The sequence below is a fragment of the Adiantum capillus-veneris genome, chromosome 11 (genome assembly GCF_014529385.1).
Source record: "Adiantum capillus-veneris isolate H3 chromosome 11, ASM1452938v2, whole genome shotgun sequence".
NCBI classification, from domain to species: domain Eukaryota; kingdom Viridiplantae; phylum Streptophyta; class Polypodiopsida; order Polypodiales; family Pteridaceae; genus Adiantum; species Adiantum capillus-veneris.
Window position 1 is genome coordinate 28,168,069 of NC_140941.1, and position 72,089 is coordinate 28,240,157.

The 72,089-nt window shown below is 43.2% G+C and overlaps 2 protein-coding genes across 2 annotated transcripts; one reads left to right on the plus strand and one right to left on the minus strand.

Annotated features, from left to right (window-relative positions):
• Window positions 1-3,602: 3,602 nt before the first annotated feature.
• On the plus strand, window positions 3,603-19,125 carry LOC147447039 (phosphate transporter PHO1-like). The gene is made up of 14 exons (XM_086522942.1): window positions 3,603-4,027; window positions 6,033-6,468; window positions 6,946-7,525; window positions 7,868-7,916; window positions 8,123-8,194; window positions 13,093-13,222; window positions 14,731-14,854; window positions 14,943-15,192; window positions 15,872-15,976; window positions 16,070-16,114; window positions 16,197-16,346; window positions 17,676-17,954; window positions 18,504-18,637; window positions 18,835-19,125. Exons 1-14 carry the CDS (start codon window positions 3,728-3,730, stop codon window positions 18,926-18,928), a joined length of 2,748 nt encoding a protein of 915 aa, XP_086379068.1. The 5' UTR covers window positions 3,603-3,727; the 3' UTR covers window positions 18,929-19,125.
• A 1,307-nt stretch (window positions 19,126-20,432) lies between these two features.
• Window positions 20,433-47,400, minus strand: LOC147447040 (uncharacterized). Its single transcript, XM_086522943.1, has 4 exons — window positions 47,133-47,400; window positions 46,163-46,288; window positions 46,004-46,074; window positions 20,433-20,842 (listed from the first exon to the last, which is right to left on the minus strand). Exons 1-4 carry the CDS (start codon window positions 47,265-47,267, stop codon window positions 20,545-20,547), a joined length of 630 nt encoding a protein of 209 aa, XP_086379069.1. The 5' UTR covers window positions 47,268-47,400; the 3' UTR covers window positions 20,433-20,544.
• Between the last annotated feature and the right edge of the window lie 24,689 nt (window positions 47,401-72,089).

The window sequence follows — 72,089 nt, forward strand, 5'->3', positions numbered from 1 at the left end:
TAATTTGTTATGTCTATTTGTAGGTTAAAAATTATGGATACCTATTTGAATAGTATGATGTAGTGGGCCATCAAAATATGTATCCTTATTTTTAAAACAATCATATAACAATTGTAATTTATGGTTCTTGGTAATTTAATTCAACTCATCCGTTGAGTGAGTATTGAAAAAAAAAACCAGTCTCATAGCACTTGTAAGCGTGGGTATGCAATTAGGTATTTATGTGATTATTAACGCATATATACACCGGAGTATAAGCGCAGGTATATGCCTACAATACTACATGTATACATATAGTTGATGGCTGAGAACTGTGATTATAACCACGAAAGTATCCGCTCTGCCATTGTTTTTTCTCTTTGCTTTCTTTTATTATTTTGTCGCTATGCTCGCGGCAGTGGACTTCACTTCCCATGGTGCAAGTAGTGCCTTGCCCTATGTATTCTATTTTCAAGGGTTGATATCTTAGCCTTCGGAACCTATTCTCTTTGCTTTCTTTTATTATTTTGTCGCTATGCTCGCGGCAGTGGACTTCACTTCCCATGGTGCAAGTAGTGCCTTGCCCTATGCATTCTATTTTCAAGGGTTGATATCTTAGCCTTCGGAGCCCATTCTCTTCCCCCCCTCTTGATTGAGCCTTAAATTTATCCAATCGAGCAAAGAGCACTAATGAAAAACCCTTGATCGATAGAGGCGAATAAATCCGCTCATTCATTTAGTGACGTGTATTGAGGCTAAGTGAAATTTAGGAGAGCCTAAGCAAATGCCATGCAAAGCAAAGACTACATGTACTTTGTATTATTGAAAGTCTTTTGTTTATGGGTACAAGAATCACCAAAGGAGAAGGAATATAGTACTCATGATATTACACCATACGGAGTATAGGAGTAGATTGTTATACTTTAGGGTAGTGCTTCAACTGTTGAAATGATCCTCTATACTTTCCTCTTTCTCTATAATCAATGCTATTTGAATTATAAAATTGAAGAAAAAAGAAAAGCTTATTCTTTAACCTCATTTATTTACTTTATTTTAAGTAACTAAGCTTTATATCCATATATCCAATGGATCTTCCAAACCGAGGTGAGATCATTTTTAATTTGTACTAGTATGGTCGGCTGCCTTCGGTTGCCTCTTTCTCTCTCCCCCTCTCTCTCTCTTTCGCGTGCAAAGGTTTTTTTTTTTGTTTTGGACTTTAGCCTTCACGTCACAGATTACGACACGTGTAAAAGGCTCCCCCTTCTGCCATATTATGTTAGTAGATGTCACAATTGTGTGCCCCTTTCTCCAGTAGACAAGCAATTTGGCAACAAGGAAAAGTGAACCATTGCATGCATGTCTTCTTCATCCCATGATATCTTCTTTACGTTTGCTACAAGCCATTTTAAATAAGTTAAGTCTAAGTAAAACCCTAAAGGGAAATAAAATCAAAAGAGTTCATTCGATTTAATAATGCAAAGGAACACCAAACCATAATTTGTTACTAAACTATATCACTTTGCTCGTTGCTTTGGATGACATCAATGCATTAGTTATACCTTAATGCATTAGTTATACCTTTAAGGTTCAACTAAGGATACTATGCACATAAATTCTCAAGGACCTAGACCTTTGACTAAATTAAATTAATTACTTGCTATTATCTTCCAAGATCTTATGCTTGGGAATGATTTCCCACCATGTAATGAGAAATATGATTGCTAGACAGCATAGTATGGAAGGGCATCTTCCTACTTCAATGCCGAAAACATGGAATTTCAAAGCTTTAATACCTTATAGGCTAGGCTTGTCACACATCTAATAGAATATCATTTGACACATTGAAGGCCTACACCTCAGCAACAAGAATATTTCTTTGAATAAACCATGTTGTGTGGTGAGGTAAATTCCAAGAATATATGACTGAAATTCCTCTGGCAAACCAATGTTGCGGGGAGGTGAATTCCAAGAATATATGGCCAAAATCCCTCTGGCAAACCAATGTTGTTGCGGTGAGGTGAATTCCAAGAATATATGGCTAAAATCCCTCCCCTCCTAGTGAACCAATGTTGTGGGGAGGTGATTTCCAAGAATATATGGCTAAAATCCCTCTAGTAAAGCAATATCATGGTGAGGTAAATTCCAAGAATATATGGCTAACATTTCTCAATAAACATGCGCATGCAAAATTTAGGCTATCTTTAAATAAATAATTTAGGCAAGAGAGGACATTCCAAGGAGTCCACTCACCCCCCCCCCCCCCCACCCCCCCCCCCCAACAAAAAAAAAAAAAAAAAAAAGGAGTTGTTAAGAGTCTTTGCCCATAGATAGATCTCTTGCATTATACACTGTGAATGATTAAAGTGTGTAGAACGTAGAAGCATAAATGGAGGCATATGCAAATGCTATGGTCAACAATGTTATGCAACGTGGTTTAAAACGAGCTTGTATTAACCAAAAGTGTGATCTTTTAATCCATCAAGGGTCCTTTCTAAGGTCATGAAAGTGCGAGATGCCAAAAATGCTATACACTTATGTCATTATCGGTAGCCAAAAGGTCGATAGGTATCTATAAAGCGCATGATGTAAATGTGAAGTAGGAGACTAGAGAGGAGAGAAGAAGACACAAGGCGATTGAAGGGGATCAGCGATTGAGAATAGGCGGCAAGGGTTGCGAGCCATCTCAACCATTCGAATTGAGTCTTGATTGGAGGACCGAGATCATTGCCCCATATATGGGATCATTGAGTGGTATCTTCCACCATAGATCCATCTCTCTATCAATGAGGGGGAGGGAAGGGGGAGCCGAGGGGGGTGTTGGGGGGGCTCGTCTAAATTTGACATGGGCCAGAGTGAAGGGATCGATGACATGATAATCTGCAGGCTCCGCAGGCTGGTTAATGATCCCTGGATTAGGTGGCCACATCAGTCGATAGGGCCACATAGTAATAGAGACTTTTTGCACATGCTCAAAGCAGTGATCGCGAGCAGTTCTTTAATTATCCCTTGTCTCGCTGCTGATGATTCCATATCTATACTGAGTTAAGACATGCTTCTTAGTCTTTATACACTATACTAGTGGCTAAAGTAGTAACGAGTTGAAATTGGCTAGATGAGCAGTCTAGGATGGGCAAGGTCTTGGGTTCGAGCTAGCGTCGGGGGTATGACAAAAGTTTTGACACACTCACTCGACTCTTTGTCGTACATAAAACACTTGGGGATATGTGGAGATGTGTTTGTGTTGTCGATCCCTTTTTGATAGAGATCTGACACACTCCGCCTTTTTGTCGTACATAATGCACCTCAAGTTCCGTGGAGACGTGCCTATGTTGTCGATCCCTTCACTACCCTCTTTCTCACATATGGAAGAGGGGGATGGGTCTCTCTCTCTCTCTCTCTCTCTCTCTCTCTCTCTCTCTCAATTTAGATGTTGAAGAGTGATTAGGAGCAGACAAGAGAAATCTTGTAGTGAAGACAAAAAGGAGGAAGAGCAAGGAAAGAGTGGGGTAGAACCTACCACCACTAGGGGAATGACGAACCTGCCCTTTTTTGGGCAGTCTCTTTCAATATCGACCCGGATGTAGGCTAAGAGGATTTGCAAATATTTAAATGGATGCATGAGTCGCTTGTAGAGCCTGGAGGAAACCTAAGGAGCTCCCGCAGTGACGAGAGAGACAGAGGGAGAGAGAGAGTCTCTTGTCTCCCCTCAGCGCAGAGAGAGAGAGAGAGAGAGAGAGAGAGAGAGAGAATGGTGAAGTTTTCCAAGCAAATGGAGCTGCAGCTGGTGCCCGAGTGGCGCCACAAGTTCTGCGACTACTGGCAGCTGAAGAAGGACATCAAGCGCATCAAGCTGCTCAAAGCCACCCCTCCTCCGCCTGCTGCTCCTGCTCCCGCTTCCGACCCTCTTGTGCAACCAGAATCAACGGCCACAAAACTCCCACCATCACCAGCTGCCGGGGATCATACCAGTGGCACGTGGACTCCACTCTCCAACTTCACTCGACGAGCTTACCATATGCATCCCTGGGCTCATGAAGACATCATCAAGGTCTGTCTCTCAGCTTTGGAGAGAGAGAGAGAGAGAGAGAGAGAGAGAGAGAGAGAGAGGAGCACAATTGCCTGCAGGTTTTGTGTAGTTATAAGTTTGCAAGGTTTTCAAGTTTCATCACTATCTCAACGCTTATCCCACATCTTGCTATCATTGCTACGGGGAGGTTACCTCCTTTCACAAGAAGATTTAGAAATTTTCTCATGTAGGAAAATGGAGTCTTTTTCAGTGTTTTTCATACAATGCATAACATCATGAGCTTCTGCTTGAGAGGCACCGCATACCTAGCTAGGTATATGGTGCCTCCCTCACAGAAGCTCATGATGTTGAGGTAAGTCTCAATGTGAGAATTATTGTGAGAATCTGTCCAAAACTTCTTATGTTTGGGACAATGGATGGTTTGTGTGTCAGCTCTAACTACATAATCTCGATTTTAAACGATCTTTCATGAAATAGACTTGCAACCCACATTCAAACCGCACAATACAAGGATACAGCCCCTTACTCCATCAAAGTCTCTTACATCTCTTAGCATATCAAAAGGCTGGTTTGGACCACTAGTATTGGTAACAATGGCTAACTCCATTAAAGCTTCAGCTGAGGTATCTTGAGTTGAAAACTTCCTTTGGGTCAATGGATGGCTTGTGTGTTAGCAATAATCTCTCTCTTGCACAATCTTTCATCAAATAGACTTGGAGCCCACATTCAAACCCCACATTACAAGGATCCTTGTGATCGAGCCATTGTAAGAAGCTTACTCCATCAAAGTCCCTTATATCTCTTAGCATACCAGAAGACTGGTTTGGACCACTAATATTGGTAACAATGGCTAACTCCATTAAAGCTTGAGCTATGGTATCATGAATCAAAAACTTCATGCAACCTCACCCTAAGCACTTTTCTAAATGGGCTTACATAGGCTTGGTTGAGGAGAAATTTTGAACTAGCTTCATCCTTATGTGGAAGTGGCTCAACTTGTGCTTGGCTTAACATCTAGGGGGCCTCTGATGAGATAAAAGGCATGTTTGAATGAGTGTCGTGTCACCTCTCTAGTCATTGATGGAAATTGATTAGATGGAGCTAACCGCAACACCTATTCAAGGCCTAGCATCCAAAGAGGGTCAGGGCCCAAAGAAAATTCCATCAATCATTTTGACATTCCAAATTTACATTTTGCTTAATAAATAGCAAAGGAAAGATGATCCGATATACAAAAGGATTAATCAAGCCTAGCCACAAGCAAGACCTATCATTTGCTATGTTTGAGAGCTTGTAGAACTGTGCGTGAAAATGTAGGAAGGCTTTGTATTGGTTCAACTTAAAGAAAGGTGAGAGTGATTTCTTTATACTCTCACATTATCGCTGGTTGGCTTAGAGAGACATGGAGAGGAGCTAAGAGCCTAAGATGAGAGCTACTTGGGGAAAAGGAGGTTAGGGGATTTCTAGGAAGATGTTTAATTAAAAGATATTCTGTAATGTTTTAAAAGAAGCAAACAAAACTAGCTTGTGGATTCTTGATGTTTTAGGGTAGAAGCCCCAATAGTGGGATGGGTTTCAAATCTAAGACACCCTCAAATCAAATTTAAGATGTGTGTGATACTTTGGAATCATCATGAGGTGAAATGAATAGAGCTTGATATGTGGTTTCTTTTCACATAGCATTCATTCCAAAACCATTAAGTGTAGTTGGAGATTGAGTGAAAATAACTTGAGTTTCCCACTATCTGTGCCTACTTTCCAACATCCTAAAATGGAGGCTTCTATCCTAGTTCCTTCCTACCTTGTGGGCAAAACCGAGAGGATAAATTTTGGGTTCTCTCTCTCTCTCTCTCTCTCTCTCTCTTAGGTCACTAATTTTTGTAACCAATGATATTATTGACATATAGTTTATGTTCAAGGATGAAAGGTGATCCATCTCTTCTCATTGTGTTTCTATGCTAATTCTTCTACATCTAAATATTGACTCTCTTGTGATAATTTGCTAAGTTTGTTCTTCCTCTTGCAGGTTCTTGATAAGAAGGTAATTACACATGAAGATGGAGGAGTTGGATGTTTGTATGAGACTCAATTGTTAGAAGGAATAGCAATCGAGGAGCCAGAAAAGGAGTTCCTTAAGAGGCTTGATGAGGAACTTAACAAAGTGAATCATTTCTTTTTTGCAAAAGAGCATGAGTTTTTAGAACGAGCAGAGATCTTAAGTCGCCAATTAGCAAGCCTCACTGAGATACACGAAGCATACAATAACACCATGGCGCAAGTTACAGCATGTGCTCTTCTTGATTCCAAGTCTAGTAACATTACCAATCCTCCTTATGAGCCGCCACACAAACCTTGCCCTCGAAATTTCTTGATTAAGAAGATCACCAAGTTGAAAGGACTGCTCCTCTCAAAAGCACATCCATCCACATGCATGGATAATGGTATATCAAGATGTAATAGCGGTAAGCGAGACATTTTTTTATAGAAGTTTGTTTCATGTATGTAATTATCCTTTAAAACAAACTCTACTTTACAACAGACTATGTGTACATGATCTATTGGCAGAGTATGTTTATAACTATTTTATGGATAACATTTATGTCAAAACTAAGGATTTTTATACCATAGTGGACATAAAAGGGAGAAACCCACACACAAGCCATCATGTTGTTTTATGGCATCTCATTCGTTGCATAGAAACACTTAGTTGACACTATGTTAATAGAGAATCATATTGAGACTAAGATTGAGATATGATGTTAAGGCTACTTGTTGTGACGAGCCAAAGAGTCATATGTGATGGACCTCAAAGAAGAATGCCTTTGATATAATTCATCTTCTTCAAGGGAAAAAAAATAGCATGATTCAAGTTATCTCCTTTATTGTTTGCTTGCTAATAAGACTATTAAAATGTACCTCAATAACCTATTATCCTACAGGAGGCATGGACAGCGAGGAGAACTCAACACACCCACTAAGACCTCAAGAAGAAGAAGAAGATGGAATAGCTTGCAAAGATCACTATACTATTGATATAAATGGTAAGAATGAAGAAGACCCCATTTGCCATGGAAAAAGTAAAGCCATGGATAAAAAAAGCTCTTTGTATGATGAAGAAGACTGGGCCCTTGATGGCCTTTTCAATCATACACACGTGAAAGATTACAACTACGAAGAGAGTGCCACATGTGCACGAGTGAGCATATCAAGCATCGTCAATGCATTGCTCAACCAAAAGATGTGGGAGGGCACCAAGAAGCAAGACAAGGAGCATCAAAGCAAAGAGAAATTTAGTCGTAATAGAAGCACCAATACAAAGGGTGCCTTATATACCTTGACTAGCCAAAACTCTTTCAAAGCAAGCATGGCCAATATGAAGCGGAGTATGAGCATGAAAATGAGGCTTGAGCACTTGGATGAGAATTGTGTGTCACTGCGAAAAATCAAGCATGCTCGCAAAATGTTACGCATTGCCTTTGTGGAGTTCTATAGAGGCCTTGGACTCCTTCAGACATTCAGGCTCTCTCTCTCTCTCTCTCTCTCTATATATATATATTTATTTATTTATTTATATTTATATTTTTGTGTGTGTGAGTGTGTGTGTGTGTGTGTGTGTGTGTGTATCTACGCTCATAGTATTTACTTCATGTAATATTTTATCTAGAGATTTTAGAACGTAAGAATGTCAAAAATCCACTCTTCATGATATGATGACAGCATTCTACATTTCATTTAGAGGTCATGTTATTATGTGTGGAAGCGAGAAATCATTGTTTTGAGGGTGCTAAAGGCATGTGCAATGTTGATTAAACGAGATTGCATAATACTCATGTGTTGAAGAACTTTGAACTTGGGTTGCAGCTCTTTGAACATATTAGCCTTCGCCAAAATCTTGAAGAAATATGATAAGGTAAGGCACCTAATTGTAGAAATTGCACTTGTGCTTGGGACAGCCCTCATAATTTTGTGATACCAAGTCAATGATATGGTTCTTGTAGCACTATGTATATTTATGGTTGCAAGAACCATAAATATATATAAGGTGTGGATTGCATATATTGCATAAGGTGTAGATTCAATTGACATGGATAATAAAATCTTGGTAATTGGTGGTAGGTTACAGGAAGGCATGTTTCTTCAACCTACATGAGGGTTGTGGAGAAAGCACATTTTAGCACCTCTGACAAGGTAAGAGTGTATGTTTCTTTTTGTCCTTGTGTGTGTGTGTGTGTGTGTGTGTGTGTGTGTGTGTGTGTGTGAGAGAGAGAGAGAGAGAGAGAGAGAGAGAGAGAGAGAGATTTTTTCAAAAAGTAGAGGGTCAAGGATATCAAAATAAGGATGAAATCCCATATTCATTTGACAAGCTTTTGAGGAAAGCTGGCAATCTCGGTAGCATACACCTAGGATGTGGTCATTACATATAATTGGTGCAACAATGCCAAAATTGACATATTTATAAAAAGATAGGCATAGTTATACATGACAATATTTATATATGAAAAATAAGCGGTGCACGTTTGACCATGCATGAAGCATAATAATTTGGTAAAGTAATCAATAACTATGTTTTGCATGGCCACTTCCTAATACTCAAAATAAGCAACACCCTCGACATACACGTTGGTGTAGCCAAAGTTGGTCCGAGTTGGAAAGTGATCTATGCTAGGCAAAGGCTGTAGGCAGGTGCAGTGCATAAGGTTAGGGCAGGTACCAAGATCTAGGGCAGTCAAAGGGTAGCGAGAATGTACGCCTAGTGCGGCTTTTTAGGCCAAAAGGGCTAAAGAGTGGTCTAGATGGAATAACAGATGAAGGTGCTCGAAATGCCAAGCCAGTGGTCTCGAATGTAGTGTTCAATGTGCTGCAGAAGTCGGTCCAGACGGCTCATCAAACAGAGCCCCAATGTGCAAGATACTGAAGTTCAAAGCTAAAAGATGTTGCAGATCCCCGACGGACAGGGCAGCTAGGGACAGATGGCCCAAGCTCTTGTCAGTAGATGCATGTGTAGAGCATGTTTGTCTTCTCGGATTGCTAATTGGAGCTCTGGTTTGCGAGTTATGGCCAGTGGACCGGGGGCCATTTATGGGCCAGGTTGATCGCATTGGAAATCGTGCCATCTCGGTTTTTTTGGGGTCTCGATTGAGTTCTAGAGGGCAATGCACTTCATGTGGAGTAGGTAGGAACTAATTGTGCGTCACTTGGGCACCCGGTCAACGAGGTATCACAGGTCAAAGCTTGGGATGGCTTTTTGAGGGGTGCATGCAGATAATTTTCTTGGTTTTTGTGGACTCGGATAACGAGCTTAGAGGATTCAAAAGACGGTGAGGTTTGCACGGCCCGGGGCCAACCCGGTGAAGATCCGGCATGGCTTGGCGGCTCAAGCTTCCGACCATCGAGCGGTACATGGGAGCTCGGGGAAGGAGGGCCCAAAAGGCAGTGTATGAGGGTTTTTTTGAAAACTTTCAAGGCCTCTAGAGGATCGATGATCTAGCGGCTGCCACGTGGCCAGCGAGATCCCATATGCACAAAGGGAACCAAGATAATAAACTATTTAGGCGGGGCCGTGAGCCCATTGAAGAGATGTGAAGGGAGAGAAGCTCCCAGCGGGTGCCTGGCTATGACGTGCGCAGTTGGTGAGTGCAGGGGACACAGTCTGGTGGTTGTTTTGCCCTGTCGGCGGCGCATGGTGGCGGCCCTATCCAATGGCACGCTCACTGTGGAGGACTAACGGCCACAACTGATGACGTGGCATGTCCGCCAGGGGACGGTTCATGTGCCCGGCCCTTGAGGCCCCGATCTTTTTTTGATAAACTTCCCCTCCATTAGGGAGGTCGCTAATGCTCGAGGTCAGGAGGCAAGGGATGATTCCCATGCTATGAAATGAGGGAGAGAGGGAGTGTTCAAGGGCCGACCAAGGGTACAAAGGATAGGCGGACCCATTCCAAGGCCGGCCAAGAAAAAGCAGTCCGAGGTAAAGGGAAGGGCCAGGAGGAAGAAGGTTGAGCGGAGCAAGGCGAACCTAAAGGCCGGGAACCAAAAGGAAAAATGAGGAGAGAGAATGAGAGAGAGAGAAGGCTGGTGGAGGGTGGATCAGTCAAAGGAGCCAAGTCAAAGCCAAAGGGTGAAAATAAAAGAGAGAAAATGAAAAAAATAAAAAATACCAAGGAGCACTAGCAACGTCGCTCCTTCAAGAGCACAAGCCAAAGAGTGAGGTAGAGAGTAGAGCAAAGCAAAGCGGCTACCCCTTCCAAAAGATGCCAAATTGGGATGCCAGATGAACCAATTAGGAGGCAGTTTCAAAGTTGAAGGCCCCCCCCACTATAAAAGTCATTTTTTAGTTAAATTAGGGGCTTTTTTGTGCCGTTTGAAAGCTTGCAAAGTGGAGCTCTTTGGCAGAGGAGTGTGTTTGTCAATCCCTTTGTAATTTTTTCTTGAAAATGGCCATGGTGATGGCATTGCAAGCCTTTGTACATGCCTTTTGAAGTGTAATCAGACCACTGTTACCCCGTTTTGTTGTCGTTTCTTCTTCCCCCCTTCTCTTTCTCCTGCTTTCGTGTTTCCCCTTGGTGCCGGTAGTGTGGATGTGTGTGTCCCCCCGGATCGATGGTATTTAGTGTGAGAGAGTGAGATTGAGCGGGTGTGTGTGAGTGTGTGTGTGTGTGTAAGGGTGGAGACAGACCGTGGCAACAGGTATGCGTTGTGTGCCGGATTTGTGGAGTGTGTGAGCAGTGGAAAAAGAGCAGGTAGTGGTCTGCTAGTGTAAAGAGTTTTTTGAAGGTGTTTTTTGAAAGGATAGGGGTGATGTGAATACCCTGAGCTATAGAGAGGCCTTCGTTTTTGTGCCGGATGTGTTCCCCCATTGCCCCTCTCCAACGTTTCTATTAACGAACTTGTCTATTTATCCCATGGAAACAACATGGGATCTATGTACCAACTCTAATTAGAAGATGGCCATCATATGATACTTATTTAAAGTAACTTTATGAGACTAGTATGTTGCCGCAATTTTGGCAGCACATCGAATTAACCGGTATCTTGACAGATTCCTTGGGAAAAATGAAAGGAACACTCAAGTTGACGTGCACGTGTGTCCTGCAGCAGCGGTATTTTTGGCGCTGATTACTCAGGTGGCGGCACGGGACATGTAGGCGCCAGGTGCCCCGCGAGGTGGGGTTTTTGTTGTGTCGGTTCAGAAGGGCAGTGACATGGCAGGCAGAGAGAGAGAGAGACAGAGAGAGAGAGGGCGCTGCATTCCTTGCTCGCGCGCTGGAGCGAATGCGAGGGTTCGCTCAGTGATGGCGAAAGCTGGCGGATGGCCTTGTGTGTGTGTGTGTGTGTGTGTGTGTGTGTGTGTTCGCCCTTGCCTGCAACGGTATGCGGGATAGGTGATGTCTCCCTTATCTCGATGGTATGCCGTCGACCAGCCTTGGGTGGGTGGGTTTGCATGTCTTGAGGGGATGACATGGCCCTGCAGCAATCACAGTCGGCGGAGTTCAAGCAGCAGGAGCAGGTGCAGTGGTCGCACGGCGCAAAGCAACATGGTTGGTGCGTATCGCAGCGTGGGAAGCGACGAGGAGGCACCTTTTTCCTTTGCGCGATACAGCCAGAAGTGATATTCTTCGTTAATTAATTATTGGAATGCAACTTAGACCCAATATTGCAATATTCACAGACTAGTATGCTAGAACTCAACTAGCTCTAATAAGAAGATGCCATCATAGAGATACCTATTTGAAGTAATTTGTGAGACTAGTATGTTAAAACTCAACCTGCTAAACCTTAGCCTAGACATGTTCATTACCATGGTTTTATTAAATTTGTTCATATTTTATCAGCATAGATGGACTTTGTTAGAGGATTTTCTAAGGCCCTATCTAATTCAACTAAGTCAAACGTTGGGTCCCATGGATGGATGCAAATGTGAGTGGAGTTTTAAGATAACTTCTATAGAAGCTTAGGATATGGTTTGTATGTCAAGAGACTAAAGCATCCATTAGTTAGTAAATATGCATGATGCTCACATGTGGCGACATAAAAGCTCTGGATTCATGATCACTATCTCCATCAAGGGAGCTCTTCCCTTACCAGTGAACACAAAGGCCTATACTTAAAAACCATCACACGAATAATTCCATGGTAGCATCAATTTACATTAGTAACTTCAAGGAATTGGCATATGCTCAGTAGGATGATTACATGCATCTATGATTTGATGGGTTCTAGGTGATAAATTGATGAGAAGCATTCATTGTCCCAAGCCCTTGAAGTACCATGATAGACATTGCACAATATGATTACTAGCTAGAGTAGAGACCATGGATTTGAAGATCAATCAAAGTCAATCCCTACTAAGTCTCCCACCAAACCAATACAAACCAATACAAAAAAACAAAAAATATGCTACTACACAAAGAGCCCCTTTTTTTAATAAGTGGACAGGTCTTAAGGGAGACCTAGATAGAACTAGTAGTTGTTACTATCTATTATTTCTCTACATTGTTCATCATTCATCCTGTACAGACTTTGAGAAACCTCCATTCACCAACTTTAAAGGTGCTTCTCCTTTTGGAGGGTGGTGAAGCTAAAGGCAGCTCCTTTTTCTAAATATACTCATAGGAAGGTAAAATAGTTTATGGGCATGTCTTGACTAATGAGAGGGTACTTCATCCACCATTTAAACTAAAGGAAGTTATCTTAGCTTTCCAACTCTACTAGGAGGTGGATACAACAGCTTAGGGGCACACCTCTAACAAGTTAGTGCTCTCTGAAGGCACATTTAAGGGCCTTGGGGGAGTCCTCTTAGCATCTTTGCTCAATCATACATATGTCAATATTGGACACATAGCTTTTACTCTCCACGCATGTGTGTGCATGCGCCTGCCCACACACACAATAGAGAAATATGATTGAAAAAAGAGGAAAATTGTGTGAGATATCATTGTAAGAGGAAAACACAATACACAAAGATGATTGAAAAACATAAAAAGTGTGTGTGTGTGTGTGTGTGTGTGTGTGTGTGTGAGAGAGAGAGAGAGAGAGAGAGAGAGAGAGAGAGAGAGAATATATATGTGTACATGATTTTATACTAGGTCGTGAAAATGATGGACGAAATTGAAAGACTATTTACTGAGCAATTTGCCAAGGACGATGAAAAGAAAGCCATGATGTTGCTTAGGCCTGTGCAAAATGAAGCCCCTCACACAATAACCTTCTTCCTTGGTAAGGGTTACATGTCTTTACTTGCATGATGGAATAAGTCTCTCAAATGGATGAATTTGAAGTCTACTTAGTACTTAAGATGATATTAAAGTGTTTAAGGCATGACACTGAAGTGTTTTGTCTTAAGTTCATATCCTACGCACACTTTTCAAAAGAAAAGAGAAGCTAGTCCCTTCTAGTGTGTTCTTAGTGATGAGCTTCTTCTGATGATGCATGAATTCAACCTACCCAAAGGAGCACTATGAATGCTAGAAAGAGTACAAACTACTACTTATGATAGGCTAGCCTCCCTCATACCCAAATATGGCTTTGATGATCATAAGATAGGTATGATAATAAACTTGATCATGGAAAAAAAATAGGATAGAGTTGAGATCCACCAATTTGTCTTTGCCATTTAAAAGTAGGATATGCTACATGAAGTAGGACTTGTTTGATCAATTAAGATGGAAGGCAGGCACTGGTGTCTATATCAAAGCGATATGCATCATAGGCCATTGATGGCCATTAGATTGTGCAATACCAAATTTGGCCCAAAAGGTAAACTCCAAGCGTGGACAATGGTCCAAGCTTCCTTGTATATAGCCTCATTTACACACATGGTTCAAGGGAATAGCTAAAAAATTTAGAGAAATTTAGTGCAAAAACCTTCAATTATACTCAATACACTTCTAAAGTTTCTCATGTGTAGGATTTAGAAGTTTTTTGGAAAAAAGTTTCTTTTTGAGAACTAGCTACAAAAGTCCTTGATTTCATTATGGTTGTCAAGGACACCTAGTGATTGAGTGTTCACGTAAAAGGATTGCTAAGGAATTAGCTCATCATCCCTTTCCCTTTGTTGAAGAGGAGCACACCCCTAAGGACCTCACAAGGTGACAAAAGAGTATGTCTAGGTGTAGATGCTATATTATGTTCCTCTAGGGTCTCCATCATCCATCACTTTAAAACCTTCTTCAAAGGTTATGCACTCAAGATCTTTTCTTGATAGAGGAATTTTATAAAAGAGTCATCATTTCATCTTGTCTTTTGCGTCTTCTTCACTTCATCTGTGTGGCCTTTGGGCACTTTGTGTGGCTTTGTGCGTACGTCATGTGTTGGTCATGGGATCAAAAGATTTGTTCTTTACATTGGATTTTAGTTCAAAACAAACGTAGATTCTTGACTGTTTTGTCTAGGTCAAAACTTTGAAACACCGGTTTGATGCACACACTTTGATACTATCAAGTAGATGTGCTTTGCCATGGGAAAAAACAAGCACAACTTGTAGGTCTCCTCTATGTGAGACACACGGAAAAAATTTATGTGCGTCCATCTTAAATTTATGCTTACATTCTTAAATAGAAGTAGTATGCTGGTTTGCACCAAGTTCTATTGCAATATGAGTAATTAAAAATACATCTTCCTTGTTTCAACATCATCATTGCAAGGCAAGATACTTGAAGAATTTTCACATTCAAAAGTAATATCTTTGCAAGAAGCTACTTGACTTGAGTCAACCACTTGTGTAGGCTTATTCTCAGGTAGCTCATTAGCACTTCTTATGGCATTTGCAATTCTTTCACAAACTTATAAGCTCCATTCACTGAGAGAAAATGAGGCAACATATTTGGAGACAACATACCAAGTGTTTGGGTATGTTTTTTTTCCCTCCAATGCTCTGCTTGATATGACTATTTGTTTGCTTAACATAAGTAACAACTTTCTGATAGCTTGTGGCCAGGATGCTGATGTTAGTGCTACTCCACATGTACTTATATGGATGGAATGTGTATGCATGGAGGAAGGCACGCATTAACTATGCTTTTATATTTGAATTTGCACCCAAGACAGAGCTTCGTCAACGTGAGATTCTTCTAGTTTGCACCGTTCTAACCTGTATAGTAGCAACGGGGATGTTACTACACCTTCTTGTTTATACTTCTACAAGAACACAATTCAATCCGGATGTGGTACCATTAGCAACTATTCTGGTACGACTTTACCCTTTGATAATTTGAATTCACTCTAATCGATCTCTTCCTCGCACTAGAAGACTTTTTGTGTATACATTGTAAAGTATCTTTGAACAAATGATAAAGATTTCTCATTAAAGGTGCTTGATTAAGAATTTTCAATGGTCTTAGATACACTTTGTATTTTGGAGCTTGTAAAGGCTTCCACTCAATGATCACAAATGCTAGCTACAGCAATCATATGAATAATCTAAACCACCTATTGATAACCCCTTGCTCGAAGCATTGGTCAATCAAACGGGATAATGTGTTGTCTTAGGCAATCATCATCGGTGTCTCCCAAATATACCACCTTTTTGTCAAAGAAAAAAGATAAGTGATAGGAGATCATGGAAATTTGGAGCACATTTACAAGAGAGTAGTCCACAAACTAAAGCTTTAGGAGAAACCAAACGAGTAAGATAGTTCACATCGATTAAGCCATTCTTTGAGGGCTTGATTACATTGCAAAGGAGAGCTTTAAGCAAGGAGTATGCAAGCCAAGGAGAAACCATTGAAGCATGAACAATTAAGCTGACAAAGAAAGAGATGAAAGGAGAAATATAGTTGATCAAAGCCTTGTTGAAAACCTTGCAATTTAGTCTCTAATAATCACTTAATTGTTATGATTAATATTCTTTATTTGTTTAATTTGTAGGTTCTACTCTTACTTCTTATGTGCCCCCTTGACACATGTTATAGATCAAGCAGAGTTTTTTTAATCAAATGTATGAAGAGGGTTGCATTTTCGCCTTTTTATAAGGTGAGAAAAAGTAGTTACTTTCCAAAGTATTTGCATTGGTGCAATAGCATCACCAAAAAAAACATATAACAAGTGTTTTGGATCGACCTTTAGGTTTTCTTGGCTGACTTCTTTTTAGCAGATCAACTCACAAGTCAGGTTGGGCTTGAAACTTTTCCTCACTCAAATTGATCATGAAACCTTTCATTAATTTTCTAAATCAATTTACTTTGATTTGCAGATCACCACATTGCGGTCTTTACAATTTGTCATGTGCTATTATTTTGGTGGATTCTTCCAAACTCATAATACAACTGCCTGTGGAAACAACGAATTTAGGTTCTTGGCATATCTCATCTCATTTCTACCGTATTGGTGGCGTCTCATGCAGGTATTCCTTTGGCAATGCTCATAGCTCAATTGTGGATAAGGAAAAAGTTTAGCTAATAAAAAAAAGAGCGTTTTTTTTTTAAAATAGATACGGTGTGGTATCATATTGAAGATAATCAATGTCCAACAAAAGAAAATATTTAGTTCTTACGTAAATGCTTTTAAAACTTACTCTTCAATCGTTCAATACCCAAACAAATAACCTCTTGCAACATATCTTCCTAACTTTGCATACATATGCACACAACATCTACTAGATGTAAATGCTTGAAAGTTGCCATTTAAAGTGAATAGTGCAAGAACATAGTCATAACTTGGGCATCGAAGATCCAAAAGTACACTTGAAAGCTTGCAAAGAACTACAAAAAATAATCATAACAGGCTTTGAACATGCTCAGACAAGTTGTTCCGAATATGACATGTAAGAGGGCTTGGGCAAGAGCACAAATTGTCATCAAAGCGGGAGAGGGAGTCCCAACTACCAAAATCTACAAATTTCAATTAAAAAATTCCCCACCTGGTTGCTTACAACTCTAATTCCACTTATTAAAAATTAGCACATCGAACAACATGCATGTAGGCAACTAAAGTGACACACTCGTTTGTGTGACACTTGCCTTGCATGCACATGTGATAGATAAACCAAGACAAAAAGACAACAAAACCAAAATTCAACATACTATTAGGGCACCTCAATTCATGTCCATACGTAAAAACATACAAAAAGGGGTGTTCATTATGCGCGTAACATTGTGTGTGTGTGTGTGTGTGTGTGTGTGTGTGCGCGCGCGCGCGCGCTTGCGCGCTTTAATTTGCGTGAATGTATATATTTGCATATGTATGCATCTATGTATATGCACGCATATGAAAACTATGAAATCACTAAAAGCTCATATACACATTGGCTAAGGATTGTCCATAGCAAGGCCTTAGTTCATGTAATGCTTAATAACTTTTCATTCTATATTTTTTCTATGTGTACATGTTTTGAGAATGTCAATGAGCACGATCTAAGATCCGAGATCCGAAGTATCTTGTTACATGAGCCAGACAAGTAATGACTTTTCATCTTATGTCGAATGAGCACAACCTAAATTCTAAAGTGCATCATTACATGAGCAAGGTAAAGATACTGCAGTGCAAAGAGAGTAAAGGCAATGTACCTCTTTGAGGAAGATTTTAAGGATGAACTATAGTGGTTACTAACAAAAAAACTAAATAGGGTTTAGATGATTGACCCATGTAAGCTAGTTTGGGCAAAAGTATGATTGTGGTGAATTGTTTTCTAGCACAAAACATCATATTTTGGTGGGTTGAATGTGTAATGCAGTGCCTACGGAGATGGATAGAAGAAGGGGATCGGGCACATTTAACAAATGGTGGCAAGTACCTATCTGCCATGGTGGCAGCAGGGGCTAGAATATCATATTCCTTTTACCCATCATCTTGTTGGCTTGCTGTTTTTGTGATCACATCCAGCTTTGCTACACTATACCAAATGTATTGGGATGTTGTTCGTGATTGGGGTTTCTTCCAACCTCACTCTCGAAATCCTTGGCTTCGTGACCAACTCATACTAAAAAATAAATCCACATACTATTTCGCAATTGTGAGTTCCATCTCTTGCTATCTTTCTAACCTTGAAGCACTACCTCTCTCTTATGCTCAATGTCAATCATAAAAGTGAACAAAGAAGTAAAAAGCTAGTTCACATTTAAGCTGACCGGCCCTTAAATGTGAACTAACTTTTTATGTCTGACACATACACCCTTAAAAAATTTAGCTCACATTTAAGGGCATGTCATAGTTCATATGTAAGGGCCAGCCAAGCTGGTTGGCCCTTAAATATGAACCAACTTTTTTACATCTGACAATGTGGTTTGGCAAGTCACTATCAAGGTTGTAGTGCATGTAGATATGTTTCATGTTTGCATGAAATCATGCATAAGCACCACATAATTTTTTTCGAATAGGTTCAAAATGGGCAAAGCCATTTGTTATACATAACAAAAATTCACATGGCAATAAGTTTCAAGCACAATAGCCTCAAAGCTAGTTATTTATATGTATAGAAGTATTTATGTAATTTATATGCATGCATGCATGCTGATATGATTGTTACTTTGTATTAATGTTCTTAGGGGTGGTTTTTATGTAGGTCTTAAACTTCGTTCTACGATTTGCGTGGTTACAACAAGTCACCCATTGGCAAAAAGGCATAGAACACAATCAAACGGATTTGTTCTTTGCGGCCTTGGAAGTCATTAGGCGTGGTCACTGGAACTTCTATAGGTAAACATCCACAATAACATGTGTTTTCACCTTTCTATCATAAATAAAAAACAAATGAAATCCCTACTTCATTGAAATAATTTATACTACTTTCATTCTTGAATTACACTCAACAAAATGAAGACATTGCAAAATATATCTTTCTTTCAAAAGATGAGTTTTTGGTGCATGACAAAGACAATTTTGACACTTATCAGGTTGGAGAATGAGCATCTCAACAATGTGGGAAAATATCGAGCCGTTAAGTTGGTCCCCTTACCGTTCCGGGAGGAATTCGAAAACCATGTATAGCATCTTGTAAAAAGGACCTCAATAAACACACAGATTTTTAACATCTAGCAATGTAACAACCCATACACCTTGGGTTTTCATACACTGGTATGCAACTTACAATTTATCCCAAACATCCTGGGTCTCTATACACGTGATCTTTCAATAAACCGTGTTTGATTTCGAAAATGTGTATGTGCCATTGGAATCTTAGTCTTCATGCACCTGATAGTACTACAAGTTTAAAAAAAGGAAACTTCAATGGATATTTCTCGGTTGAAAGTTCAATTTAACACAAAAATATAAAATAAAAATTGAAGGATTTATGCTCTTGTATATTTTCCAGGTTGAGGCTTTCCACTAACAAAATATGTGCTTGCTGTGAATTCTCATATAACAACAAATGAACCTGTCTCTCTCTCTCTCTCTCTCTCTCTCTCTCTCTCTCTCTCATCAATGAAAAATTCTCAAGTTAAGCACATTTAGACCTTAGAAGTATAGAAGAGAGTAGTACACTTTCACATACAATCAAAGGAAAGGAGGGAGGGAGGGAGGGAGAGATGCATAAATTTGACCCAAGCCACTTGAGTGGCAAAGACAAGAGTTTCACCCCCGTATGCCCTTGAGAGGCGCCAATGGAGGGACCTCCAAAGTTAATGCAATAGTCCCACAAGAGTGCCAATTTTCAAAGGTACCCTAGGGTAGAGGAGCCCATTTTAGAACATTCAAACTATATGAGCCAATTTAAGGGAATTCTAATTCTTAGAACTCTAAGATATTCAATAATTTTGAATCAAAATTATTTCGAAAGATAGCTCATGTGAAACTCTTCATGCCTATTTCGGCCATTATGTCTCCATTCCCCGTTCCCACTCCGAAACCCCTGGCATTTCATGCCGGTTGTCGTTCCCGTTCCCCATCCGATTTCCCATGCCCAAGAAGTTTGTGTAGGGTAGAGGCACCCCTGGAGAAGATGGGATGGATTTATTCAAACCTTGTCCTAGTTTTGGGACCCATCCTCCTCTACCCTAACAAACTTCTTGGGCATGAGGATTTGGGGGACGAGCTTTCAACCACTCCCCAACACCTTTTGATTGATACAAGGTGTAAGCAAGCCAAGAAGCATCTCATCCTCCATTGGAGATCTATGGTCAAAGTTAAGCATCGCAATCGCAAATCACAAATGTCCAATCAAGGGGTGCTGCATAGTTCACTAGTTTAGCTGCAATGAACCAACGCTCCAAATTGTGCTCCAATATGCACCTTCAACCATATAGATCTCACCTCACCCACCGCATGCCATGTACAGACATGGTTGTGTATGCTCTAAAACCTTGCAATAGTGCAGTTTATACCTGCTGGTAAGAGGCATATGGGGCATGTCAAGGGCCCTCTAAAATGCACATATGGAAAGTGCAGTTTTAGAGGGTACGGCAAGGCACTAGGCAAAAGCGCGCACGCGCGTGTGTGTGTGTGAGAGAGAGAGAGAGAGAGAGAGAGTTTGCACCGGGTATTGTTACCCATCTGATTAATACTCTCCTGGTTTTTTATTTCTTTAACAGTCTGTGATGGAATATGAAGCATACAATGGTTCAATTCTTGTATAGTCATATTATATGAATTTTGTGGCTTGTTGATCATGTACATGTGTTGGGCTTCTTTTTTGGCTTGAGAGGTTTATCATCATCATCAGAATCACTAGCCATATCTAGCTTTCTTTTCACGTTTGAGAGCAATTTACTACCACCATTCGAGGAAAAAACCTTCCTCTCTGGTGTTATCACCATCCCCTTTGTGACCACTCTCTCAGATTTGAATGTGACAGCTTTAGATGCTTTTGCAGGAAGGCCCAGCTTTTGATTGAGCTGGCTCTTCTTCTTCCTTTCCAAAGCCTTCTTTGCAGCCTCAGATGGTAGAAGACCATGCTCCATCATCCTGCCAAAAATAAAAGGCCCACAACACTCTCCTTAGTCCTCTACCAAAATGCAACCTGGTATCGTATGCTTGGAACATCATAATCATATGCACATAATTACTATCAAGCTTGCTTGTGATTTGTGTTGAGCAGATGTTTAACTTTAGCTTACCTAAAAATGACCAGTGGCCCATGCAGGCAACTCTAGTTTAACACTAAATCTAGTGACAACTCATCTCCTCCTTGGTAAAAAGGATGTACTTTGAATCAAGGTTGTTATCATATGGGTGTACAGTAAAGTACGGTACGATGTCGTATAGGAAAAAACAATGTATTACAATTATATCGTACAATGTCTCGTTTTTTTTCCAAGAAAAAGATCCTTTCATTACTTAAGAAAACTGCCCAACGGGCTACAACCTGCCCCTGCTAGAGAGGGTTACATCAAAATGTGAAGAAACTGTCCCAATGAAAAGGCAAGATATATACAATGATGACCAATTGGGAGGAGGAAACAACCACACTGGTGAATGGTATTGCCATCTAGGCACACCACGAAACGTGGTGAAGAAGGGCCCTGGCCGCCAACGTCGCAAGAAGGCCTCACGGCTCACCTGCATGCGGTTGGAGCTGCCCTAAAGCCTCTTAAACAGGCCTATGGATCAGCTCCAGCCAAATGTCACAGATAGTCTTCGGCAGTGGGATGGGTCGAGCCTTGAAGGTGCGGAAGCAGCGGGCTCGCCAGATGAACCATAGTGTCCGGCTGTAGATGAACTCCCAACACCACTCTGTCACAAATTGCTAACGTGTCAAAGCCCTGAAGAATGGAGCCAACTTGCAGATCCCAGCAGAGGGGCCTAAACCCTAAGAAGAACAAGTAACAGAAGAAGAAGTCCTACCAACTTATGGGGGCCCCGTCCGATGGGGCCCCAGTGACATAAAGGAATTCAAAATAAAGCAGGACCCACACACACACACAAAGGCTTGCGCAACCAGCTGATGACGTGGCAGAACTGTACGGATCTCCGCAATTTGCACTGACGGTGCTGACGTTGCAGATTTCCGCAGAACACGCTGACAGCGCTGACGTGGCAGTTGTACGGCATTCCATGATTTACGCTGGCAGCTTTTTGGCATTGCTTTTGGACTAGAAGCTTTTGAGTTTGAAGGCTTTTCACGTAAGCTACTTTTGGGGCCTAGGGCCTTTAAATATGAGGCCATGGGCTCATTCTCTGGCATGCTTCCTGGAGAACGTGTAGAGTCTGGAGTACCGGCTTGTACTGTGTTGATGCAATATAAAGAAATACCGAAAGGGGCGCCAAGGTTTGGGGCCAATACTCTCTGGGGTGGAATTCCACCACTCCGTGTCGCATGTCGTCTCTCTCTCTCTCTCTCTCTCTCTCTCTCTCTCTCTCTCTCTCTCTCTCTCTCTCTCTCAGTTCAGTTGTTATCGAAGTGCTAAAAGTCTTTTCAGTCTGTTCTTTTCTATTGGCACGTGGTGCCCGTCTTGTGACAACTCTCTATCTTTGCTCCACTTTTGAGGGATGAGCTCTATGGCGGGCTGGAGTGTAGGCCACCCTCCTGTATCACAATCATCCTACTGACTGAAGCCGTCTCAAAACGAAGTGTTGGGCCCATAAGTGTGAAACAAGCTGCACCACCCCAAAGTGTACTAGCTGGCTGTAGCAAGTGCATGCATCAGACGAAGAACCCGAAGCCAAACCTGCTGTAGTCCCGCAGACAGTGACGCTGGGTCTCAAGTGGGTGGTCACAGACGGCATATACTGCAGAGAGGCCGCTGTGCACCAACCAACTTTCTGACTGCAATAGCTCGATATGCAACTACCCACTGGAACATGGTGACTCTTTTCGGCTGTCTGCTGCCCCACAAGTGCTCCCAAAATCCTGCCAAGCAGAATGAGCCTCTCTCCATGCTGTCAGTATGTGGCAACCCAGCCGAGCTATGTACTAGAAGAAGGGGGTCCCCGGGCGATCGGCTGGAGTAAAGGGATCCTGCCAAAACCACTCCCCCGAGTCCTACTGCACTCGCACCAAAGGGCGGCTTTTCCAAGCCCAAAGCAGCCAGTGTCCTAACTTGAGATCGGACGGGTCAGGGTCTATGACACGTCCTCCCACTGATGGTCACGACTTTGATCCATTGAAAGGCAACACTCAAACCACCTCTGGTGCCTCGGCAGTGACTTGTGTGGAGGCGACCCTCCCTCTGAACCTCAAAGAACATGCTAGAACCTGTGTCTCAACAAGCCCTAATTGAAATGAGGACCTCCAAGCGCGTGAAAACCTCCATCTAGCGATGAGCTGCTGGCTCAAGAGGGATGTACCAATCTGCAGGTATAGCCTCTACAATATCCTAGCACATGCTCTGCACTCCCCTCATGTCTCGCAGCTGAATGCTCTGAATCTCCTCAGAAAGTACTATAAACTGTAGCCAGTCCCCAAAAGTACGGGCTAGACCCTTTGCCATGGGATCCCAAGAGACATGAGGTCTGCTACCAACTCAGAAAGTACTGTAAATTGTAGCCAGTCACCAAAAGTACAGGCTCGACCCTTTGCCATGGGATCCCAAGAGACATGAGGTCTGCTACCACACTGTGTGCTGACCATAGGGTTCCAAACAAGTGGTTGCCTCAAACGCTCCTCAATGGGTGTGGGCCAGTGTTGCTCTACGGTGTACGCAACTCTGTGAGAATCCAAGGGGTGGAAGGGCTCCATGGGTCGCACGTCTGTGGGACTCGCGCATGAATCCGGTGTAGCAATAATACCTTCTTCCGAGGCTCCTCCCCTGGAAGAATTCCTCTGACCACAAGCTTCCCAAGGAGGGCTCTACTCTGTCGTGCTGGATCGATGATCCCCAATCCTCCCTAAGAGCAAGGTAAAGTGATGACCTGCCAAGAGACTTTGGCCCGAGCCAACTGTCTCACTCCGACCACAAAAAGTTCCTGATCAACCTCTCCACTTGGTTGATGCAAGACCTCGAGAAAATTCAGCAAGAAGTAATGTACCACATAGTAGCCAAAAGCATCTGGTTGGCCCCAACCCTGCCAACAAGAGAAAGTCATGTTGAGCTCCAATGGAGTAGTTTCCTCCTGATGGAAAGGAGAAGAGGATCTCTAGTGATAGATCCGAACCAACCTGATAGCCCAAGTAGCGTATTGGTGTCCCTGGGGGAGATCCACCTCAAGCCCTTTGCAAGTGACCAATCGGGCATGGGAGCACTACCAACCAGAAAGCCACTGTCTTCCGCCAATTGCTCAGTGCTCCCAACGCACAACAAAACACCTCAAGAGGCTGCTCACACCTGTGCAAGTTGGCCACCCAGCCCTCCAGAAGCATGCCTAAGTCATTAGCAAACTCAGCGTCCAAAAGCTCATCTCCCCGAATAGGAAGCTGCAATCCACACAAACTAACCTCCAGTGAGGTCAAAAATTTGCTCATTGCCTCAGCATAGAAGAGAAACCGGAAGAGGGCAAGAGAGCAGCCATGTCAAACTGATTATGTGAGCATGAAGAGTTCCCCTCGGCCAACAGCACCTGACTGTGCGGACACCTGTAGAGAGCTGACACTCCCCTAATCCATGCATCTGAAAACCCCGTCCAGCACATAGTGCCCTCAAGTTAGAGTCTTCCCTACGGCTACTCGACCTAGTACTATTTGAGTAGATAAGCATCCTGGGGGCCATCGCTAGAAGAGGCAGGAGAAGTACCCGCAGCACCAACACCCCCAACAACATCTCCTCAATACCTCCTCAACGTTTTCAGCACTAGTAGATCAGCGATTTCAGCCCAGTACCTCTAGCGTTTTCAGCATTCAGCCCCATAGCCTCACAGTACCATCTATACTAAGCACCACCAGCAACCAGTAGTACCCACAATACGAAGCACCCACTACCCAGCACTTAGCCTCTCAGGTGCCAAGCATCCACCGCAGTATCCTTGAGCACCTATCGCAATACCCTTCAGTATCTCAACAATACCAAGCATTTGCATCAAGTTTCCGTCAGCATCTCAACATCTAGGATCATTGTAACAACATTGTGCAAGTCAATAAAGCAGGTACTTGCTCTGGCAAGAGAGCAAGGGGGACATGGCGGGTGGTTGTGACCCCACATGCAATGTCGTCTCTTTTCTCTCCCTCTGCCTCTCTCTTCTTCATTGTGTTCAGTTTAGTTTCTCTTTTCAAGTGAACTAAAGTAACCTTCTGTTTGTGCGAAGTACTTGATCAGAGCTAAAATCCTTAAACACTTCTGCTGCACATGACATTGGTATCAGAGCTCTGTGTCTGCTTCGGCTTTGTGAACTCAAGGAAAAAACCAAGAACCCAAAGAACCTCCCTCAGTATTATTTATCAAAGAATCTTCGCGTCGCCGCCTCGGACTTATTAGCCACTCCCACCCTTTTTCCACCTCTCATCGGGCGCGCTCCCGTCTACATCGCTATGTCTTTGAACAAAGATCAACATCGGATACACGATAATCCAGATCTTGAATACCAAGATTTGCTTGCCTTGGAGTGGGTACAAAGATCCCTAACCCTCTTCTGCATTCGCATGTAGCGTGCAGCTACTTCCATCAACATGGAACCATTGAAAATACCTCCGAGCACCACTACCTTTCAGCTTCACCCGTAATGTTTTCACGACATGACTATTCGAGTGGCAGTACTTGCTCTGAAGGCAAAGTCAGCACCAAGGTTGGTATTCTGCGACGTAAGGCTACCTAGAACCTCGGTTGGTCGGTGTTTACATCGCAGCATAACCTACATCCGCAGTATCCACAAGTTTGGAGGAGTTTTTATAACCGGCCTATACACCGTAGAGGGTGGTACTAATTCAATTACATGTTAATTTTATGTAAGGTGCAGTGGAAGTGAATGTTGAACTTTGCTCAAGATGAGTGCTCCGAACTGTGCTCAAGGGGTTCCTTTTACTTATGGAAGAGAGAGCCTTCCGTTCCTTTAGTAAGAGAGTGCAAATGATCACAAACAAAGTGGATAAACACTGTGAATGAAGGTGATGGGACAAAAAAATGTTGTCAAACCCTCCTCCATGGGCCCCACTCTCTATGGCGAGAGCAGTCTACTATTGATTGCACAAATCTCTACAATGGTCTGAATGCAATGGACTTGCCGACGATGTCGACTTGCGACGATGTCGACGACGATGAGGACGACGACGAGACAGGCTGAAATCTGAAAACGCTAAGGGCTGAAGTCTGCAAATCTTGTATCTGCTGAATTCTGACTCTATGTCGGTGACAACGACGATGCGATGATGACGTGCTGAAAACGCAGATGCTGAAATCTGCGAATAGCAGGCTGAATCTGCAAACTTTGGCTGATCTAACCGCACGGCGAGGATCTGCTGCGGGAAGGTGAGATCTGTGAGGTTTGGGGACTATTCTGCGGTGTCTATCTGCTGAAACTGCAAAATGCTGATGCAAAGGCTGAACCGTCACGGGGAATCTGCAAAACGCTAGGTGTTCTGCTGATCCAAAAACGCTAGGGAATCTGCTGAGTCCTGCTATCGCCAGGCTGATTTGCAAATGCAAAACGCTGAGGCTGATCTGCAATGCTGAAAAATGCTGGTTCTTGGTGGCTTGAAAACGTTAGGTCCTCTTGTCGTCTTGCTAAGAAGGTGCACTTCAGGTTGTGGTCTGCTGCCTCTTCTACCAGATAATGCTAGCGCTAGGTTTTCTTATATACTCGCTTACTCAATTTGCCCTACCCAGTTTCCCAACAGTCACTTATTAATAATAAGTGAAAAATGGCTAAAATAGGGAAAATGGGTTCTGTGCACTATAAAATGCCCCTGATGGGTATTGACTGTAATTTGATGATCATGCTGTGTGCAACCAGAGGAAATGCAACTACTCTAAGTACCTGGACATGCACGGCCTGCACATAGGCTCACAAAGGTGCCAGAACACTTCCTAAGCTGACTTGAACCCTTGTCCTGAAGTAGCTTGTCCACATGCACATAGGGTTAGATGTGCACGTGACAATTTACACAGAGCACTGGGAAGAAAAGAGAACACAGATGCGTCCAGCGGCTAGAATGTCACTGTGCACACGAAGACCGACACCCTGTAGGCTCCAAAAACTGGCGCCCCTTCCGGCATTTCTTTATTCAATTAAGAACAGACGATACGGACATGTAGATCAGAGTCTCACAAAGCTGTCCAAACCTAGTGAGAACTGAAATTACACTACCGTAGGCATCTGGCATGACGTGCATATAGTTTTAGGTTAGAGGAATCCAACGAGCCATTCCCCGCGTTGATCGGATTCTCGAGTGGGATGGATGTGCGACAATTTCACCCTGTTCGATTATCCCTGCTCATTTTTAAAATAAATCAATAAATTGATTTATTTGTTGGAAAACCTGGTGGACACTTGCCCTACCTAGGCATAATAAGATTTGTAAGGCCTATACTTCACCTATAAAAGGAGGAGGAGAGCTCCCATTCTAGAGTCAGATTGCAAAAGAAAGAGCGCTAGAGGAGAACTGCAGAGGCCTGGCGTTCTCTTCCCAGATCATCCAGCAATTTCAGTTTTCAGCATTAGCGTTTCTCAGTCTGCAGCTTTTTGGGGCAGCAACATCTAACGTTTCCAACCTGTAACCTCATCGTCATCTCACAGTAGCAGATCAGGCCAGCTTTTTCAGTTTTCAGCCCATCGCAGGCAAGGCGGTGCAAGATCCTTGAGCGCTAGCATGTCACGGTTGTGGACCGGTACTTCGGCAGCCCATCGAGCTCTCACCTCGGTCATTCCCTCGCTGACATCGAGTGCTCACATTGCTGCCCATCATCGCCTTCATTGAGATCTGCGTTTTTCAACCCTGCTTTACGCGAGAGATCTGCTGCATTTTTCGCTGCAGATCTGCGTTTTTGCAGCCAGCATTCAGCCCTTCATTCCTCTCACATCGGGAGCGCAAATCAGCCCAAGGTCTACCCTTGGTGGCCATCCGCAACCCCACATCAACAAGGATCAAAGGTGCATCAAATCAGCCCCGGAGGTGCCTCGTCTGGAGGAGTTACTGAGGTCATTGTCATCGTTCGAGTCAATAGAGTCTGCATTGAGGTATTGCATTGTGTGTACCTTCCATTTACACAATCTAAAGCAAACACCACATCGGCAACGGTGTGGGGGGGCCTTGAGAGGGTTGGTTGGGACCCCATCGGGTGTCGCTCTCTTCTTCTCTCTCTCTTGCTCTCTACACATCTCTATTGCATTCTCTCAGCCTCTCTTCAGGGGGAAAGTAAAAGGAACCATCATTGAAGTTGAAAGGAATCACTAACGCAAGGAAAGAAGTTGAAGGATTTGTGGAAGTGTAAAACTAGATCTTCACCAAATTCCATTGCACCTGACATTTTGACATACTAGACATGATCTTTTTGTTGTAAGTATCCACCATAGCATGCAACTGTAACACCATGGGATACCAATAACACCTCACAACCTTCAAGTGGCATAATATGAAATTCTTCCGCATCCACTTAACTCCGAATGTGCAAACGAAGTTTCCCCAAAATGGGAGTAATAGGCTCTGAATGACCTGGGCATGCCAAATCTGCTTCAACTGTCATACCCATCTCCTCTGCACGAATGCCCAACTTTGATGCCAATTCTCGTGATACGAAATTTGTGCAGGCTCCTAGATCAAAGAAAACCAATACTGGTCTTTAACTTTGCCCCAAGCTCTACACAATTCCATGGCATCTATGTTTGGCTGGTCACAACCAAAACTGGGACAAGTCTTGGCTTCTTCCCTTTATGCTTTGACTTGTCATCCTTATCCTGTGACTTTCTTTGTGGGCATTCATTAGCAAAATGTCCTCTTCACAAATGTTCCATTTCTTGGCCTCTCTTAGAGCTTTCCTTTCTTCAAAAGATTTGCCAGAAAAATGCATGTTTTGTCCTTGTCCTCGCCCAGAAGAAGATCTACACTGCTTCTTGGACGTGTAAGCTTCATCAGCGGAGGGTTTCTTTGTGGGAGGTACAGAAGGCTTTGTTGTAGCATTGCCCTTGGCTGAAAAATGTTCGCCTTGGGACCCTCCCTTGTTACTATTATATCCATCGGAATCTCCCTTCGACAAATTTACTGGCTACTCTTGCATTCTCAATCAACTGCGCCATATTCATGATAGTAGTCTTTGTGCAGTGGTCCCTTATTTTCTTGGGTAATCTGCATTCAAAAGTGTTTGTAAGCCATGCACGTGCAAAAAATTGTTTGAATTGGACCCACGTTGTAGGGGCTTAACCCTGATTCAACAATGCGGTCCACCATTGAAGCGCATTCCCTTTCAAGAAATGGCAGCCTTGCGTATCTTCGAAGACTCTGTGAAGTTTCCTCCAAGCATAAGCTACATCAAACTGTTGTATGAATGTCAAAGCCTTCAATTGATCCTCAGCTCCCCTGAAAGTTTCAAACTTCACTGCCTGCCCACCTTCCTTGTAATCTTTAGGCTGACTCAAAGGAGTCAAATTGTCATAAACACGTGCCCATAAAAGTGGTGCTCCATGATTGTCACATGCACATCTAACCCTATGTGCATGTGGACAAGCTATCTCAGGTCTAGGATTCAGGTCAACTTAGGAAGTGTTCTGACACCTTTCTGAGCCTGTGCGCACGCCGTGCATGTCCAGGCACTAAGAGTAGTTGCTATCCTTTGGTTGCACACAACATGATCATCAGCATGACATTCACTACACACCATGAGCATTTTACAGTGCATAGAACCCATTTTCCCAATTTATCTATTTTTCCCTTATTATTTAATAAGTGACTTTTGTTGGAAAACTGGGTAGGGCAAATTTGCTAAGTGTCTATAAATAAAACCTAGCGCTAGCACTTTCTGGCAAAAGAGGCAGAAGAAGTTCCAACAACTTGCACTGCACCTTCTCAGCAAGACCGACAGGAAACTTAGCATTTTCAGCCACAAGACAAACTTGGTGTTTTTGGACATCCCAGATGAGCCAGTGTTTTTAGATCCCACTACTTGGCGTTAGCAAATTGCAGATCAAGCCTAGCATTTTTGCATCTTGCAGATTGCCTAGCGTTTTGCAGATTCTGGCGTCAAATCAGCTCCAGTGCATCAGCGTTTTCAGTTATCAGCACTTAGACACAGCACATCCAGTCCCTAGCCTCGCAAATCTCACCTACCTGCAACAGATCCTCGCCGTACCATCAGATCAACCAGCGTTTTCAGATTCAGCCCGCTGTCTGCAGATTTCAGCATCTGCATTTTCAGCGCATCGTCGTCGCGTCGTCGCCATCATCGTCCTCGCCGACAGTGTCAGTATTCAGCAGAAAGTCACTTCCGCTGCACCTTGCAATGATTGTCCATTCCAGCACTCGCATCACCTGTTTACCTGTCATATGTGCATTTTGCTACAAAAAACCAGCCATTTCCAGGCACTCGAAATTGACCATAGGCACCCTGAAAACGTAGTTGGACACCTATGTTCCCATACATAGGGTTACCCATGCTTGTTTGCATCGTCCCAAACACGTTCCCTGGCATATAACCTGTGAAAGGTCCAGCCATAGCTTGAAACACTGAACCACCGCCAAAATAACCACGATATGTAGTAGGTAACGGAAGGGTCTAACGAATAGCCTGCTCATTACTCCCTTGACCAATCACAAACGTTTCCTGTACAGGTAAAGCAAACTGCCTTGGATCAATGGACACCGCTGGTAGCTCAATTACATGGGCTTTCGCTCGAGCATCACGAGTCCTCTAAGCATTGGAAATCTCCTTTCCTGCAACGGCTCGGTCATGCCTTGATGGATCTGGCAAAACACTGTGGAGCCGTCAAGTGTCCAATTCGCTCCTTTTGGTTTAATTCCGAGTACCCACCAACTTATAAAGTTGTAAGTGACTTGCCGAGTGGCCCATATTTCCTTAGGCGCACACAGGCTTCCATACTATTCAGAATTCAATGCTAACTGGCCCGACCAGTCCCAGACTGACCGACCTAGATTCCCAATGTGAGAAACCCGTTCGGCCGTAGCCGTTTCACACTAGCCATGCAATGTCCAATTGCACCTTTTCAAGGGTTCCAAGAAGAACAAGTAAAAATCAAATAAATAAAAAATATGCAGTGACAGTTTTCATCGGTTTATGCATCCACAAGCATCAGATGCATTCAGCATCAAAAGTACAGAAAGAATCCAAAGGTAGAAGTTTGTCAGTTGTGCCTCACCTTTAACAAGGGGGGATATCACGTGCGCTCTGCACTTGCGCCACGTGGACAATCTTTTGCTCCAGTATAGCGTTAGTCTTAGTTTAGCTTAGGATCTAACCTGGCACTTTGTGAGCCTCTAGCAAAACATGCATGTTCAGGCAGGTCATGATTGCATACCCTTTCTTGCACAATACAGTCATTCCAACATATGCACTTTACCACGTGCGAACCACCTCTAGCCTGGCATTTAAGTATAAGTGACTTATGCATTATTTTTTATGATGGTCGTGGAGTCTTCCTTATGGCTGCTCAACCCAGCAGTATTTGAGTAGATAAGCATCCCGGGGGCCATCGCTAGAGGAGGCAGGAGAAGTACCCACAGCATCAACACCCCCAAGGTACCTAGCGTTGTCAGCCCAGATCGCCACCGTCTCCTCAGTACCTCCTCAACGTTTTTCAGCACTAGTACATTAACGTTTTCAGCACCAGTAGATCAGCGATTTCAGAACCAGTAGATCAGCGTTTTCAGCACTAGTAGATCAGCGATTTCAGTCCAGTACCTCTAGCGTTTTCAGCATTCAGCCCCATAGCCTCTCAGTACCATCAGTACTAAGCATCACCAGCAGCCAACAGCACCCGCAGTACCAAGTACCCAATACCTAGCACTTAGCCTCTCAAGTGCCAAGCATCCACCACAGTATCCCTCAGCACCTATCGCAATACCCTTCAGTATCTCAGTAGTACCAAGCATCTGCATCAAGTTTCAATCAGCATCTCAGTATCTAGGATCATTGTAACAACATTGTGCAAGTCAATAAAGCAGGTACTTGCTCTCGAAACAGAGCAAGGGGGACATGGAGAGTGGTTGTGACCCCACATGCAGTGTCGTCTCTCTTTTCTCTCTCTCTGCCTCGCAACACTATTTACATCCGCACTATCCACAAGTTTGGAGGATTTTTCATCGGCTTATGCATCAAACGCATTCGACATCAAAAGTACAGAAAGAATCCAAAGGTAGAAGTTCAGCAGTTGTGCCTCACCTTTAACAAGGGGGGATGTCATGTGCGCACTGCACTTGCGCCACGTGGACAAGCTTCTGCTACAATCTAGCGCCACTCTTAGTTTAGCTTAGAATCTAACCTGGCACTTTGTGAGCCTCTAGCAAAATATGCATGTTCAGGCAGGTCATAGTTGTATACCCTCTCTTGCACAATACAGTCATTCCAACATATGCACTTTACCACGTGTGAACCACCTCTAGCCTCGCATTTAAGTATAAGTGACTTTATGTATTATTTTTTGTGATGGTGGTGGAGTCTTCCTTACGGCTGCTCAACCCAGTAGTGTTAGATAAGCATCATGGGGGCCATCGCTAGAAGAGGCAGGAGAAGTACCCCTAGCATCAGCACCCCCGAGGTACCTAGCGTTTTCAGCCAGATCACCAGAGTCTCTCCTACATCAACGTTTTCAGCACCAGTAGATCAACGTTTTCAGCACTAATAGATTAACGATTTCAGCCCAATACCTCTAGCGTTTTCAGCATTCAGCCCCATAGCCTCGCAGTACCATCGGTACTAAGCACCACCAGCAACCAGCAGTACCAAGTACCCAATGCCTAGCACTTAGCCTCTCAAGTGTCAAGCATCCACCGCAATATCCCTCAGCACATACCACAATACCCTTCAGTATCTCAGCAGTACCAAGCTTCCATCAGCATCTAGGATCATTGTAACAACATTGTGCAACTCAATATAGCAGGTACTTGCTCTTGCAACAGAGCAAGGGGGACATGGAGGGTGGTTGTGACCCCAAATGCAACGTCATCTCTCTTTTCTCTCTCTCTGCCTCTCTCTCTTCTTCATTGTGTTAGTTAAAATTCTCAAAGCTTTGTGTCTGCTTCGGCTTCGCGAACTCAAGGAATGAACCAAAAACCCAAAGAAACTCCCTCAGTTTTTTATTCTCAAAGAATCTTCGAGTCGCCGCCCCGGACTCATTAGCTACTCCCACCCTTTTTCCATCTCTCATCGGACGTGTTTCCATCTTCATCGCTGTGTCTTTGAACAAAGATCGACATCGGATACATAAAAATCCAGATCTTGAATACCAAGATGTGCTTGCCTCGTATGCAGATATAGGAGTCGGTGCACGGATCCCTAACCCTCTTCTGCATTCGCATTCGCATGTAGCATGTATCCACTTCCGTTCGACATGGAACCATTGAAAATACCTCCGAGCACCCTAACTTCAGCTTCATCCACAATGCTTTCACGACATGACTATTCGAGTGGTAGTACTTTCTCGCAAGGCAGAGTCAGCACCAAGGCTGGTATTCTGCGACGATAGTAAGGCTACCTAGTACCTCGGTTGGTCGGTGTTTACATCGCAGCACTACCTACATCCACAATATCCACAAGTTTGGAGGAATTTTCATCGGCTTATGCATCCACAAGCATTAGAAGCATTCAGCATCAGAAGTATAGAAAGAATCCAAAGGTAGAAGTTCGGCAGTGGTGCCTCACGTTTAAGAAGTGGGGATGTCATGTGCGCACTGCACTTGCGCCACATGGACAAGCCTCTGCTACACTCTGGCGTCACTCTTAGTTTAGCTTAGGATTTAACCTGGCGCTTTGTGAGCCTCTAGCAAAACGTGCATGTTTGTTAGATTTATACCACTCTGCTGCTTCACACAGGTCTAGGGCACTTCCTTGTACGGCTAGTGTCCCCGGGCTGGCCACCCATGTATAGATTGCACTCTTGTCCGGCTGCCCAGGTTTGGGACAGACGCCCACCTAGTGTGGGCTCTCTTGGGCACTCATATATATAGGGCCAGGGGGGTACCCATCACATATACAGATTGACATTGTATTGGTCTTGCGCTCTGGTAGTCAGGGGGGCTGATCGCCCCCTCTTCCCCTACACCAACGTTTTGTGTTGTGTCTACTGTCTCTCTCTTCTCTCCTCTCTCACGCTTCCTCACACGGGCACTCTCACATGGTATCAGAGCTTTCTTTTCATGGTCAGGGACCAGCGCTTCACCATCAGCATGAGGTTCCTCTTCCCAAGATGATTTCAGCCAGCGTTTTAGCCATAGCCAGGCAAATGAAGGAGTTTCTGGTGCTTCTATCGCAAAGGACTCCACCTCCGCCTGCGTTTTGGCCTCTACACCTGGCGATCACCCTCCTAGCAGCCAGCGCCAGCCTTTTCAAGCAGTTTCATCGCAAAAAAACCCCACTGCTCCATCATTGTTTTTCAGGTAGGGGCTACGTTTTTGGGCAGCCATACGCCTGCGTTTTTCAGCCACGACAGGGGATGCGATGGGCATTGCCCACTCCAAGTCTTGGCTTTGCCCCACCAGCTTGGCATCCGATACCTTGCCAGGTGTCACGTGACACATCCAACCCTATGTGTCCGTGGACAAGCTACAGCATGACCAGGGTTCGGTCAGTTCCGTTCAGTCAGTCTAGAATAGGAAGTGATCTGGCACTTTGTGAGTCTGTTCGCAGACCGTCCATGCCCAGACACTTAGATTTCATATCCTCTGGTTGCATACAACATGATCATCAGATTTCCAATCAGAACCCATCAGTAGCATTTTTACAGTGCATAGACCTATTTTCCCTATTTTTGACATTTTTCACTTATTATTTATTAAGTGACTTTTGTTGGGAACTAGGTAGGGCAATTTTGCTAAGATAATATATAAGCAAACCAAGGTTAGCACTATCTGGTAGAAGAAGAAGGAGAGTATCAGACACTCAGTGCAACAGGCCTCTGGAGACCCTTCTCAGCAAGACGACCCCTCCCTCAACCTAGCGTTTTTGGAGCCAAACACACCAGCGTTTTCTCTCCAACAGTATCAGCGTTTTCAGCCCCTTGCATTGGCGTTTCCAGCCAGCAATTTCAGCAAGAAGAAGCCTCAGCAGGTAGCGTTTTTCAACCTCTGCACATGGCGTTTTTAGCAGCCTATTCAGCGATTTGCAAGCAGCAGAATCCAGCCAGCATCCTAGCGTTTTCCACCAGCATTTCAGCACCTGCATCATAGCGTTTTTACAGCCCATGGACCAGCGTTTTGACAAGGACAACATCAGTGCTTTGCATCAGCAAGTTCAGCAGATAGAAGCCCAACAGATCCAGTGATTCCAAGCAAGAAAGGACAACCCGACAAGAAGCATCCCAAGCATTCAGTTTTCAGCCATAGTCTCGTCCTTGTCGTCCACACCGTCGACTTCGACATAGCAAGCATTGTAGACTCACTGCATCAGCCATTGTACCAGATTGTGCAATCAATAGTGGACCACTCTCGCCGACGAGAGTAGGGCCCTTGGAGGAGGGTTTTACAACATCTCTGGTATTGTATTCTCTTCTCTCTCTACCTCTCAGTCTCAGCACCTTCATTCACAGTGTTCATCCACTTTGTTTGTGTCCATTGCACTCTCTCACTAAAGGAACAGAAGGCTCTCCCTTCTATAAGTAAAAGGAACCTTGAGCACAGTTCGGAGCACTCATCTTGAGCAAAGTTCAACATTCACTTCCGCTACACCTTACATTGGTATCAGAGCTTTGGTAGTGTTCTGTATCACTCAAGGAAAGAACCACAAGAATCACAAGAATTTTTTTGCTTGTTGCGGTCACACGAACCCAAGTTCACTTGGGCATGTCGATTCCTAATCGTGTTTTTGAAGAGTGACAGAAATCCCAAGAAAGAAGGGCTTGTCCAGCCTCCCCTTGTGTCTCTTTTCACTCATTGAGAGCGGACCGTGCACTTAGCGGCCGGCCAATCGACGTGAAGTGGGAAAAAGCAACCTTGGTGTGAGCGCAAGGCCGCCAAGGGGTGCGCCCATGGAAAAGAGCAGAACTCGGGTGAAGATAAGATCCTTCTCTCACACAGATTGCAAGCAAAGGAAGAACCTCAAGACCCGCAAGAACCTCAAGACCCTCAAGAACCAAGACCCCCAAGCACCCAAGTTCCTAGTGAACTTAAGAACCCAAGACCACAAGAACCCAAGACCACAAGAACCCAAGACTTCAGTGAATGGTCATCACTCGAAGCGGAATGGATACTTCGCTTGGAGCTGATGAGCATGAGAGAGGCGAAGAAGAATTTTCCCCACCAAGAGGTTTTTATGACCCTCCCCCTATCCCATCTACGCCAAGGATTGCACTAACTCCTATGAAGGAGTTGACGCAATTGTTTATGGACAACAAGTTCGAACACGAAGCAAGAGAAGCAGAAAGAAAGGCCTACGAAGAACGTATGGAAGCCATAGATCGTGAATACGACGCAAAGATGGAAGCCATAGAGCGTGAGCACGAGCGCGAGAACAACGCAAGAATGCAAGAGATGTTGCGACTCTTTTCTCAAGTGCAGGCACAGATGCAAGAGATTCGGGAAAAGGAGACTCTATCAGTCTCTTCTTTTCCAAAGCATGACACACAGGATTTGCATGATGATAAGCATGATGAATTGCCTGATAATGATAAGCATGATGATTTGAATGATAATGATAAGCATGATGATTTGGATGACAATGACAAGCATGATGATTTGCGTGATCAAGATGTGATTTTTCACAAGCATGATGATTTGTATGATCACGATGTGATTGTTCACAAGGATGATGGTTTAGTTGATACTTTTTCTAGTGAAGCTAACCTCATTGCAAATTCGATCTCACACGAAGAACCGATCTTGGCTCTTGAGCCTAGGTTCAAAGAACCCCCACAGGAAGTATTATGTGTTCACATGATTAGTCAGCACGCATTGATAGAGTGTTTCATTCGTAATCGTTTCCTGTATTTTAGTCAGCGTCTTTATGTGATCCCTTTTCCTAGGCATGACATCTTGTACGTTGAGCACGTTTCACTCATGAATAAGCACAGATGTATGCGGATTGTTCATGAAAAGCTGAAAAGTATGCATTCAAGGAAGTCCCATTTCATGTCTCTTCCTTGGCACAACACAATCGTAGAAAGAGCACAAGAAAGTATGAGCACCAAGCTTGGGCACTTCCGTTGTGATTTGCCACAGTTGATTGATTTAGATCAGAAAGACAAGATTCGATCCCATGGTTTGCGTGTGTTTGATGAACAGTTTGGCACTCGATCTCTTTGTTCATCTGCATTGCATGCACAGTTTTTAAAGAAGAATAGAATTTTTCCAGTCACTTTACATGGAATGGGTATGTTCATGTTTTTGTGTTGGAAGTGGTTTCAAGAATTTTCAGCATCGGAGATTCTTGAAGAAGATGGACCTACGTCCATCGACAAAGTTGAAGCATTGAAGGAGCTACAGATGATTTTGTCACTTTCGGCGCAGCCCAAAGAAGCAAGCGTTGCAGACCTTTATGAAGTTCAAGTATTGCACGACCCACACCTCAAAGGGGGCCGGCGAAGAGTCCTTTCAAGGATTCCGGATGTTATTGGCGATCTCCCTGGACGCCATACAGTTCCGTACCAGTACCTCACTTTGAAAAGGAGGGGATGTCACATGACACATCCAACCCTATGTGTCCGTGGACAAGCTACAGCATGACCAAGGTTCAGTTCAGTTCAGCCAGTCTAGAATAGGAAGTGATCTGGCACCTTGTGAGTCTGTTCGCAGACCGTGCATGCCCAGACAATTAGATTAGGTGCATATCCTCTGGTTGCACACAGCATGATCATCAAATTTCCAGTCAGAACCCATCAGTAGCATTTTTACAGTGCATAGACCTATTTTCCCTATTTTTGATATTTTTCACTTATTATTTATTAAGTGACTTTTGTTGGGAACTAGGTAGGGCAATTTTGCTAAGATAATATATAAGCAAACAAGGCTAGCACTATCTGGTAGAAGAAGAAGGAGAGCATCAGGCACTCAGTGCAACAAGCCTCTGGAGACCCTTCTCAGCAAGACGACCCCTCCCTCAACCTAGCGTTTTTGGAGCCAAACACACCAACGTTTTCTCTCCAACAGTATCAGCGTTTTCAGCCCCTTGCATTGACGTTTCTAGCAAACAACTTCAGCAAGAAGAAGCCTCAAAAAGTAGCGTTTTTCAACCTCTGCACATGGCTAGAAACGTCAATGCAAGGGGCTGAAAACGCTGTAGACTCCAGCCAGCATACTAGCGTTTTCCACCAGCATTTCAGCACCTACATCATAGCATTTTTGCAGCCCATGGACCAGCGTTTTGACAAGGACAACATCAGCGCTTTGCATCAGCAAGTTCAGCAGATAGAAGCCCAGCAGATCCAGTGATTCCAAGCAAGAAAGGACAACCCGACAAGAAGCATCCCAAGCATTCAGTTTTCAGCCATAGTCTCGTCCTCGTCGTCCACACCGTCGACCTCGACATAGCAAGCATTGTAGACTCTTTGCATCAGCCATTGTACCAGATTGTGCAATCAATAGTAGACCACTCTTGCCAACGAGAGTGGGGCCCTTGGAAGAGGGTTTTACATCTGTGGTGTCGTATTCTCTTCTCTCTCTACCTCTCAGTCTCAGCACCTTCATTCACAGTGTTCATCCACTTTGTTTGTGTCCATTGCACTCTCTCACTAAAGGAACAGAAGGCTCTCCCTTCTGTAAGTAAAAGGAACCTTGAGCACAGTTCGGAGCACTCATCTTGAGCAAAGTTCAAGATTCACTTCCGCTGCACCTTACACCGGGACACGTCCTCTCCTTGTACACTATTTACAACCATTCTACACTGCTGTTTTCTCTGTTTCCAGCCCACCAGGGGTTGTGACTTTGATTATCCACCCTGCCCAAACCCTTTGCACCGGTCCGATCGTTTCGGGAGGTATCGAAAGGGGCGCCAAGGTTTGGGGCCAATCCTCTCTGGGATGGAATTCCGCCACTCCGTGTCGCGTGTGCTCTCTCTCTTTCCGTTCAGTTGTTATTGAAGTGCTAAAAGTTTGTTCAGTCTGTTCTTTTCTATTGGCACGTGGTGTCTGTCTTGTGACATGCTGAAATTCGCTCTGGACAGTAACGTTTTCATCACCTCGCAATTACATTTTTGGGTGGACAACAGCTTACAGGCTTGCGTTTTGTGCATTGGAGGATGCTACCTCCTGACAGGACACCATCCGATGGTGGTCCATGCGGTCTCTCAGTGATTGACTGCTGCAATACAGAGTATCTTCGACATCGGCTTGATCATCTACGGGCGTACGATCCTTGGGAGATCCATTCATTCCAACCATCATTCGGCGGTTGCGCACTCCAGAGGGGGTGGTGACTCGTGGTTTGTTATGGACACACCTATGCACTCATCAGGATTCAGAGGAGTTCAAACAAGATATGGCCATGCTCATGGCATATGGGATACCCACATTCCCAGAGAAGACACCACCATCTTGGGTGGACAGACACTTACCACTTGACCTCGACATCTCAGTTCACTTGCTTACACAAGAGCATCTACATGGACTTAGGGAGAGGATCTTGGATCTCTTCTTGGGCAAGTTCATTGTTTGGATCTACAAACTGGAGTGGGACATCAATTCTTTGGACTCTCTTGGAGAACTTACCCGCAAGTTGCGGGAGATCCGGCATCATCCGACTACATCCAGAGTCACCCAGAGCCTGGCTTGGATGGTAGTGCAGTTGCTCTTCTACACTCCTGATCATTTGGATTGCTATCTTCAAGGTTTCTTACACTCACCCTCGATAACCTTACAACAGACTTATCCCCCGACTTGGGGCAATAGGCCACTCCTAACTCATTCGCATTGAGAGCCACACCAAGATGCGATTTGGTGGCGTTTTTGGTGCGGATTCTATTTTGGTTGACACCAGAGGATTGGAGGCAAGAGATACAGGCAAAACGACGCAGACATCTTGGTCTGGCCACTTCACTTCACTTCACAATGCAAACTGCTCAGTCTGGCTCCCTTCTTCATACAAGATGATCACCGTGCAGACAGCTTGATCTGACCACACCTCTTCTCAGAGGCCCTTCACAACACAGACTGTTGAGTCTCGCTTTTCCCCTCATCCTGGATTACCCTACCTACTGACAGGACACCATCCAGTGGTGGTCCGTGCGGTCTATCGGTGACTGTTGCAGCTTACGGTAGCTTCTACAATGCAGACTGCTTAGTCTGTCTTTCCTTGTTTCAGAGAACATTTACGGCACAGATTGCTACATCTGGCCTTCCTGGAGTTTTACACAGCTTAGCCACCTGGCCACACTAGGTTGCAGATTCATGCATGAACAAGCTTCCGTTCATACTCATGACGGTTCCTAGGCTTCCTCGTTTTCTCTAGATAGTTTGACTACAGACACCACAGATCCTATTGGGCAGGACACTTGCAGGTCTATTGACACTTCTTTTACAAGGAGTTGTTTTCACACTCAGTTCGGGACCTTCACGCAATATCTTCACCCTCTATCTGCGGAGTACAGCAGTTTGCTACACTGCTCGTGGAGATCTCTCGACGGTTCAAACACCCAAGACTGCTGCAGACATCGCAGCAGACATCTTCATCATTTGCCTCACATCTTCGGCTTCATGCGGTTTGTTCGACATCCGGTGTTGAGAGGGGGTGTTAGATTTACACCACTTTGCTGCTTCACACAGGTCTAAGGCACTTCCTTATACGGCTAGTGTCCCCAGGCTGGCCACCCATGTATAGGTTGCACTTTGTCTGGCCGCCACCAGCAACCAGCAACACCCACAGTACCAAGCACCCAGTACCCAACACTTGGCCTCTCAAGAGCCAAGCATCCACCGCAGTATCCCTCATCATCTACTGTAGTACCCTTCAATATGTCAGCAGTACCAAGCATCTGCATCAAGTTTTCATCAGCATCTCAGCATCTAGAATCGTTGTAACAGCATTATGCAAGTCAATAAACAGGTACTTGCTCTAGCAACAGAGTAAGGGGGCCCTTGAGGGTGGTTGGAGCCCAGTATGCATTGTCGTCTCTTTTCTCTCTCTGTGCCTCTCTCTCCTTCATTGTGTTCAGTTCAGTTTCTCTTTTCAAGTGAAGTAAAGTAACCTTGTGTTTGTGCGGAGTACTTGATCCGAGCTAAAATCCTTAAACACTTCCGCTGCACATGACATTGGTATCAGAGCTTTGTGTCTACTTCGGACTCGCAAACTCAAGGAAAGAACCAAGAACCCAAAGAACCTCCCTCAGTTTTTTCTCAAAGAATCTTTGCGTCGCCGCCGTGGACACATTAGCCACTCCCATCCTTTTTCCATCTCTCATCGGGCGCGCTCCCATCTTCATCGCTATGCCTTTGAACAAAGATCGACATCAGATACATGAAAATCCGGATCTTGAATACCAAGATGTGCTTGCCTCGTGTGCAGATATAGGAGTTGGTGCAAGGATCTCTAACCCTCTTCTCCATTCGCATTCGCATGTAGCATGCATAAACTTTCGTCGACATGGGACCATTGAAAATACCTTCAAGCACCCTTACCTTTCAGCTTCACCCGCAATGTTTTCACGACAGGACTATTCGAGTGGTAGTACTTGCTCGAAAGGCAAAGTCAACACCAAGGCTGGTATTCTGCGACAGTAGTAAGGCTCTTTAGTACCTCGGTTGGTTGGTGTTTACATCGCAGCAGTTCCTACATCCACAGTATCCACAAGTTTGGAGGAGTTTTCATCGGCTTATGCATCCACAAGCATCAAAAGCATTCAACATCAAAAGTACAGAAAGAATCCAAAGGTAGAAGGTTGCCAGTTGTGCCTCACCTTAAACAAGGGGGGATGTCACGTGCGCTCTGCACTTGTGCCACGTGGACAAGCTTCTGCTCCAGTCTAGCGTCAGTCTTAGTTTAGCTTAGGATCTAGCCAGGCACTTTGTGGACCTCTAACAAAACGTGCATGTTCAGGAAGGTCATAGTTGCATACCCTCTCTTGCACAGTACAATCGTTCCAACATATGCACTTTACCGCGTGTGAACCACCTCTAGCATGGCATTTAAGTATAAGTGACTTTATGCATTATTTTTTATGATGATCGTGGAGTCTTCCCTATGGCTGCTCAACCCAGCAATATTTTAGTAGATAAGCATCGTGGGGGCCATCGCTAGAAGAGGCAGGAGAAGTACCTGCAGCATCAGCACCCACAAGGTACCTGGCGTTTTCAGCCCAGATCGCCAACGTCTCCTCAGTACCTCCTCAGCATTTTCAGCACCAGTAGATCAGCGATTCCAGCACCAGTAGATCAGCATTTTTAGCACTAGTAGATCAGCGTTTTCAGCCGAGTACCTCTAGCGTTTTCAGCATCCAGCCACATAGCCTCGCAGTACCATCACTACTAAGCACCACCAGCAACCAACAATACCCGCAATACCAAGCACCCAATACCCAACACTTCGCCTCTCAAGTGCCAAGCATCCACCGCAATATCCCTCAGCACCCCATAATACCCTTCAAGATCTCAGCAGTACCAAGCATCTGCATCAAGTTTCCATCAACATCTAGGATCATTGTAACAGCCTTATGCAAGTCAATAAAGCAAGTACTTGCTCTGGCAATAGAGCAAGGGGGCCCTTGAGGGTGGTTGGGACCCGACATGCAAATTTGTCTCTTTTCTCTCTCTCCGCCCCTCTCCTTCATTGTGTTCAATGGAGTTTCTCTTTTCAAGTGAAGTACAATAACCTTGTGTTTGTGCGTCCAATCGGCCATGCCACGTCATCACTTTGTGACAGTAACTCTCCAGGCAAACCCTCAGAGAAACCATTTTCTTGAGCTTGCAAAAAGTCTTGTCGTTCCATCTCTAGGTCTGACATATTTGACATTTTATTGTCATTTAGCTCATTCAAGTAGATTAAGTAAACAAAAAGACTGAATTTTATTGATTTTGAAACGACCGAAGCCAGGACAAGTGGGACAAACTCGCCCTTTAATTTTACATCAAGAATAAATTATAATATCTCTACCCTTCTCGTTCAACATTGCCTTTCTTGCCCTGTAATCGCCCACGATGCCGTTCTTGTGGTACCACGGGATTCCCAAAAGGACGTCACACCCTTCCATGTAAAAGTCCCCGTGCCCTACATACCCTTGACAATGCAACCCAAGTTTGCCTATGACAAGTGTAATGGCAACATCCCGTCCTAGTGCTGCTAGAACTACCTCCATTGGCGGTCCCATTTCCCTTGGCGTGATTCCAAGTTGAGAAGCCAATTCAATCGGAATGAAATTGGCCTTGGCTCCTCCGTTGAAATGATAAGGACTTCCTCATCTCGTATTTTGCTCTACGCTCTGCAGAGCTCCATACTTTCGTCAATTTGTTATGGGTCGTCCCCACAAATTCCGGAACCAGTCTTGCCTTTGTCTTTCCTTTGTTTGCTCGCTCCTTTGTCACTTTGGAACTCTTTGGCTAGTCCTCGACCTAATCATTGGATGTTTTGTTGGGAAACTTGGCAAGAGTGTGCCCTTCCTCCCCGTATCCATAACAATTGCCCTCTTTGTAGTATTGTCACGTGCACATCTAACCCTATGTGCATGTGGACAAGCTATCTCAGGTCTAGGGTTCAAGTCAGCCTAAGAAGTGTTCTTGCACCCTTGTGAGCCTATGCGCATGTCGTGCATGTCCAGGCACTTAGATTAGTTGCATATCGTCTTATTGCACACAGCATAATCATTAGCATGGCATTCAGTACCCATCATGAGCATTTTACAGAGCATAGAACCCTTTTTCCCAAAATACACATTTTTTATTTATTTATTAATAAATGACTTTTGTTGGAAAAGTAAGTAGGGCAAATTGCTAAGGAATTATAAGAGAAACCTGACAATCACTCAGTAGAAGCAGGAGAAACAAAGAGAGCACAGGCAATCTCTTGCAACAGGCCCTCTAGCATTCTTCCTCAGCAAGACTCCCTCAACCATTCAACGCCAGCGTTTTCAACAGTCCTTTCAGCGTTTTTCAGCAAGTGCATCAGCGTTTTCAGCAAACTTCATCAGCAGCGTTTTCAGCCAGCCAATCATAGCGTTTTTCAGTCTGACAGCCCAGAGACAGCATCAGCATTTCAGCCATTCAACCTCAGCGTTTTAGCCAGATAGCACTAGCGTTTCAGTCTCAGATTTCAGCCCTAGTCGTCATCGCCGTCGACATCGACTTAGCCTTCCCCTGCATCATAGCATCAAGTTCATTGCATCAACACCATTGTACCAGATTTGTGCAATCAATAGACCTCTCTCGCCATCGAGAGAGGGGCCCTCGGAGGAGGGTTTGAGAACTGCCTGGTGGCGTATTCTTCTCCCTCTCTTCTCTCAGTCTAAGCACTTTCATTCACAGTACTCACTTTGTTTGTGATCATTGCACTCTCTCTCTCTAAAGGAAACGGAAGGCTCTCCCTTCCGTAAGTAAAAGGAACCCTTCAACACAGTTCGGAGCACTCATCTTGAGCAATATCAACATTCACTTCCGCTACACCTTACAAGTATTCAGCTCGCTACTCGGCTGACAGTCTAGGACCGGTTGGTTTCTTCTTTTGTTGCTTCCCCTTCTTCTTGTTACTATTGGGATGTTAGTTTCGCCTCCGTTGAGCAAAGACTGGCCTGTCCGTTGGGTACGTCAGTGTGCCGGTGCATATCAAATCCTTGCTTGGCGTGACCCATGAGTCGCAGAATGGAGTCCACCTTCTTTTGCAAACAGTATCGCTGGATCTCATGGGGCAAACCGCAACAAAACCGCTCAACTTGTTGCTTCAAGGAAATTTCCAATGGCAATAATCGTCCAAGGTGTCTTCTTTGGTCATCCGAAGATGATTCCATGTTGCAATAACATCCTCTTCATATTCTTCGGTGAGCCATGCGGAGGTGAAGACTTGTTTGAACTTTATCCATGACGTGGGTGCTTCCTTTTGCAAAAGTAGGGTCGACCACTAAGTCTGGCCATTGTCTTTCAACTAGGGAGAAGCTCTTTGTACTTTAGAGTGTTCAGAAAAGCGTCCTCCCAAGAAAACAATGTCAAACTGTTGTAAAGCGAGAGCTTTGTGGGTATCTTTATATCCTAAAAAAGTATCAAATTTGAGTGCTTGCCCAGCCTCTTTATAGTCTTTTGTCTTCCCACTCTTCTTCTCAAGCTGATCAAAATAATTCAATCGGTAACCTCGTTTCCACCTCGTTCCAAACATTAACTTGTCTAAATCAGAATTGTGGAGGACGACGTATCCTTGTCAAAATTGCCAGAATGTTTTGTCTGTTTGCGAGATCCTTTATGAGATCTGCTTGTCCATCTTGTTCTTCTTCTTCTTCTTGCTCTTCCGAGTCTTTCTCCGCTTCCAGTGCTTCCTGTCCTCCCCGCCAGAGTCAGAGGAAGAGGAACTCTCATAGCTGTCTATAGACGAAAATGAACTGGGATCATCCTCAAAGCGTATACGCTTCTTGGATCTGCTAACTGCTTCGAATGTAGATTTCCAACCTAGGTAGCCAAGGTAATCTATTCCGCGGCTTTCTTTCGAGAGCTATTTAAAGACTTCATGACTTTGTTGACCTGTTTGCTTCGCCGCACTGTCAACCTCATTCTCCGAGCACAGTCTTCCAATTGTAACAATGACTAGTCCGAAGACCCTTGGAGCCAAACTACTTTAAGCATACCAATTGACCATCAAACACAACTATGGCAGTCCAAGAAAACAGCTATTTGAAACACCCAACGACAAGAGCCATCAAGCATTTGCACAAGCAAGTAGCACACAAACCATATGCATTCTGAAGTATTTATCATTTGACCCTCCAATTAACAAAGACTGGTGTAAGTAAAAGAACCATTGCAAAACTGCTGTTGTGCCATTGCCAAAAATAAATCTACAAGCAATAAAAAGGCTTTCGACCATAGTAGAAAAGGTAGACACTATTTGATCCAAATATTTGCAATGACATAAGCCCTAAACCAAAACGCAGACTTAGACACGAGCAATCAAAAACACATTATTCAACAAAAAGTGTAGTTTTGTTAAATGAGCCCAAGTCTACTGAAAGCAGCAGGACGCTGCCGGAGAAATTTTCTACGTACCAAATTTGAGCCATTTCACTTTTGGGATTTTGATTATACAAGCTCTCATAGAAGATTCTAAGAGGGTCCCTCTAGAAATTGCAAAAAAAGAAGTAAGCTTGTCAGATGCAACCCAACAATCATGTGGAAGAGTGAATTATCTTGATGCCAAAAACTGACCTCTTCTGGAGGGTCATGTTTCTGGCCAGGTAGTTCGTAAACCTTCTTCTCCTTTTTATCAGACTCGAACTTAAATGTTTTACCAGTAACTTTTGATGATGATACCTTGCCAACAGATGTTGGAAGCTGCAAGTCACCTCAAAAGGACAACGTCACTGACAGATCTCAGCATCAATCAACTATGAAGCACAGGAGATGTGAAAAGTGTAAATCGTTGAATAATTTTGAATAGAAAGAAAACATATGGTGATACCCTTTCCTAAAAACTTGAAAACATCGTCCTAAAGCCTAATATTCATCTCTCATAGACATTCATGCAATTGTGTGATTGTTCAGCAGGAAAAAAGTATAAAGAACCATATTTCCGCAAGCCACCAAGAACATTGCAGCACGCAGTCCGTGCTGATTCACCTGATGTTGTATTGAAGATATCCACACACACATACTCGCTTTGATAAACAATACAGATTCTGAATTACAAGTGAGACAGACCATAGTCCACTCAAAAGAACGTACGCTTAACTTCTCTGCTTCTAAAACCAGGCTTCTATAATGTGACAGCTACTAGAACTCTGTTAACAGGAGTATAATCTTGGCGTCATAGTGTGCTGAGCTTGTGTGGGCCATTGTCTCCTTAAGAAATGGATCAGTACTCTAGCATACTATGCACAATTAGATTACAATTATCTTTTGTTTCTCAAGAAGTAAACTCAAAAATCCTCCAAAGTAAAGCCTTGCTTGCAATGGTGGCACCAACACCAGGAGGAGATCAAGAATTTAAATATTCGAGCAGTAGCAATTGCTTCATGTGGCAGGCAATGGTCTTCTCAAATCAGAAATTTGGCAAATGAAACCCCATGATCAGCGCATTGTCACCTCTCACATACATGATGCTTACACATGACAGATCAACTCCGCAATCAGCACCCACATACATACATACATAAATTCCACAAACACTCACACTGACCTTCGTGATGCTCTTTGCAGGAGACGCAAGATCCTTCCCCTTCTTCACAATGCCTTGAAATTTGTGGGGTGTAGAAGATATCAATGGCTTCGAAGGCTTCACTGCATTATGTACCTTTCTGGCTAAGTCCGACATCTTAGTAATCTATCGGTTTTCGACTGCACGATTCCACTGCAACTTGAAACTTGAAACTTTCAATCTATCGGTTTAGAAGTTGCAACTTGAAACTTGTTGTAGTTTTAGCTTGTCTTTACAAGTTCAAAGTTTGACCCAAAAACGGGTGACTGAATAGTTTTTGGCGAGCCTATGTTCACTCCACATGCATAGTGTGCCTTATGATAGTTATTGGCCATGGAGTCCAGTACACCACCACGCACAACATAACCATAACTAGAGTGCTTCGCTAGCCGAATTTGTATTGAATCGAAGTGAGGGTTGTATCTCGCAAAAGAATCATAATATAAAGTGATACGGATCGTTTAAAATATGTTCATTTTTAGATGTTGTTTTCTTTTTATGTTTGGAAGAAAAAGAAAACATGCATGCATGGGGGAGTTTGCACAGTGCTCCTCAATTTTAATAATACGAGGGAACGTGCCATTCCCACGACAGCGTGCAATTTCCAGTGTGTTCGTTTCATTGTGTTCTCAGTAATGAGTAAAGAATACAAAGTATTTACATACCTTTTGTTTCTACATTCATTTGTCGATTGTCTTAACCAGCACGATGATGTCAGCTAAAGCTTCCTTTCCAAAGAGTCTCCTTGTCTTTGTCGCTTCCATGGATCACACCATCTGTCTCACAAAAAGTCTGCACGTCTTTGCCTTTGTTTAAAATAGCAAGAAAGATAAAGAGTCTGCCATAGCCGTGTTGAGGATATCCTACAATCAACACATTCCAAGAGATAACATTCCAGAATAAGAACTTCTCATGCTTTCATGCGGGTACCAGATTTGGCATAAGAACTTCAAAAATGTGTTCCCCAAAAATTGGCGAAGGTCTGTTTGTCCTGTTGGATTGGTTCTGATAGCTCATCGCTTTTGACACTCTGTCTGTCTATGCTATCAACCATAATATCACCAATCATATCTTTTTGCACAGCCAACAATCTTGTTGTGAATTCTCCAACATGTAAGTGTCTTGCATTAGGCCATAAGTCTTCATGGTGTAAGCATAGTAGATTGCGGATAGGAGAAAGGCCTTCCCTCACATCTGGTTAAAACCACCCAGAGCTTCCTTGTCCTAGCCATGTTGAACATATCCTGCACTCAGTACATTCCGAGTGATAAAAGTCCAGAGAGAATCAACCAAAGCATCACCAAGCATGTCATTTTGCATATGGAAACACGCTGGAGAGGGGGAATAGGGAACACACCCAGCACACCAAATAACTGTCTCTCTATAGCCCAAGGATTCCACAGCACCCCTAACCTCTCAAATAACACCTTCAAATTGGCTAATTTGCACTAACAACTCCACTGTAGCACACAAAACAACTATCTCACACCTTGCAAAAAACACCTTGCAGCACAAATGCACCCACCCTGCTCAACTCACCCTTTCCAACTCACAAAACACCCCGATTCTACCCTTTTGGTAACACCCTTCAAGCTGCAAGCAAACCCTCTGCAAGCATTGGCCAATACACAAAGAGCGAGAGAAAAGGAGGGGAATGGGGAGAAGCAACCCAAGAAAGTAGGGGCAAATATTTGGTATTATTGCATAGGGGAATAGTACAATCAAGTATGTAGCCTCAATGGCAAGCTTTGCACTACATAGGCTTGCAACTTTCAATCACACTCTCAGGCAAAAAAGCCCACATTGGTCAAAGACCCCAAAAAATGAACATATACCTCCTTTTATAAGGGTGTGTCTAGGAGACTTAAAAAAAGAAATAAGGGGTGAGCTTTCATGTCGTGCACTTCACTTGTAGCTCCATTTAGAATTTCCTTGCATTGCCACTACTTGGCACATTTGATCCTTTTGGTATCTGCATGGTGCAAACCATCTTGACTCCTTTAGCCTCTCAATTTGGCCGTCCGATTTTCCTTGCATTATTTGGAAATTTAACCCTTTGAATACCTTCTCTCTCTTCCATTTTGCTCTTCCCTAACCCTTTGGTGGGATTGGCCTCTTGGCCGAACCTTTTGAGCCCTTTCTCGTGCTCCAAACTGGCCCCTCTCACTGCGGTGGGACCACCCTTTTCCATGAGGGGGGGAGGCAATAGCGAGGTTGCTATTGCCCTCTCTCTTTCCTTCAAAACTTTGGGGCCCCAATTGAGCCACGGGACTCACCGCTAGCGCGGGCCTGCCACGTCATCAACTGCCACCTCACCCCCACATGGGCGTGCCGCCCCTGGCACCGCCTCGCTTTGCCAAAACCACCACCAACTCTGCCCTGCGCAGCGCCCAGCAGGGCCGCCGCCTGTGTGCCATAGCCAACGAGGAGGGAGCTCTCCTCTCGTGTACTTCACTTAGAGCTCTTTTTGGAATTTGTTTGCATTGCTTGCACTTGGCATAGTTCATTTTTGGAAACAATTGCATGGTGTACACATCTTGACTCCTTTAGCCTCCCAATTTGGCCACCCGACTTGCTCCTCTTGGGCTTTTGAATTCTCTCTCTATCTCCTGCTGTCCTCTACTCGCTAGATAGGCCTCGAACTGTCTCTTTCTCCCTTTTTTCCCGTGGGACCCCCCCCCCCCCCCCCTTGTTGAGGCAATAGCGACCTCGCTATTGGGGGGGGGGGGGGGGGCATTTTTTATTTCAAAAGAGGGCCTTTATGGCCGCGGGATAAGACCCCTAAGGGCGCCTGCCACATCACTTGACTGCCACGCGGGTATGCCATGTCATCAACCACTCCACGAGGGCGCGCAGTCGTGCAGTCTCGCCTTGCCAAAACCACCACCAGCTCCACTCCGCACAGCGCCCAACAGGGCTGGACCAACTCCGCCATAGCCAGGGAGCTCATTCCTCGCCTCATATGCCTCTAGAGGGCGCACAGGATAGGCCTTATACCACCACATCCAGGCTCAGATCGGTGCATGTGGGCTCTTCTTATGCCACGTGGCAGCACCACAAGGCCCAAGCCTCAAGGCTTTTGAAACAAAACAAAAACCACCTTTTTTAAAAAAAACTTTGTTTCCTCTAACCTGCCCTGTCTGCCCATTGGCCCCTGATGATCCATTTGCCGAGCCGTAGAACCCGGCAAAAAACTCATTGAACCGACTCCGTCTTCCCCCAACTTTGCCACACTTCACAACTCTCATAGCCCTCAAACCGAAGCCGCCAAAAATCAATCAAATCATCTGCAATCAAATTCGGACAAGGCACCCAATCTTCCGGCTTCCATATCTTTCTGCTCCAGGCTCTGTTTGACATGCAGTCACTTCTTGCTAGCTCCGTATGATGCATACCCTGCTGTAGAACTTCGCCGGGGCTCAAAAGATGCCAGATGGCACGATTCCCCATGTGGTCAGGTAGACACCAACCTAGCCCCCGGCAAAACTTCAATTGGCCATAAAATGCAAACCGTGGCTCTGATCTGCAATCTGAAAAGACAGGTAGGCTCCATAAATTGAGCACTACACACCTGTACCTTGACTTCCACTTGGATTTGGAGAGAGGCCCCCACTTCACATCTGCTAGAGCATTTTGGCCATGCCTTGTGGGTCAAATCTTGCAATCAGTGCATTCCAAGAGTCCACACTCCAGACAGGAAGCTCTACGAGCACTTGTGTACAGCCACATGCCTTCAAGATGTAAGCATAGCCTTCGAGACCAAAGTATAACTAACTAAATTTGGAGAGATACAATTGCTTTGCATCCACTGAAAACATCCTAGAGCTTTTTGGTTCAACTCTTGTTGTGTGTATCCTGTCATGACAAGTGCATTCCAAGGGACGTTGTTCCAAGTAATCCTTGCATGAGGCAACAGGGAGAGCTTGCTTTGCATCCATTGGAAAAAGCCTAGGGCTTTTTGGCCCTACTCTTGTTGCACACTTCTTGTAATCAGTGCATTCCAAGAGACGACATTCCGGATAGAAAGCTCCTCACGCACTTTTTGTGCTTTCTCAAGCACAACAGAGATGGCATACATATCAACCAAGATAGTGCCAAGCATGGCATCGTTTTTCAACTTACTAGCCCTACTCTTGTTGCGTAGATCCCGCAATCAGTGCAGACCAAGAGACAACATTCTGGACAGGAAGCTCCTCAAGCACTTTCTATGCTTTCTCAAGCGCACCATGTTTGGCATACATATCGAACGATACATTGCCAAGCATGGCATCTTATGTCAATAGCCTCTGACTCACAATATACTTCTGAATTTTTGTGCCCATATTAGCATCTTGCGTAGAGCCACATGCCTTCAAGATGCATGCGAGGTGATCGTATCTGGAGAGAGGAGCTCAAAGGACCTCACTTCGCATTTGTTGGAAACTGCCTACAACTTTCTCCTATGGGGAAAACCCTGCAATCAATGCATTCCAAGAGTCTACACTCCAGACAAGAAGCTCCTCAAGCACTTGTGTAGAGCCACATGCTTTCTAGATGTAAGCATAGCCTTCAAAATGAAAGGATGGGTGGCTACATTTAGAGGAATACACTTGCTACTGGTACGCACATCGCGCAATCAACTCATTCCAAGAGATGACATTCCAGACACGAAGCTGCTCAAGCACTTTTTGTGCTTTCTCAAGCGCATCACATTTGGCATACATATTAACCAAGACAATGCCCACTGAGCGGAGAGATAGCCTCGCTTTGCATTTGTTCAAAACAACCCAAGGATTTTGTCCATCTCGATATCTTCCAAATTACGACATGCCTTCAAGATGCAAGCCTAGGTGATTGCATCTAGAGAGATGTGCTCGCTTCTTGTAGAAAGATATGCTCGCTTCGCATCAGTTGAAAAAATATTACAGATCTTGCTCGCTCCCCTGATGTTCGGCACATCCTGCAATCAGTGCGTTCCAAGAGACGAGATTTCGGAAAAGAAGCTCCTCAAGCAGTTTCTTTTATTTCTCAAGCGCACCACATTTGGCACACATATCGACCAAAGAACTACCAAGCACAATATCTCCTCTCAATAGACGCTGGCTAGAAATCTCATCACATTCCAAGCGATGACATGCAACGAACTGCTGCAAATTGTGACGCTCTGCTGCAACGATGGAAGGATTTGCAGATCATGGAGAACTCTAATAACTCAAATGGGGAATGTCCTTGAGGCGGGGACTCCTTGATATGAAGCACCTCTCGGGCTGATTTGATGCATCTTTGAATCCTTCTCGATGGGGGATTGCCGATGGCCACCAATGGCTGGAATGCGCACCCGATGCGAGAGGAATGAAGGACTCAAAATGAAGATCTTGGCGTCGCCGATGATGGACAGCAATCGAGCAATTGATGTTGGCGAGGAAATGGCCGAGGAGAAGCTCAACGGGCTAACAAAGCACTGGACCGCAACAGGATGATTGTGGGGTAGTTACGAGCCGTTTCGTCGACGGGGAATGGGCTAAAAACTGAGATCGCTGAACGATGTGCTGTGGGCTGAGAGAAGAGGAAAATTTGAAGAAAAAACACTAGGCTAATATGCTGGGATTGCCAAGTAGCAGGGCTGATCTGCAGTAGCCAGCACAACGCGAGCGAGCGGGTGAAAAAACGTTGGCTATGCTAATGCAAAAAACATTGGGTAGCTACTCATTCTAACGCCCCTTCTTTGTCTAAAAACACTAGGAGAGCATCCCTTTTATATCGGCTGAAATCTGCTCCGAAATTCGATCATGCAAAGATCCACATGGTCATACTTACGGAATTCCTCTGCTGATGTATCAGAGAAGGTAGCCTGACAAGTTGTTGTCCTTGCATTCTCGAAGAGCATTCCAAGAGACTCTGTATGGCGAGGAGCCCTCACTTCCTTGCCACGACCATGTTAGGCATATCCTACAATCAACATACTCCAAGAGACGACATTTCTCACAAAAAGCTCATTAAAAACTTTTTTTGCTTTTGCATTTGGCATACATATCAAGAAAAACCTTACCAAGAACAACATCTTTCTAACAAGTCATGACTAGCACTCTCATCATGTATTCTCTCAACCATGGCAGGATCTTTTGGAATGGCAGATGCTGTCAAGGTGCCGATCGCCACCGATGGCTGAAATGTGCACCCGATGCGAGAGGAATGAAGGACTCAAAATGCAGATCTTGGCATTGCCGATGATGGACAGTCATCGAACACTCGATGTCGGCGTGGAAATGGACGAGGAGAAGCCCAATGGGCTATCGAAGCACATACAGAGTCGCTCAGCTATAGATGAAAAAGATGTCGTGCTTGGACTACAGACTCTATGCTACTGAAGAATGCTCTTGCCATGTTGACGAGGTAGGATTTTCTTCATGGCTCTTTGCTTTCATGTGAATAGGTATAAGGCGCCAGTACAACAGCTAGCTAGGCGTTGCCACTTCCAACACCATAGATGGGTGTTGCCACTCCCAGCACCATAGATCAAAGGATGAGTTGAAGGCAGTAGGGTCCGCGTTTGATGGTTCCATTAAAGCTCTGCGCGAGCAAGTACTTTTAACTTTTGTCTCCATTGCTTTCTCTTATATGACGTCATATATGAGTAGAAGCTGCTAATTAACCTCCTAATAAGTTGCTTAAGCGAGGGTAAATGCGAGCTATTTTGGAGCATAGAAGAAAAGCATGGAAAGAGAAGGGCAATCTATAGACCCACATCCAGCAATGCTTGTTACTTCTTGCAGTACTAGCTAGAAAGAAGTCGCAGCCTCCTGTAGCAATTACTCCTGTGAGTATGTGTGTGCGGAAATTATAACGTGTTGCCATGAGTTTTGGTGATTTGACTACACATCAGACCAACTGATCATCGATTGAAATCTGATATCTTCTACTTCAGTAGCACTAGTAGAACATACCTCTGCCATGGGTTGATCGCACCAAATATATGAGCTTTGGGAGTGCTCATCACGTCGGCAAGCATCCGAAGTACTCTCCAACTTGATGATCTAGAAAATATTACCAGGGTTTGAAAGATCTTCAATACTCCTTTCCGGGTCTGTCTGACTTGCTGCTACGCAGACATACTGCACGGAATAGAAATGGTGTGAATCTTGAGAATTAGGCATGGGACCTGTTGTATATCATTTCCATGAACATTGAAGGATGGCCGAGGGCACACGGTTGTTGAATCTACATGAGCTATATTTGGAGCAGCATAATGCTGGTCATAACTAGTTGCACCTGTAGAAACGAGCTGAGTAAGGTAGTTGAAGCTGGACATACTGTTCAGCTAGCCACTGGGTCTTGTTGCAAACAAAGCTGCTATGATTGCTACGGGGGGAAGGCGCAGAGGCTTCACTGCAAAAGAAAGTCGATTCCAATACGTTGATGAGGTAAACAATGACATTGTCGACCTTCTACTGCTGGAATGAATAGGGAGGAGCTTGGCCTACAGACTCTATGCTATTGAAGAATGCTCTCGCCATGTTGACAAGGTAGGCTTTTCTTCATGGCTCTTTGCTTTCATGTGAACAAGTGTAATGTGCCAGTACAACAGCTAGCTAGGCGTTGCCACTTCCAACACCATAGATGGGTGTTGCCACTCCCAGCAGCATAGATAAGAGGATGAGTCGAAGGCAGTAGGGTCTGCTCCATTAAAGCTCTGCACGAGCAAGTGCTTCTAACTTTTGTCTCCATTGCTTTGATCTCTTATATGACTTCATATGTGAGTAGAAGCTGCTAATTAACCTCCTAATAAGTTGCTTAAGCGTAGGGTAAATGCGCGCTATTTTGGAGCACAGAAGAAAATCATGGAAAGAGAAGGGTAATCTGTAGACCCACATCCAGCAATGCTTGTTACTTCCTGCAGTACTAGCTAGAAAGAAGTCGCAGCCTCCTGTAGCAATTATTCTTGTGAGTATATGTGTGTGGAAATTATAACGTGCTGCGATGGTGGATTTGGTTGAAAGGAGGAGCTTCAAAAGATGCTACTAGCTTCATAGCCTTCTCTCTCTCTCTCTCTCTCTCTCTCTCTCTCTCTCTCTCTCTCTCTCTCTCTCTCTCTCTCTCTCTCTCTCTCTCTCAAACAGTGGCCAGAGACAAACCTGCAAACAAAGCTCCGAGCTGCTTCTGGGAACCTGTGAACTGCTTATGGAGAAGATCGAATTGCCGATGAGAGCAACGTAGAATGCTTTTTTTATTTTGATCACTTGGCAGTTGGTAGCTTTTGACGGCGTAGTTTTTTTTAGAGCTTTTCATCACAGTGGTTTTTTTTAATATAGAGTAGCCATGTGGGTTAATGAGAGCACAGTGCTGCGATTTTGCCGCCGCAAATTGAAATGGCCACCAAAATTTGCAATGAAATCAATTTCAAAAGAAAAGTACTTATTAGTCCTGTGTCAAAGACTTGCACTCTGTAATGTGTCTCTTTATCTCCATGAAGAGATGATAGACTAAGCCCAATGTAGAGCCCTCCATGTCGGTCTAGTAGAAGCACATACGCTAGCTGCAATACCACTGTCAAACTGTGAACCTGTGTCCATTAGGAGAAACTTGGACTCAATTTTGGGCCCTGTAAGAAACGCCAACTCAGCATAGAGAGAGGTAATTATGAAAAATACAAAAGTTTTTTTTTGGAATTCTATTTCTCATAGTACATACGTAAAAGTGTAAAAGTGTAAAAGTTTGATCAATCACTTAAATGCATGCTCGTACAAAATGCTTTTCGAGAGCCCAACTTAAGTGTACACAAAAATCCATGTCTGTGAATCTTAATGAGTGATGTGGTGTGCGATGAGAGAAAACACATAAGATTTGCTTTCAAAATACAAAAATAATGCCACGGATGCATCCGGAACGTCCAAAAACCATAGGATATCTCTTTAAAACGCTGAAATCTGACGTCTGTAGCTCAAGATATAGCATTTTTAAGCCTGGGGCCTCATGAGGTCAGTACCAAGCGAATAGAGGCCCTCGAGGGGTCTCAAGGGCCTCTATTCGCTTGGTATTGACCTCATGAGGCCCAGGCTTAAAAATGCTATATCTTGAGCTAGAGACGTCAGATTTCAGCGTTTTAAAGAGCTATCCTATGGTTTTTGGACGTTTCGAATGCATCCGTGGGCTTAAAAAATGCTATATCTTAATCCTAGAACCTCATAAGGTCAGAACCAAGCGAATAGAGGTCCTAGAGACCCCTCAAGGGCCTCTATTCGCTTGGTTCTGACTCCTTCATAGTCTTAAATGGTACCTATCAATCACTATCAAGTACAATATGTTCGAATTTAAATTGCGAGTACTTCATAAAAAGGTGATTGATACTTGTGCGAGATACACAAGTACAAGTACTTCACTTTATAGGATAGCAACAACGGGTCATAAAAAGGCGTTCGGCACTTGTGCCAGATGTCATTATCAAGCGCCTTACTTTTCTGGTGATAGTGACAATTTCACCAAAATGGTTTTCATGGACATTTTCAAAATGAGGAAAAAGGTTTTTTCAACGTAACATTAGCCTTCTTCCTATTGGCTAAGGAGCATTCTCTCACTAGAGCTAAAAGGCCCGAAAATGAGTCCATTTCTTTCCTAATGCCAAAAGGACTCATTGAGCACCCGTCGTTGTATGTATTTAGTGGGCTCCGTCTGCGAGTGGTGCATCAATCTCCACTTCGGGTCCACGATTGTCTCAAGAAGTGGATCCCTCAATTTGAAGAGTCTTTATAACACTAAATATATATAAGCAAACCTGGTCTTCGAGGGCGCACCATGTCAAGTATACTATGGCTCCTAAAGATAGCTAAAGCCTGATGTTTTTTGCAAAACAGGTGGTCATCTTAGTGGCATCTGTAACAATAGGCAATACCCAAGGCAACTTGCCTATATCCTCCATGAGTAAGTCAAGACAATGCGCAGCAGATGGAGTCCAAGAAATTTGAGGATAAGTTGCCTCGACCATTTCACCCATAAGCTTGCAATTTGAGGCATTTTCAGTCACAACATGTCCCACATTCTCTGGCCCAATCTCCTCAATAGCTTTCTTGACGTGCCCAAAAATAAACTCACATGTGATGCGATCTCCGACCTTCCCTGTATCCACAGCGCGTAAGAGGTATGTGCCAAGACAAGACAACACAAGAATATTAATGATGTGTCGCCTACAAACATCACTCCAGCCATCTGATATGATAGTGCACCCAAACTTCTCCCAACCTGCCTTGATCGAGACCAAGGCCTTATCTATCAAAGCCTTTTGCCCATCAAGCATTGTAGTGTGCATCTTGCTATACTCCACCCCTGACCATGAATCTGTGTGGCCAACATCAGCTATAGTCGAAACCTTCCTCTTCCACTGCTCAGTCCTCAAAGCATTGAAGGAGATGTCTTCAGGAGATCTAGAATAGTAAGGTAGATTTTACTTTGGGTGAAGTTCTTGGCATAGCTAACCATGAACTCCATAAGGAAATTTTATGTATCTATGAGACCAAGTGTTGTGTGGGATAGGCACAGGGGTAGCCCTATAAGTAGAGGCCAGCCTATGGTCTCTCAATGGTATCAAAGCTCAGGTTATCATATCTAATTTGGGGGAACATGCATGCATGCAAGGTGTGGATCATGCAACCATGGTGAAGGAGACGAAACTTGAAGTAGTCCCGCCATTGAGGTCGTGTGTACTCTAGAGTCTCTAAAACACACACACATAAGAATTTCAGACCTCCACCTAATAGGTTGTTCTCTAGCTCTATAGATTTGTGTCAGCCCGAGGGCCTATTCTTGTTTCTACAGCATGATACAAGAACCCTTGTGTAGCATGGTAGCTCTCTCCCTTCTTCTTGCAGCTCTACAACAATCTATCATCACTTTGTGGAACCATAGGTTCACACCCTAGGGCCACCACTTAGTAAAATTGGACCTGGGCTTTTTGGGATTGGCTAAGAGCCATTTCCCCTATGGGGTACCCACTTATATCGTCGCAAATTTCTCAAGCACATCAAGGCTCATTAAGAAGCATCAACCATAGTTGCAAAATTTAACATAGAAGTTGCAAAATTTACATAAAATACATGCACGTCTTTGAAATTTGAAAGACTTTGCAAGATTTACAAGGTAAATTGTAAGACCAATTTTGGGAAGTTATCAGTAATGATTCTTGAATTCATAATTAAACATGTTAAGGCTTTGTCCTTGCTATTTTTTGACATTCAATTTTGGGCATTTGAGGCTACCATAGCTTCTACTTGCTAGCCAGAGGCGATTTCAAGGATTTTTGGCATCGGCATTGTTTTTGACAAGTTCTTTTGAATTTTGGGCTTTGATTTGTCACACGATCTCTCTCTCTCCTCCGTTTAAAGGTTGCTCGTCGTCGGTAAAGCATACCTTATTTCATTGAAGCTTTTCATGGTGGTCTTTAGATTCATCTTTTTCTTGTTAACACGGCATTTCACCATGGATTCACACATAAACATGCATCATCACTTTGATTCTAAGCATCATGCACCCGTTAGGCCTATTGTTGCACCACAACGAGCTGCTCTCATGGAGGGTACCCGCATGACAACTAGCACATACGACAACATAGACTTGTTTGATTTGCAAGAGTTTAGAGCATTCCAATCACACATGTCTATTTTGAAACGAATATTTCATGTTTGCAATAGGCCAAGGGTACTTCCCATGAGATGCCTTAGATTTTCTTGAGCATTGTGCCTAAAAATCTAACCCTTGGCGTACCAAAGTAGGGCTCCAATACAGATCCGTTGCAAATTGTCGCTCAAAAAGAGGTGGATAAGTTGTCAAAATTACCGATCTTTCAAGGGGAAGAGGCATGCAAACTAGTTTAACACTAGAAAGTAAAGCTTACAAATGGTTGATGTCGCTCAAGGAGAAGGGCATCATATTGCACACATGGGTTGACTTTGAGGATGTACTTAGAAAAAATTTCTACCCACTAATGAAAAGGATAGAAATTGGACTGCATGGGATAAATGTTATAGGTATCAGCATAAGACACTACTTGAGTATATCTTGCATTATAGAGATGTTATCCTCAAGCTATAGAGGGTATACATATGCATGTCATCTAGCAGGTATGCGGGCTCATACATGGGCTAACTTTTGAGCTGAAGAAGCATGGTAAAACCCATGATCCCAAGACATTTGAGGAAGCTATGGTGCAGGCTCATATTTATGATGATCTAAATAAAAAGCATTCCATAGCACACACATGCTTGACACTTTGAATTCACGTGCATCTCATAGTCATAATAATAGGAAATTTTTGGTAGCCTCATTTGATGCATCCAAGAAGTCCATGGGGCCTAGAGACCATCTGCCAAGAGAGGAGTTTGAAAAATCAAAGAAGGATAAGCTATGTTTTACTTTATCGGGAAGTGGACATGGCAAAAGGGATTGTCCCAAGTGGAAATATGCTACCCAAGGTAAAGAAAAATCATGGAAGTAGCACATACCAAAGCGGTTCATGGGTGCAATATTATAGCCTCTATGTGGAAACCGACTTTTGGCCCATGTATGCTAGTGAGAATGCATGGTTTTATCCAAGATCACATGATGAGAATTTTGGTAGATGATGGAGCATCTCACAATCTCATTGATTAGAAGTCGGTGAAACGTCTCAATTTGCCCCATACCCCTAGTTCGCATGGCTACAAGGTAGCTATGATAAATGGCCATGATGTTGAAGTGTGGGATACACAAGTTAAGGGTGTGTCGCTGGAGATTTAAGGGTATAAAATAGTCTTGGATTTTCAAGTCATGAATATGGATCAAGCATATATGCTGTTAAGTCAGGAGAGGTTGTGTGGGTTAGGATCATCGTTACATCATAGCTATGAGCATAATAGTCTAATGTTTTAATCCAATGGTGTACGTGTGCAATTGTTGGGGAAAAGAATGTGCCTTCCTCACCACTTGTTTGTTTAGTTGAGCTTATGAAGGTTATTCTAATAAAGAAGAGCACTTACATCTGAATCAAGTATTTGATCTTGTTAGGGAACGTAAATTATATGATAAGGAATCCAAGTGTGCTATTTTGAAAGTATAGATTTACTATTTGGGGCATGTATTATCTGTTGTAGGCCTGCTTACATAGCAATTTGACTCGAAGGGTTGAAAGGCTAGGTGGGTTGAGATTCTTCATGAGTATGCTGTATAGCTCCAGTATCGTAAAGAAACGATACAATATGGTAGTTGATGCTCTGAGTAGAATTCTTGAGATTCATGAAACTTAAAAGTGAGTTTTTGGAGTCTCTTGAAGGTACATGTGAGCATGATCATGCATACTCCAAGGTGTGGAGTCATGTCAAAAAGAGGAATGCTTCTCACTCCAATCCTTGTATTGTGTCTATTTCCTCCACACTTGATTCTCCTCTTTTGAGTAATAAACATGACTAGATGGAAAAAAATTTCCATTAATGATGGGTAACTACTCCACAAGGCGAGAGTTTGTGTAACGATAGGGATGCAAAAATTTGGTAACAAATTCTTTATGAATTTCATGACAATCCAAGTGCAGGGTACCCAGACATAAACAAGACTTACACCCTTGTACGACAACATCTTTACTAGTTAGAATTACACGGGTATATTCAAGACTATGTCTTGCATTGCCCAAAATTTCAAGTTAATAAAGCATAGTGCCTCAAGGCAAGAGCTCTTGCATCCTTTGGATATTCCCAATGGTAAATGGGCAAGTATCTCTATGGATTTCATTCCTACCAACCACTGTACAAGGTCAGGACTCGATACGGGTGATTGTAGATAGGTTGACTAAACTTTGTAAGTTTATTCTAGCCAAGTCTCTTATTAAAAATCCAAATTTAGTCAAGTTGTTTGTTGACAATGTGTACTGGTTATATGGATTTTCCAACAATATTGTGATTGTGATCCCAAGTTTACAGTCATTTTTGGAAAGCTATGTTTAAATGGTTTCTCAATATCAATACTGCAAATCATCCAAAGGTAGATGAATAGATTGATCGTATTAATCAGGTGATAGAGGATATGTTAAGAGTATACATTAGTAAAAATTAATTCGATTGGAAAGATCACCTCCCTATTTTGGAGTTTGCTTATAATAGTGCAAAGCATGTTACAACAAGGTTTAGTCCCTTCATGTTTATGTATGGTTTTCAACCTAGATCACTAAATATGATGGGGTTGGTTACTGAGAAAATTCAAGAGTTCAAGGATTTTATCCATATGATGTGCTAAAAAATGCTCGTCAAAATGTTCAACAAGCACAAGTTAGATACAAGAAATATGTTATTGAGAAATTTTGGGCAAGTCACTTTCATGGAACATGAAGGGGTTTCTTACGAGTTCTACAACATTCAGACAATCTAAAAACTGGTTGTACACCTAAGTTTATCCCTAGATATTGTGGCCCATTCAAAATAAAGCGAATTGGAGATATGGCCTACAAAATTTCTTTACGTGCACACTCTCACATTTATTCGGTTTTCCATGTAAGCCATTTATGTAAACACTTGTATAGTGACAACAATGTAATTGATCATCAAGTTTTGATCAATTTAATTAAACTTCCAACCCAGTTGCATGCACTTGAGCGTAGTCTAAACTATCATGATTTATGTACTCTTGATTATGAAATCGTCAAGCATTAGTTAAGTGGAAAGATTGACATGAAGAAGGTGCCATTTGGGAAAATACTAGTGTTCTTAAGAAGAAATACCCCACTTTCGTTTTAGGACAAAAGAAATTCCCCACTGGGGGAGTAATGTGAGACCAAGGGCCGAGCGGGACTAGCACAGGGGCTGACCTATAAGTAAAGGATATGATAGCTAGGTGGAGTATTGATTTCCACACCCTATGGTCTCTCAGTATCATAAAAGAAAGATGAAAATTCTAGTTTATTCCTCCACATTTATAAGGTAAAGGAGAGACATTAAAGGCACAAGAAAGGGATTTGATAAATGTGGAAGGATGCCACCAATCTTCTAGAGATAAAATTGTTAGATTTGTGGATGATGATGATGATGAAGATGAAGCCACACAAAAGCCATTACTCTAAAATTCATTGGCAAGAGTTGCAATGAAAACTTTGGACAAAGTGGGTGATATTGAGGAGCCATATTTTTCATTGCATGGCTTTGAAATCAATCTCATGTCCAAGTGTCTTTACATGAAGGGAGAGTGGCCAAATTGATACAGATCATGGTTGGATGATTGAATCTATAAACAACTCATTACGATATCTGATACGGGGCTTGTCCAAATGTGAAGGTGACTATTGGAAGTTTTAGGACGAACAATAACTTTTTGTGCAAGAAATGTCTGCTTATCTTGTTTTCCTTTGGCAACCAAATATTACAACTATTCTCACGGAAACAATGGTCTTGGTTGATGGCTCTACCTATGCTAGAATAAGGAGTAGTAATGGGAAGTGAGATTTTGTGTGTGAGTCATGAGAGGACCGTGATAGTTTTTAGGAGTATTCTTTATCGAAGTCAAACAAAGTGTTAATGGATTAGAGGGAGATGAGAATGCACACAACTTGGAGAAGACAATGGAAGCTCAAGGCACACAATAGAGAGTAGTATTACTTAGGGTGCAATGGAAAGATAAGATAGCCCTAGAGTGATGGGTGTATGTACAATGCACGGGGGGAAAAACCTCCTAATGAGGGAAAAAATGCCCCGGCGGTCCTAAGTGTGTTCACACACACATCACTACCACATGCATATGGTAACAGATCACGAGAGCTGGCATATAGAATATAAGGAAGTGCCATGCCCTGAGGACATGATCAATCCACAAAGGGGAGTAAGCCCAAAGCTTTGTGAAAAGCTTCAAACTTCTCACAAGACAGTGCCTTTGTGAAAAGGTCTATGAGGTTGTCCTGTGTTGGCACATAAGCCAAGCTGATATCTTGTTCTACTGAGAGTCTCTCCCTGGCATAGTGGTAATGCACCTTAATGTGCTTTGTGAAGTCGCGGAGCGGAGCGTGGGTCGACTCTCTCTCACACACACACACAGTGAGCTTACACAGTACAGTACGCAGAGAACTGTTAGAAGGGTTATCTCCCAATTCCTTAGTATTCACAAAGTATAAGTTAGTATATACAAAGAGTTAGAGGTAAGTGAGTTAGGCGGGCGGCCGGCCATATCCGCATAAGAGGCCACTTGGGCTTTAATCCCAACAACCTCCCACTTAAAGTCCAATGTGGCACTTTAAGTAACTGTAAATATATGAACATAAATGTACAAAGATTTACATGGCTGCCATCTATCCAATGCCCAATAACTCACGACAATGCACAAAGCCCTCTCCTGGAAGTCCCTTTGTGAGTAGATCAACAGGATTGTCCTTGGTGTGGATCTTCAGCAGTTGTATCTGCTTGTCTTCAAGTACTTCCCTAATGAAGTGATATTTCACATCAATATGCTTAGTCTTCGAATGGAACACTAGATTCTTTGCCAATTGTATAGCACTTTGACTATCACAATATAACTCTGGCATATCTACTTTGATTCCCAAGTCTGCAACCAATCTACCAAGCCAAATAGCTTCTTTGCATGCCTCATTTGCTGCAACATACTCAGCTTCTGTAGTAGACTGCGTAACACAATCTTGTAATCGAGATCGCCATGATATGGCACCTCCAGCCAATGTAAAGACATAGCCTAATGTAGATCTCCTCTTATCCAAGTCTCTTGCATAATCTGAGTCAGTGTATCCTCTGACACTCAAATCTTGACTACCATAGCATATGCGCATACTCTTTGTATGTTTTAAGTATCTCATGATACCTTTCACTGCCTCCCAATGTTTCTTGCCGGGATTTGACATATATCTGCTAACCACTCCCACTGCAAATGCAATATCCAGACGTGTAGCAATCATTGCATACATCAAACTACCCACTGCAGACGCATATGGAATCTTATCCATTTCAGCCTTTTCTTCCTCAGACACAGGACAATCTTGTTTGCTAAGTTTCACATATGGTGGCAATGGAACACTCAATGCCTTTCCCTTCTCCATATTGAAACGTTGCAAAACCTTGTCAATATACTCTGTTTAAGATAACCAAATCAACTTCTTTGATCTGTCTCTCTCAATGCGCATACCAAGTATATGACTTGCCTCACCCATGTCTTTCATGTCAAACGATTGTGCCATCTTTGACTTCAAAGCTGAAATTTCTTCCAAGTGTTTGCCAGCAATCAACATGTCATCCACATACAAAATAAGGATCAGCCAACTGCCATCCTTAGCCTTCTTTGTATATAGACAGTGATCGAACTCACTACGTTTGTAGCCTTGAGAAAGCATAAACTGGTGGAACTTATGGTACCATGCCCTCGGTGATTGTTTTAAGCCATAAAGACTCTTTAACAACTGGCATACCAAATGTTCCATGCCTTTCTCAACAAACCCTTCTGGCTGCTGCATGTAAATTTCCACATCTAAATCACCATGCAAGAACGCTGTCTTGACATCCATTTGGTGCAACACCAAATCCAATATAGCAACCAATGCAAGAAAGCATCTCAATGTAGTCATCTTGACCTCTGGAGAGAAGACTTCATCAAAGTCAATGCCTTGTTCTTGCTTAAAGCCCTTGGCAACAAGCCTTGCTTTGTACTTTGGCTGACTATCATGAGCGGTGATCTGATACCAATTGAAGTCGCGGAGCGGAGCGTGGGTCGACTCTCTCTCTCACACACACACAGTGAGATTACACAGTACAGTACGCAGAGAACTGTTAGAAGGGTTATCTCCCAATTCCTTAGTATTCACAAAGTATAAGTTAGTATATACAAAGAATTAGAGGTAAGTGAGTTAGGCGGGCGGCCGGCCATATCCGCATAAGAGGCCACTTGGGCTTTAATCCCAACACTTTGTGAGAGCAAGAAAAAGTGGGTTCCTCGCAACTGCCAATGCACTCTGATTGTCAGTGTAGACAATGTTGGTAGTGTCCTATCCAACACCCAAATCAACCATAAGGTGTTTGAGCCATACACACTCAACCATACCTGTGAAGACTTTCTTATATTTAGCCTCACAACTAGAAGTGGCCATAGTAGGTTGCTTCTTGCTCAACCATGATATGCAGGAATTGTCGAGCATGAAAGAAAAACCACTTGTGGACACTCGTGTTGTTGAGAAGTTGGTGTGCTTGCAAGGAAGGTACCGGACCTTTGGCTGTGAGAGCTTGTGAGAAGGTAGAAAGGGATTCACTCCATGAAGTGTGGTGTTTGATGGTGAATACTTAAAGTGCAGCCATAGAAGACTCTCTCTCACCCTCTCACGTACACATAGAACTCGCAAAATAAGACAAAGATGAAAACATCCAAGCTTTGATCATATCTAATCAAGGGTAAGATGAAAGGATTTATTGATGCATTTATAGCGGCTAATCTTTGTCTTCCAAACAAACCCCAAATTGTTCTTTGAAACTGTAATTTTGTACTCACAAAGATGTATATATTTTGCCTAGCGATTGGAATGAGTTGTGTATATAAGTCTTCATGGTTCAATCAAAACTCACCTTCTAGGAAAAATAAATATGTGCACATCGAATGAGTTAGAATAATTTAGGAGTGGTAGAATAATGGGTGGTGGAGAAAGAAGAATTTCTTGTAGTCATTCAAGTCCAAAAAGAAATACAATTCTTTGTTGGAAGTGAATTTTTCAACTTAAACACACATTAACCCTAAGATATTGTACATTATGGAAATGGTGAAATTTGGCATCATCTGGGTTATTCATTTAAGATAATATAAGCATGTAGAAAAGGATCTGGTTATGGCCGGTAGCTACACATAGAGGTAGAGGCTTATATAGAGAGGAGAGATAGATTGGCAAATAATATAAGGGAGAGAGATAGATTTGGTTAGAAAAGGATATAAAGTTAGAGATATAGGTTGGATTAGAGATGGAAAAGAAAACAACAAGAAACTAACAAAACCTCAAAGTAAAACACATCTTACTTGACAAACCCGGAGTTATTTGCCATTTTGATGGAGAGAGAAGAAGAGGGAAGACTTCAAGCCTTGATTGATGCACAAGTTCAAGTCCTTCTTTGATTAGAGTTGATCTTCCAAAGATTGCTTACAAGATTGGCTAGTCTTCCTCAAGAAGCAAGTGTAGGCTTAGGCTTATGTTTATGGCTTAGTACAATTAGGCATTAATCCTCTCACTCCCTAATGAATGGTTTTCAAGTAAGAAGAGGTCCCCTTTTATAGGTGAAGTGAACCCCCAAGGGTTACACAAGAAAGAGAGGAGCCAATGTAAACAGGAACTGTCAAATTTTGAAATGGGTTGTCCCTGCTTGATGTGGGCAAACTGGGGTCCACCATTTTGAGCATATATAAACCATGGCTTTAAATAAAAAAATAAAAATAGGGGCAAAAAATTCAGCTCATAAGCTACAACCTTCATTTTATATACTTTTTTCAATTTGGATTGGAACCATGTGTTACAAAATCATTAAAATAGGCTAAATTTTTGGCAGCAAAAGTCTTCTTGTGGTCCCCTTAGACTAAACTTTCATTTGATTCCAATGGACACCTCATGCAATATGAAAGCATGGCATTGCTCCTTGATAAAGTTTTGTAAGCATCCTTTCAATAATGCATTAAAATAGGAGTATCTTTGAAAATCATGCAAGGTAGTGTCCCACTAGGATTTGATTCCTTCTTAGTAGCTATTAAAAAGAAATATATAAAAAATATGAAAAATAACATTGAATATATATATATATATATATATATATATATATATATATATATATATATATATATATATATATATATATATATATATAAATTGAAAATCACACTAGCTATAAGATCTACTAGAGTGTGAGGTAATAATGAGATAGTAGAAAGAAATAACAAATGCTTTTTTCTCCAAGTTAAAGAGGCACGGGTATTTACGCTTTTTTCCACAATACTTTGTAATGGTAAAGTAAGAATATATTACCCTTGAGATAAATACTAGGATGAGATAGAAAGATTCTTATTATTCTTAGGTATGCATATATACATTATGAAAAATATACTTATGTATCTATAAAATCAGGAAATAAATCTCTTGGCATTCGTCCCCACTATGTACGTGTATAGCACGACATTTACCCCCTCTAAACCTGCACATCCTTTGATATGTGCCACATTTGAATTTTGCAGGTTCACTCCTCTTGTAGATCTTCCATGCTTTCATCTTTGTTAATAGATTCCAATGCTTCTCTTCACTTTGATCTTCACCTGTGTTTTGCTCTTCCTCTTCCTCAGCATCTTCTGGATCATTTTCTTCTCTTCTCTTAAACACTTTGATCCTTTTCCCTGCAATGGGGGCCTTTACTTTTGTACCTTCTAGTTCAGATAAGCTGTAAGTAGCATTTTCATGCACATGCTTTACAACATATGATCCAAACCATCTTTTTGAGGACTTACACATGACAGTGTGTTGGGTATCAAGGCTACTATCATACACTAAAACCCAGTCACCTTTGTCAATTGCTTTGCTCTTGAGCCAATGTTGCTTATCAAAGTAGTCCTTGTTTTTCAACCTTGCATTTTTTAGTCGCTCTTTTGTAGCCTCAATGTCTCTAGGTCTTCTCTCTAGTTGCCTTATACGTAATGCAAGGAGGTCTTCTTGCTAAACCCCTCTTGCCAAGGTAGTACATGCCATGTGGAAATTGTATCTTCAATTGGAATCACTGGCTTTTGACCATACATCAGTTCTGCAGGCATATAGCCAGTTATTGAGATATGTGTTGTACGATCAGTCCATAAAGCATATGGCAACATTTTTGGCCAGTCACCAACTCTTCCTTCGCAAGCCTTGGCCAAAGCTTTGATGATAGGAGGATGCCATCTTTCACTATTTCCATTGCCTTCAGAGTTGTAAGTTGTCGTAACGGAAAGCTTGATTCCTAATCTGGAAAAGAACTCCCTTGCTGCCTCGGCATTTAGTTGTTACCTTTGACATGAGAGATGTTAAGTATGGAGCCTGATTTACCCTTGTAATTTTCTGTGGTGAAAGCGCACATTTGTAAGGCCCCCATTATGAGGAGAAGCCATCGTGCGTGAAGGAAAATCACTCACCGGAAACCAAAATTTTCACGGAAAAGAATTAGGGGCAACTTTAAAGGCCTCGGGGGTGGAGGCCCCCGAGACTTTTTTTTCGCCGGAATATTCTTTTTCGCAGGAATATTATGGCCGGACGGCGGCCGGAAAGTGATCGAAAAACAATCGGTCGGTTGGCCGGTGGCTGGTAGTCAATGGCCGATGGCTAGTGGTCGGAAGTCAATGGCCGGTGGCCGGTGGTCGGAAGTCAATGGCCGGTGGCCGGTGGCCGAATTTAAAAGCGGACTTGTCTTCTCAAGGGCGGCCACACATGGGCGGATTGGAGGGTCCGATTTGGACTTATTCGCACAAGGGCGGCTACACATGGCTGTCTCTCATAAGAGAGGGCAACCCTTTTGGCCTATAAAAGGAGGCCATTTCTACACACATTTCAGAGTGTGAAGTTGATGCAACAAGGTGAGTGTGAGGTGGTGAGAGTGAAGCAAGGCGGGAGCTCCATTAAGGGTATAATCCCTTTGTAAACTACTTCTTGTTTTGAAGTACTAAAGCCATTGAGTGGCTGCTTTTCCGTGGACGTAGCCCACATTGGGTGAACCACGTATATCGTGTGTACTCTCTCTCTCTCTCTCTACTCTATAATCTCTTGTGTGTGAAATCTATCTCTCTCCATTAAGTAATCTACTCAAAAATCAAGTTTAGCTACGTCTTATTTCCTAACAACTGGTATCAGAGCAAGGTTTGCTTGTAGCTAAATTATCTCAAGTAAAGATTTCCTTGAATTGAGTGGGAGTTATGGCGGAGGAAGGGAAGCTCAAGATTGAGAAGTTCAACGGCAAAAACTACCAACATTGGAAGATGCAGATTGAAGACTATCTCTACCAGAAGGACCTCTATTTGCCTCTAGGCGGTCTTGCGAAGAAGCCCGCAACAATGGCAGATGAAGCATGTATTGTCCTTGATCGAAAGGCAATGGGAACAATCCGGTTAAGCTTGGCGTCAACGGTGGCCTTCAATGTTTCGGAGATGAAGACCACAGAGGACTTGATGAAGTCACTTGACGACTTCTACGAGAAACCATCGGCATCCAATAAGGTATTTCTTATGAAGCGCTTGTTCAATCTAAAGATGGCAGAGAATGGTTCAGTTGCAGAACACCTAAATGACTTTAACACAAACATAAGTCAACTTAGATCAGTGAAAATCAATTTCGATGACGAAGTGCGGGCTCTCCTTATACTATCATCTCTACCGGATAGTTGGGATAGCCTTGTGATGGCTGTAAGTAATTCTATCTCTGGCACAAGTACTCTTAAGTTTGATGATGTTATGGGTGTTCTCCTAAGCAAGGAAATGCGAAGGAGAAGCACAGGAGAATCATCAAGTGCTGCACTATCAGTGGAAACAAGAGGAAGGCCTAAGGAGAGGTTCAAAAACCAAAAGGGTCATGATCGCTCAAGGCGGAGCAAGTCACACACAAAGTCAGTTCTTGAATGTTGGAACTGCGGCAAGAAGGGCCACGTCAAGAAGGATTGCTGGTCCAAGAAGAAGAAGGAGACAGAGTCTCAAGACAACAAGCCAACATCGGAGGCCAATGTGGCAGGTAAAGTAGAGCAAGATGCTCTAATTCTCTCATTAGACAATGTGTCTAATTCATGGATAGTAGATTCCGGGGCTTCATTCCATGCGACACCACACAAGCAACATTTCCAAGACTACACCAAAGGTAATTTTGGGTATGTATACTTGGGAGATGATGAAGCTTGTGAGATTGTCGGCAAAGGTACAGTTTCTGTCAAAAGTGCTAACGGAAATGAATGGAAGCTTAAAGATGTTAGGCATGTTCCTTCTCTTCGCAAAAATTTGATCTCTACAGGACAATTAGACGATGAAGGTCACAACATTGCATTCGGAAACAAACAGTGGAAGATCTCAAAGGGATCTTTGGTGGTTGCCAAGGGTGAAAAAGTCGGTACACTTTACTTGTGTACTGTTAGCATGCAACCTTCAGCTTGTGCAGCAACTACAGAAGTTGAGAGTGCGGTGTGGCACTACCGACTTGGGCATATGAGTGCCAAAGGAATGCAAATCCTTCAAACAAAGAAGCTTCTACCAGGTTTGAAAGAAGTGGGCTTAGAGTTCTGTGAAGATTGTGTTTATGGTAAACAAAAGAGGGTAAAATTTCAAAAATCAGGAAATGAAAGAAAAAATAAAAAACTTGAGTTGGTTCATTCTGATGTTTGGGGTCCTGCAAGTACACCATCACTTGGTGGCTCATTGTACTATGTAACATTCATAGACGATGCGACTAGAAAAACATGGGCTTATGTCATGAAGAATAAATCCGATGTATTTTCCATATTTCAAAGGTGGAAAGCCTTTGTGGAGAATGAAACAGGTACCAAGGTTAAATGCCTCAGATCTGACAATGGAGGCGAATATTGCAGCCAAGCTTTTGAAAGCTTTTGTGCTAGCAATGGCATTCGGAGGCAAAGGACAACCCCAAGGACACCTCAACAAAATGGGATTTCGGAAAGGATGAACATGACAATCATGGAACGAGCACGAAGCATGCGGCTACATGCAGGCCTACCGCTTGAGCTTTGGGCAGAAGCTGTAAGTACGTCTGTGTACTTAATCAATCGGTCACCCTCAACAACATTGGATGGGGGAGTTCCATAAGAGGCATGGACAGGTAAACCGGTGAATTATGCATTTCTCAAAGTGTTAGATGCAAAGTCCAAAAAGTGTTTCTTCATTGGCTATGGAGAAGGAGACTTTGGGTATCGCCTATGGAATCCTGAAGATGGTAAAATCTTATGGAGTAGGGATGTAATTTTTAACGAACAAAATATGTACAAAGATTACTTGGAAAGAAAACAAACAAAAGAAACAGGTGATGAGTACATGGAGCTTGAGGACGGTGAAGACTCAAGGACTGCAAACGGTGACAATGTGCAACAACGTCAACCAAATGAGGAGCCTCAACCTATTCCCCGAAGATCTACAAGAGCAAGTAGACCTCCAGAAAGGTTTGTTCCTTCCTTCAACCATCTCTTGATCTCAGATTCTGGAGAGCCGGAATCATATGAAGAAGCTATGCAACATGAATCCAAAGAAGAATGGACGAAGAGCATGCAAGTGGAGATGGACTCACTACATCGCAACCAAACATGGGAGTTGGTTGAGTTGCCTAAAGGTAAGCGGGCACTTCAAAACAAATGGGTGTACAAGCTAAAGGAAGAAGAAGGTGGGAAGAAAAGGTACAAGTCTAGGCTTGTGGTAAAAGGTTTTTCTCAAAAGAAAGGTATTGACTTCAATGAAATATTTTCTCCTGTTGTAAAAATGAACTCAATTAGGCTTGTCTTAAGCCTTGTGGCTGCTCATGATCTAAATCTCGAGCAAATGGATGTAAATACAGCATTCCCTCACGGTGACTTAGAGGAGGAAATCTACATGCTTCAACCAAAGGGGTATGAAGTAAAAGGTAAGGAGAAAATGGTTTGCAGATTAAAGAAGAGCTTGTATGGTTTAAAGCAAGTATCAAGACAATGGTACTTGAAGTTTGATCGATGGATGTTGGATCATGGATTCACAAGATGCAACTCGGATCACTGTGTCTACACGGAGAATTTGGGAGATGGGAAATTCATCATCCTAATGTTGTATGTTGATGACATGTTGATTGCAAGTGCTAACATGCAGGACATCAAAGACCTAAAAGAGGAGCTGTCCAAATCTTTTTCAATGAAAGATTTAGGTGCTGCAAAGAGGATACTTGGTATGAAAATATCAAGGGACAAGACGAAGAAGACAATAAAGCTATCTCAAGAAGACTACATCAAGAAGGTACTAGAAAGGTTT

Bases quoted from the DNA above. Each gene is read 5' to 3' on its own strand.
- LOC147447039 (XM_086522942.1), top strand. From the start codon at position 3,728: ATGGTGAAGTTTTCCAAGCAAATGGAGCTGCAGCTGGTGCCCGAGTGG. The intron at 4,028-6,032 runs GTCTGTCTCTCA...TTCCTCTTGCAG, and splicing joins CTCATGAAGACATCATCAAG to GTTCTTGATAAGAAGGTAAT. The intron at 14,855-14,942 runs GTATGTTTTTTT...GCTTGTGGCCAG, and splicing joins ACAACATACCAAGTGTTTGG to GATGCTGATGTTAGTGCTAC.
- LOC147447040 (XM_086522943.1), bottom strand. From the start codon at position 47,267: ATGTCGGACTTAGCCAGAAAGGTACATAATGCAGTGAAGCCTTCGAAG. The intron at 46,289-47,132 runs GTCAGTGTGAGT...GGTGACTTGCAG, and splicing joins CTGCAAAGAGCATCACGAAG to CTTCCAACATCTGTTGGCAA. The intron at 46,075-46,162 runs GTCAGTTTTTGG...TGCAATTTCTAG, and splicing joins AACATGACCCTCCAGAAGAG to AGGGACCCTCTTAGAATCTT.